Here is a 66537-nt window from a genome sequence, read left to right as displayed (position 1 = left end):
TGCAGCAATGAGGATAAACCTCAGATCACGGATCCAATCCGCATCATTGCTACTAACATCTTTCAACACAATTTTCTCTAGGAACATATCAAAATAAACACAGGGAAGCAACAACGCGAGCTATTGATCTACAACATGATTTGCAAAATACTACCAGGACTAAGTTCATGATAAATTTAAGTTCAATTTAATCATATTACTTAAGAACTCCCACTTAGATAGACATCCCTCTAATCTTCTAAGTGATTACGTGATCCATATCAACTAAACCATAACCGATCATCACGTGAGATGGAGTAGTTTTCAATGGTGAACATCACTATGTTGATCATATCTACTATATGATTCACGCTCGACCTTTCGGTCTTCGTGTTCCGAGGCCATATCTGCATATGCTAGGCTCGTCAAGTTTAACCTGAGTATTCCGCGTGTGCAAAACTGGCTTGCACCCGTTGTAGATGGACGTAGAGCTTATCACACCCGATCATCACGTGGTGTCTGGGCACGACGAACTTTGGCAACGGTGCATACTCAGGGAGAACACTTCTTGATAATTAGTGAGAGATCATCTTAAAATGCTACCGTCAAACTAAGCAAAATAAGATGTATAAAAGATAAACATCATATGCAATCAAAATATGTGACATGATATGGCCATCATCATCTTGCTTCTTTGATCTCCATCTCTAAAGTACTGTCATGATCTATATCGTCACCGGCATGACACCATGATCTCCATCATCTTGATCTATATCAATGTGTCGTCACATGGTCGTCTCGCCAACTATTGCTCTTGCAACTATTGCTATCGCATAGCTATAAAGTAAAGCAATTATTTGGCGCTTGCATCTTATGCAATAAAGAGACAACCATAAGGCCTTTGCCAGTTGCCGATAACTTCAAAAAAACATGATCATCTCATACAACAACTTATATCTCATCACGTTTTGACCATATCATATCACAACATGCCCTGCAAAACAAGTTAGACGTCCTCTACTTTGTTGTTGCAAGTTTTACGTGGCTGCTACGGGCTTAAGCAAGAACCAATCTCACCTACGCATCAAAACCACAATGATAATTTGTCAATTTGACTCCGTTTTAACCTTCGCAAGGACCGGGCGTAGCCACACTCGGTTCAACTAAAGTTGGAGAAACAGTCACCCGCAAGTCACCTATGTGCAAAGCACGTCGGGGAAACCGGTCTCGCGTAAGCGTACGCGTAATGTCGGTCCGGGCCGCTTCATCCAACAATACCGCCGAACCAAAGTATGACATGCCGGTAGGCAGTATGACTTATATCGCCCACAACTCACTTGTGTTCTACTCGTGCATATAACATCAAACCATAAAACCTAGGCTCGGATGCCACTGTTGGGGAATGTAGTAATTTCAAAAAAATTCCTACGCACACGCAAGATCATGGTGATGCAAAGCAACGAGAGGGGAGAGTGTTGTCTACGTACCAACGCAGACCGACTGCGGAAGCGATCACACAATGTAGAGGAAGTAGTCGTACGTTTTCCCGATCCGACCGATCCAAGCACCGTTACTCCGGCACCTCCGAGTTCTTAGCACACGTACAGCTCGATGACGATCCCCGGGCTCCAATCCAGCAAAGCTTCGGGGAGGAGTTCTGTCAGCACGACGGCGTGGTGACGATCTTGATGTTCTACCGTCGCAGGGCTTCGCCTAAGCACCGCTATGATATGACCGAGGTGGAATATGGTGGAGGGGGGCACCGCACACGGCTAAGGAATGATCACGAGGATCAACTTGTGTGTCTATGGGGTGCCCCTGCCCCCGTATATAAAGGAGTGGAGGAGGGGAGGGCCGGCCCTCTCTATGGCGCGCCCTAGGGGAGTCCTACTCCCACCGGGAGTAGGATTCCCCCTTTCCTAGTCCAACTAGGAGTCCTTCCATGTATTAGGAGTAGGAGTCAAGGCAAGGGAAAAGAGGAGAGAAGGAAGGAGGGGGCGCAGCCCTTCCCCCTAGTCCAATTCGGACTAGGCCTTGGGGGGGCGCCCAACCTCTCCTATCTCTTTCCCCTAAAGCCCAATAAGGCCCATATACTCCCCGGCGAATTCCCGTAACTTTCCGGTACTCCGAAAAATACTCGTATCACTCGGAACCTTTCCGATGTCCGAATATAGTCGTCCAATATATCAATTTTTACGTCTCGACCATTTCGAGACTCCTCGTCATGTCCCCGATCTCATCTGGGACTCCGAACTCCTTCGGTACATCAAAACTCATAAACTCATAATATAACTATCATCGAAACCTTAAGCGTGCGGACCCTACGGTTCGAGAACAATGTAGACATGACCGAGACACGTCTCCAGTCAATAACCAATAGCGGGACCTGGATGCCCATATTGGCTCCTACATATTCTACGAAGATCTTTATCGATCAGACCGCATAACAACATACGTTGTTCCCTTTGTCATCGGTATGTTACTTGCCCGAGATTCGATCGTCGGTATCCAATACCTAGTTCAATCTCGTTACCGGCAAGTCTCTTTACTCGTTCCGTAATACATCATCTCGCAACTAACTCATTAGTTGCAATGCTTGCAAGGCTTTATGTGATGTGCATTACCGAGAGGGCCCAGAGATACCTCTCCGACAATCGGAGTGACAAATCCTAATCTCGAAATATGCCAACCCAACATGTACCTTTGGAGACACCTGTAGAGCTCCTTTATAATCACCCAGTTACGTTGTGACGTTTGGTAGCACACAAAGTGTTCCTCCGGCAAACGGGAGTTGCATAATCTCATAGTCATAGGAACATGTATAAGTCATGAAGAAAGCAATAGCAACATACTAAACGATCGGGTGCTAAGCTAATGGAATGGGTCATGTCAATCAGATCATTCAACTAATGATGTGACCTCGTTAATCAAATAACAACTCTTTGTCTATGGTTAGGAAACATAACCATCTTTGATTAACGAGCTAGTCAAGTAGAGGCATACTAGTGACACTCTGTTTGTCTATGTATTCACACATGTATTATGTTTCCGGTTAATACAATTCTAGCATGAATAATAAACATTTATCACGAAATAAGGAAATAAATAATAACTTTATTATTGCCTCTAGGGCATATTTCCTTCAGACAGTTCGTCCCTGGTGCCTTTAGGGGGCGGCTTTTGGCCTGGCTGAGAGCTTTTGAATCCGGCATTTACTGACGCGCCCTTCGTGCTGCCTTCTTTATTCCGGCATTTGTTATTGTTGTTGCGCCGTGATTTCCCGTTTCCATCTCTAACTTCAGATGTACTGGGGTCGCTGGTGCTGCATCTGGCTAGCCAGCTGTCCTCCCCCGCGCAAAAGCGGGTCATGAGGTTTGTTAATGCGGCCATCGTTCTCGGCTTATTTTGGCTGAGGTGTCTGGCGAGCCATTCATCACGGACGCTATGCTTGAAAGCTGCTAAGGCTTCGGCGTCCGGACAGTCGACAATCTGGTTCTTTTTAGTAAGAAACCTGTTCCAAAGCTTTCGGGCTGACTCTCCGGGCTGTTGAGTTATATGACTCAAATCGTTCGCATCCGGAGGTCGGACATACGTCCCTTGAAAATTTTCCCGAAAGGCGTTTTCGAGCTCTTCCCAACTTCCAATGGAGCTTTCGGGGAGGCCTTTGAGCCAGTGATGAGCTGACCCTTTGAGCTTGAGGGGTAAGTACTTGATGGCGTGGAGATCATCTCCTCGAGCCATATGGATATGAAGGATGTAGTCCTCAATCCAGACCCCGGGGTCTGTTGTTCCGTCATATGCCTCTATGTTTACGGGCTTGAATCCCTCTGGAAATTCGTGGTCCAGCACCTCATCGGTGAAACATAGGGGGTGTGCGGCACCCCTGTAGCTGGGTGTACCGCGTTGTTCGGATGTTTTTGTGTTGCATTGTATGCCGGGGCGCGCTTGCATGGTCCATAGATGGATCTTGTTGCACCGTCCTTTGGGTGTGAGCCCTCGCATTGGTTGCGTGTTGTATGGTGAGCGGCGTTGTATGCCGCTCTATGTTGGTAGAGGGGTCGTCTATCCGACCAGTTGGCTGCTTTGATATTTGGTTGTGGGGGGTCTGAGGCCTCCTCATCGAATTCGGGTAGCAGCTTCCGCTTTGGGTAGCTCTTGTAGGGGCGATTGTCGCCATACCTTGCTGCTGTGTTGAGTATTTTACTCCATATGATTTGGAGTGTGTCTTGCGTGGCCTAAAGCCTTTGCTTCTATTTTTTCAGACTCCTCGCGGTGGCAACAAGCCTTTTACGGGCAGTCTGCTGCTCCGGGTACCTGTCCGGCGTTATGTCGCCCAGACCATTATCCTTGATAGGATTTGTTTGTTCGGTTTGATTATCCGGATTGCCGTTGTGCGGCAGCGGTTCGCCCTGCTCCAGCGCTGGGTTTGTGTGATCACTATTTCTGTCGAGGCTGGATTTGGGGCGGCGCTTGCGTCGCCGCTTTGACTGCTTTTCGAGGGAACAAGCCTTCGGTGCGTCCTTCCGCTCCTCGTCGTCATCTTTTGGTGCGTCCACCATGTATACGTCATATGATGAGGTGGCGTTCCAGGGCCCAATAGGCGCTGGTTCTTCATCGGCGTCCATACCTTCGATGTCTTCGGAGTCGAGGTCGAGCATGTCGGTTAAATCATCGACAGTGGCTACAAAGTGGGTGGTGGGTGGGCTTTGAATTTCTTCATCGTCCATACCCCAACCTTGCTGACCGTAATTCGGCCAGGGCTCTCCTAATAAAGAGAGAGACTTTGGTGTCTTCAGAATATCGACGAAAGGCGAGTGCTGGAAGATGTTCGCGGTAGTAAACTCCATGATCGGTGCCCAATTGGATTCGATCGGCAGGGGCGCGGAGGGTTCGGGGTCCGGAGAGGAGTCCGGCTCCTTGGAGTCACGAGTCTCGCGGAGTGCAGGGCGGTGTTCGGCTCAATCGCCGTTGGGATCGCAGCCCCCGAGGCGGTGTCCAACCACCCATCCTCGATCGGCGTGGTTGGCTCCGAATTAAGGGTCGAAGTCGATGCGGGTGCGGCCTCCAGGGCACTGTTCGGTGGCAGAGCTAGATCATGCTCGTCGGGACAGTGCGGCGCGCTCGGCAGTGGCTTGAATCCGTCGAAGATCAAGTCCCCGTGGATGTCAGCCGTGTAGTTTAAACTTCCAAATCTGACCTGACGGCCAGGGGCGTATCTTTCGATCTGCTCCAGATGGCCAAGTGAATTGGCCCGCAGTGCGAAGCCGCCGAAGACGAAGATCTGTTCGGGGAGGAAGGTCTCACCCAGGACTGCATCATTATTGGTGATCGTAGGAGCCATCGAGCCTGACAACGACGACACAGAGGAACTCTCAATGAAAGCACCAATGTCGGTGTCAAAACCGGCGGATCTCGGGTAGGGGGTCCCGAACTGTGCGTCTAGGCCGGATGGTAACAGGAGGTAAGGGACACGAAGTTTTACCCAGGTTCGGGCCCTCTCGATGGAGGTAAAACCCTACGTCCTGCTTGATTAATATTGATGATATGGGTAGTACAAGAGTAGATCTACCACGAGATCGAAGAGGCTAAACCCTAGAAGCTAGCCTATGGTATGATTGTTGATGTCTATGTTGTCCTACGGACTAAAACCCTCCGGTTTATATAGACACCGGATAGGGTTAGGGTTACATAGAGTCGGTTACAATGGTAGGAGATCTACATATCCGTATCGCCAAGCTTGCCTTCCACGCCAAGGAAAGTCCCTCCCGGACACGGGACGAAGTCTTCAATCTTGTATCTTCATATTCCAGGAGTCCGGCTGAAGGTATAGTCCGGCTATCCGAACACCCCCTAATCCAGGACTCCCTCAATGACCATAAAAGATATTACTCATATAAATAGAACAACCATTATTCTTTGATTGAAATGAATAACCATCTTGCATCAAACAAGATCTAGATATAATGTTCATGCTTAACGCTGGCACCAAATAACAATTATTCAGGACTAAAACTAATCCCGAAGGTAGATGTAGAGGTAGCGTGCCGACGACGATCACATCGACTTTGGAACCATTTCCCACGCGCATCGTCACCTCGTCCTTAGCCAATCTTCGCTTAATCTGTAGCCCCTGTTTCGAGTTGCAAATATTAGCAACAGAACCAGTATCAAATACCCAGGCGCTACTGCGAGCATTAGTAAGGTACACATCAATAACATGTATATCAAATATACCTTTCACTTTGCCATCCTTCTTATCCGCCAAATACTTGGGGCAGTTCCACTTCCAGTGAGTAGTCCCTTTGTAGTAGAAGCACTCAGTCTTAGGCTTAGGTCCAGACTTGGGCTTCTTCACTTGAGCAGCAACTTTCTTGTTGTTCTTCTTGAAGTTCCCCTTCTTCCCTTTGCCCTTCTTCTTGAAACTGGTGGTCTTATTGACCATCAACACTAGATGCTCCTTCTTGATTTCTACCTCCACAGCTTTTAGCACCGCGAAGAGCTCGGGAATTGTATTATCCATCCCTTGCATATTATAGTTCATCATGAAGCTTTTGTAGCTTGGTGGCAGTGATTGGAGAACTTTGTCAATGACATTATCAACCGAAAGATTAACTCCCAGCTGAGTCAAGTGATTGTGGTACCGAGACATTCTGAGTATATGTTCACTAAGAGAACTATCTCCCAATCCAGGCATTTGCTTGAAATATTAACTTCAACTCCTGGAACATCTCATATGCTCCATCACGTTCAAAACGTCGTTGAAATCCCGATTCTAAGTCGTAAAGGATGGCACACTGAACTATCGAGTAGTCATCAGCTTTGCTCTGCCAGACGTTCTTAACGTCGTCAATAGCATCTGCAGCAGGCCTAGCACCTAGCGGTGCTTCCAAAACGTAATTCTTCTGTGCAGCAATGAGGATAATCCTCAAGTTATGGACCCAGTCCGTGTAATTGCTACCATCATTTTTCAACTTAGCTTTCTCTAGGAACGCATTAAAATTCAACGGAACAACAGCACGGGCCATTTATCTACAACAACATAGACATGCAAAATACTATCAGGTACTAAGTTCATGATAAATTAAATTTCAATTAATCATATTACTTAAGAACTCCCACTTAGATAGACATCCCTCTAATCATCTAAGTGATCACGTGATCCATATCAACTAAACCATGTCCGATCATCAGGTGAGATGGAGTAGTTTTTAATGGTGAACATCACTATGTTGATCATATCTACTATATGATTCACGCTCGACCTTTCGGTCTCAGTGTTTCGAGGCCATATCTGCATATGCTAGGCTCGTCAAGTTTAACTCGAGTATTTTGCTTGTGCAAAACTGGTTTGCACCCGTTGTATGTGAACGTAGAGCTTATCACACCCGATCATCACGTGGTGTCTCGGCACGACGAACTATAGCAACGGTGCATGCTCAGGGAGAACACTTGTAGCTTGAAATTTAGTGAGAGATCATCTTATAATGCTACCACTGTACTAAGCAAAATAAGATGCATAAAGGATAAACATCACATGCAATCAAATAAGTGATATGATATGGCCATCATCATCTTGTGCCTTTTGATCTTCATCTCCAAAGCATCGTCATGATCACCACCGTCACCGGCTTGACACCTTGATCTCCATCGAAGAATCATTGTCGTCTCGCCAACTATTGCTTCCACGACTATCGCTACCGCTTAGTGATAAAGTAAAGCAATTACATGGCGATTGCATTTCATACAATAAAGCGACAACCATATGGCTCCTGCCAGTTGCCGATAACTGTGTTACAAAACATGATCATCTCATACAACAATTTATATAATCATGTCTTGACCATATCACATCACAACATGCCCTGCAAAAACAAGTTAGACGTCCTCTACTTTGTTGTTGTAAGTTTTACGTGGATGCTACGGGCTTCTAGCAAGAACCGTTCTTACCTACGCATCAAAACCACAACGTAGTATAGTGATTGCTTTTTGATCTTCAGAAAGAACCCTGTTCATTGAAACCGATTCAACTAAAGTTGGAGAAACAGACACCCACTAGCCACCTATGTGCGAAGCACGTCGGTAGAACCAGTCTCGCGTAAGCATACGCGTGTCGGTCTGAGCCGCTTCATCCAACAATACCGTTGGATCAATAATCAACTAGTGATGGCAAGCAATATGTATATACCCACACCCACAACTCCTTTGTATTCTACTTGTGCATATAACATCTACGCATAGACCTGGCTTGGATGCCACTGTTGGAGAGCGCAGTATTTCAAAAAAATTCCTACGATCACGCAAGATCTATCTAGGAGATGAATAGCAATGAGAGGGGGAGAGTATGTCTACGTACCCTCGTAGACCGAAAGCGGAAGCGTTATGAAACGCGGTTGATGTGGTTGAACGTCTTTGCGATCCGACCAATCAAGTACCGAACGCACGGCACCTCCGTGATCTGCACACGTTCAGCTCGGTGACGTCCCTCGTACTCTTGATACAGTTGAGGCCGAGGGAGAGTTTCATCAGCACGACAGCTGATAACGATGATGTTGAAGTTACCGACACAGGGCTTCGTCTAAGCACTACAACGATATGACCGAGGTGGAATTCTGTGGAGGGGGGCACCGCACATGGGTAAACAATCAACTTGTGTGTCTATGGGGTACCCCCTCCCCCGTATATAAAGGGGTGGAGGAGGGGGCTAGCCGGCCACCTTAGGCGCCCCCCCAAGGGAAGAATCCTACTCTTACTAGGAGTAGGTTCCCGCCTTTCCTAGTCCTAATAGGAGGGGAAGGAAGGGAGAGAGGGGAGGAAGGAAAGGGGGGCCGGCCCCCCTCCCAATTCGGATTGGGCTAGGGGGGCGTCCCTCCTCTTGGCCTTCTCCTCTCTCTTCCACTAAAGCCCATGTAGGCCCATTAAGCCCCCGGGGTTCCACTAACCTCCCGGTACTCCGGTAAATGCCCGAACACATCTGAAACCATTCCGGTGTCCAAACATAACCTTCCAATATATCAATCTTCATGTGTCAACCATTTCGAGGTCCCTCGTCATGTCCGTGATCATATCCGGGATTCCAAACTACCTTCGGTACATCAAAACACATGAACTCATAATACCCCGATCGTCATCGAACGTTAAGCGTGCGGACCCTACGGGTTCGAGAACTATGTAGACATGACCGAGACTCATCTCTGGTCAATAACAAATAGCGGAACTTGGATGCTCATATTGGTTCCTACATATTCTATGAAGATCTTTTACCGGTCAATTCGCATAACAACATACGTTGTTCCCTTTGTCATCGGTATGTTACTTGCCCGAGATTCGATCGTCGGTATCTCAATACCTAGTTCAATCTTGTTACTGGCAAGTCTCTTTACTCGTTCCGTAATGCATCATCCCGCAACTAACTTATTAGTCACGGTGCTTGCAAGGCTTATAGTGATGTGCATTACCGAGAGGGCCCAGAGATACCTCTCTGATACACGGAGTGACAAATCCTAATCTCGATCTATGCCAACTCAACAAACACCATCGGAGACACCTGTAGAGCATCTTTATAGTCACCGAGTTACGTTGTGACGTTTGATAGCACACTAAGTGTTCCTCCGGTATTCGGGAGTTGCATAATCTCATAGTCGTAGGAACATGTATAAGTTATGAAGAAAGCAATAGCAATAAACTAAACGATCATAGTGCGAAGCTAACGGATGAGTCAAGTCAATCACATCATTCTCTAATGATGTGATCCCGTTCATCAAATGACAACACATGTCTATGGTTAGAAAACTTAACCATCTTTGATTAACGAGCTAGTCAAGTAGAGGCATACTAGTGACACTCTGTTTGTCTATGTATTCACACATGTACTAAGTTTCCAGATAATACAATTCTAGCATGAATAATAAACATTTATCATGATATAAGGAAATATAAATAACAATTTTATTACTGCCTCTAGGGCATATTTCCTTCACAAACATAACCTTCCAATATATCAATCTTCATGTCTCGACCATTTCGAGACTCCTCGTCATGTCCGTGATCACATCCGGACTCCGAACAACCTTCGGTACATCAAATCACATAAACTCATAATACCCCGATCGTCATCGAACGTTAAGCGTGCGGACCCTACGGGTTCGAGAACTATGTAGACATGACCGAGACTCATCTCCGGTCAGTAACCAATAACGAAATCTGGATGCTCATATTGGTTCCTATATATTCTACGAAGATCTTTATCGGTCAAACCGCATAACAACATACGTTGTTCCCTTTGTCATCGGTATGTTACTTGCCCGAGATTCGATCGTCGGTATCATCATACCTAGTTCAATCTCGTTACCGGCAAGTCTCTTTACTCGTTTCGTAATGCAACATCCCGTAACTAACTCATTAGTCACATTGCTTGCAAGGCTTATAGTAATGTGCATTACCGAGAGGGCCCAGAGATACCTCTCCAAATGGGAGTGACAAATCCTAATCTCGATCTATGCCAACTCAACAAACACCATCAGAGACACCTGTAGAGTATCTTTATAATCACCCAGTTACGTTGTGACATTTGATAGCACACTAAGTGTTCCTCCAGTATTCGGGAGTTGCATAATGTCATAGTCATAGGAACATGTATAAGTTATGAAGAAAGCAATAGCAATAAACTAAACAATCATAGTGCTAAGCTAACGGATGGGTCATGCCAATCACATCATTCTCTAATGATGTGATCCCGTTTATCAAATGACAATTCATGTCTATGGTTAGGAAACTTAACCATCTTCGATTGACGTCAGTCAAGTAGAGGCGTACTAGTGACACTTTGTTTGTCTATGTATTCACACATGTACTAAGTTTCCAGTTAATACAATTCTAGTATGAATAATAAACATTTATCATGATATAAGGAAATATAAATAACAACTTTATTATTGCCTCCAGGGCATATTTCCTTCAGTCTCCCACTTGCACTAGAGTCAATAATTTAGATTACACTGTAATGATTCTAACACCCATGGAGTCTTGGTGTTGATCATGTTTTGCTCGTGAGAGAGGCTTAGTCAACGGGTCTGCAACATTCAAATCCGTATGTATCTTGCAAATCTCTATGTCTCCCTCCTTGACTTGATCACGGATGGAATTGAAAAGTCTCTTGATGTGCTTGGTTCTCTTGTGAAATATGGATTCCTTTGCCAAGGAAATTGCACCAGTATTGTTACAAAAGATTTTCATTGGACCCGATGCACTAGGTATGACACCTAGATCGGATATGAACTCTTTCATCCAGACTCCTTCATTTGCTGCTTCCAAAGCAGCTATGTATTCCGCTTCACACGTGGATCCCGTCACGATGCTTTGCTTAGAACTGCACCAATTGACAGCTCCACCATTCAATAAAAATACGTATCCGGTTTGTGACTTAGAGTCATCCGAACCAGTGTCAAAACTTGCATCGACGTAGCTGTTTACGACGAGCTCTTTGTCACCTCCATAAATGAGAAACATATCCTTAATCCTTTTCAGGTATTTCAGGATGTTCTTGACCACTGTTCAGTGATCCACTCCTGGATTACTTTGGTACCTTTCTGCTAAACTAATAGCAAGGTACACATCAGGTCTATTACACAACATTGCATGCATGATAAAACCTATGGCCGAAGCATAGGGAATGCCTTTCATTTTCCCTCTATCTTCTGCAGTGGTCGGGCATTGAGTCTGACTCAACTTCACACCTTATAACACATGCAAGAACGCTTTCTTTGTTTGATCCATTTTAAACTTTTTTAAAACTTTATCAAGGTATGTTCTTTGTGAAAGTCCAATTAAGCGTCTTGATCTATCTTTATAGATCTTGATGCCCAATATATAAGCAGCTTCACCGAGGCCTTTCATTGAAAAATTCTTATTCAAGTATTCTTTTATGGTATTCAGAAATTCAGTATCATTTCCAATCAATAATATGTCATCCACATATAATATCAGAAATGCTACAGGAGAGAGGTGTTTAAAGTAACATAACATGTTACTGTAACATAGCGCTTCCCGAAAAAGAATGAGTATACAACCTAATAAATGAACCAATCTATGACACTACTATTATGTTACTTTGCACTATAAAGATAATAACTTATACTAGTGTCATGCATATGATACTAGTTTAAGTTACTTCCCACTATGACCAGCCTTATTGTTTGTAGAACATATTTATTGTTTGATGTTCCGTGAGCGGCCGAAGAAGCGCCAGCGCTCTCCACAGGCCCAGTCCCCACTCTCTCCCTCCTGACCCCCTCAGCTCAGCCCCCCTCTCTCCTCGAGATCTCCCACGGGCCAAGGCCAGGAGCCAACAAACGCAAGGCCACCGCCGCCTCTGCGCCTACGCAGTCGCCGTTCTGCGATCTTGCCCGCCGCCGCCCGGAGATATGGCGAAGGCGTTTTACGCGGTAGGTTTCTGGATCCGGGAGACCGGTCAGGCCCTCGACCGCCTCGGCTGTCGCCTCCAGGGGAACTACTTCTTCCACGAGCAGAGTAAGCATAAACACCTTCCCTCGCCCCTAATAATCCTACCTTTCGCCCCTCCCTCGCCGATTTCTGCAGATACTTCGGGCATCGCGTGGATTCGGTCTTCTCTGGCGGTCCCAAATGAGTGAGCATTTCGGGATTGCCGCCTAGGGTTAGGGACGGTTCAGGAAATATTACGGTCATGTGTGCCCCATTAGGTTGGGGTTGGTCTAGGGTTATCTATTCTTAGGTCATCGTGCATTCGTCGTTAATTCACATGCTAAGATTCGAATTCAAATTGAGGTGTCTTTCTACGCAGGTTGCTTCATAGTGTGCTAAAATTATGGAGGTGGACAGTTGTATGGATTATGGATCATTCTTTGGTAGAACTTGCTACTTACCCAATTGTTTATACCAATGGGATATTAACTGAAAGTCCTGAATATGTCAAATTGCTATCCGCAATATCTATTATCGTTAGGTATTTGCCATGATATTGGGATGCTATACGAATAGCTGTAGTTCTGTTAAACATTCTTGAGCTCCTTTCTGCCCCCTTTATCGTTCTAGGCCTTTTTATTTACCATACCAGGTGAGCTGAAACTCGAGGAATTCCTGTCCAAGACGGGGGTTGTGGTTGGAGTTTAATAATGTTTTTGATAATTTGTTTGTTTCAAATAACTTATATCGTTATTGGTAAGATTTACCTTTATCTTTACAGATAGTCGGTCATGGCTTTTGAGATTTTACATGATGTCAACTAAAATTTTAGAAGTTCTAGAGCTGTCGATGATGGTTTCCTCCGACGAGTTGATGCTCACTAAGATGCTTGAAGATAATTTAATAGCTCCAGTTCTGTTATCATCGCCATGGACCATCCTACTCCATTTATTGTTTGAGGTTTTACTCATTCTGTTGCAAAATGTAGGGCGTGTTTTTATCGGTTTAAGACAAGACTTTGACCACAACAGTCACTCCATAAGTATGCAATGTTATATGATTTTTTGTACTCAAAATTATTTCCTTATAATTGTGATTTTGAATAACACAACCAAATTTTAACATACTAATTGTTCGTCAAAAGCCCCCTAGGTAGCTGGTGCTGCAGCTTGCTTGTTAGAATTATCTCTTGTCGCGATTGACTATTGCCCCGACCAGGGATCGCCATTTACATCTGTCTTTGATTCAAATACTCCCTCCGTTCCTAAATATTTGTCTTTTTAGAGATTTCAAATGGACTACCACATACGGATGTATATAGACATATTTTAGAGTGTAGATTCACTCATTTTGCTCCGTATGTAGTCACTTGTTCAAATATCTAGAAAGACAAATATTTAGGAACGGAGGGAGTAGAAATTAACACTGGTAGTTTGCTTTCAAAAGACTCTTAATCTCCTGAATCTACAATACTCTAGTATGCAAGCAATTGTACCCTTAAATTATTAACTCTTTGAGTAAATTGCACAATAAACGTAGCATTTAAGTTTTCCTTCCGCATGACACAATATCTTTGGCAATCTAGTATTGGATCTGACTTGCTTACAGCCCCCACTCGCAGCCATGTCTCAAAATGCTGGCTGGCCGTGGACTGTGGTGGTATCTGATGTGTCTCGTTGGAGTAGTCTCTCTGTTGCACAGCAGACCCCAAGACACGCTGTTCAATCTTAGCCTCTCAGGCTGCGCCAATCTCCCATGTCAACACTGTTGCCACCGTATCAGCCCAGAATCGTGCCTGTAGCTAGTTCTGCTCTGTCAGTAAGCTGGCCTACGCAGACAGTTTGTTTAGGTGATATAAAGCGCTTTCCTTTGGCAGAGGATTGGCTGATTGTGGATGTATTTCTTAGAGGTTTTGTTTTATACAAATGAGTTCGGTATACATGGTGAATTGTGCAATTTGCTCCGGTACTGTACCCGCTGCTCCCGAGAGCGACACAAATATGACTGGACACTTTTTGGTTCTGCACATTTCTCCCTAATCGATCCATTATCCTTGGATGTGCATATGTTGTGTTCACCCCTTGCTTGTATATCTGATGATGTTATTTTTGCTGTTTTCTGCTGGATTGTTTTTATATATTTGTAGGCTTAGTAATTCCGTGTTAGCATTTTGATTGTGCATCTCCTGAATGATATCTAAGTATGTCACATTTCAGTAAAAAAGGCATTGACATTTCACTTACATCGACTATCTTCTTTGAGCACTTAATCTCTGATCAAGCTCATGAATTTGTGTTTCCTCTTCATGTCACACTCTGGATAAAATTATCCATCTGTAAGTTTTTTCTTCATCTGCATATTAGCTTTCTGTGGCTGTGAAGTGGCAGATAACTCGGAGACACTTTTTGATTACCTGATCTTCTGCATCTTTATCTTCAGGATGCTGCTTATGTTCTGCACTGCATCTAATTATTATGGCCATGTTTTATGTTGACATATGTTATAATTGTTTGTGCTGTTGTGAGCAACTACACCTATAAAAGTGCTAACATGATTTTGTTTTGGACCTTTCCAGTTTCAAGGCATCGCACACTTATGAACATCTTTGACAAAGCCCCTCATGTTCACAAAGAGGCATTTGTCGCTCCAAGTGCATCCCTTATTGGCGATGTTGAAGTTGGGCAAGGGTCTTCAATTTGGTACGGATGCGTCTTAAGAGGTTTGTGCTCAGTGTTCCAGTGAGCATCATTTTGATCTTCTTTGCTAAATTAACGGGTGCTTCCAAATTGTGCCTGTATTCAGATTTGACTGTACCAAAATGTGTGATAGTAATCACCCCGTTGTGCTGCGTTTCTTTTCCAATAGTCTTCCGGCTCTTATCTTATGCAATTTACTTTCTAGTTCTGGTTCTATATTATTCTTGGCTAGCATATCTTTCGTTATTTGTTATTTCTATACATAAATAAATACATCATCCAAGACAAATAAGCAACAGTTCTGTGGCTAAATGCACCATGCATATCCATTTGCATCGTCTTGTTGCAGATAATGTTGAGAAGGGTGAGTTCAGTGTACATTAGTTGTAGCCTTGTAGGTGCGGTGGGCGTGCACAGTCCATGGTTTATTATTCCCTTAAATATGCAGTTGAATTTAACAAAATACCCAGCAGTATGAAGATTTGAAGAGATAGACCCCATGGATTTTAGTAACTAGATATTAGACAGATGATTGATTCGTAGCTCCACCAGTGGGTGATCATGATCATGTCTTTCCATCTCCATGTTTTTTTTTGCCTTGCCACCTTATGCAAACGTTGACGCCTGAGTGCAGCTAGTTTTTCTTTCACTAGATCTATTTGATCCATGCTGGAATTTCTCAGTATACAAATAATTTAAATTCCCAACTTTAAGATTTGCCGTTTACTGAAAATTGCAAAAAAGGGAAACTACAAGGAGGATACGGCATGATGGCCCACCTGTCATTTGCAGTAAAACGCAGATGATCTGTTGCTGTGTTGTATTGTAAACAAGAATATCGTTTGAAGAAAAAGGAAAGAGAGGGGCTCTCAGCTTACAATGAAGAGCAAGCAAGAAATGTGATCTTTCTTGTCCCTCGACTCCCTTACAAAAGGCATGATGCAAGTCCAATTTCAGGGGTTTGTTCATTGAACAATCGTAGCAGCACGTTATCCGAGGAGGATAAATAGTGATGCTACTCTTCCTCACCAGTTCTATCAGTCCACTGCCTCTTTCTCTCCCATAACCCACAACTCTGACTGCAGTTTTGATTTTGTTCTTTGTGGTGCCTTGAAGGCGCCGCCATTGTGGTGCCTCACACGAGTTGATGATTCGGCACCGGGTTAGGTCTAGGCATGTTCATGACCCCCAGCGGCGTGCTTTCTTGGTGTTTGTATTTTGTGTGTTTTTCAATGCTTGTCTTCAGTGTGATACTCCATATTTGTGTTCCTTCATGTTGTTATGTTGCTTAGTCTAGGTTTCAAGTCTATCACTTAGGATGGATGGTGTTATATCTCTTGTAACAGATGCCAATATCCTGCAGCAACGGTGACATAATATTATTGTGTGGACACCGTCGTTGTTTGTGCCTCACCATCTTTCAGATTTAGCTATTTGTTGAGCTAATGTTTTCATAAGCAGTAGAACTAATGCCATATCAATCCATGATCTTCTATGCTTCGTTATATCTACTTGTTACTACTTTCTCCAGGTTTATTATATAGCCCCCCACGTATTTTGGGTCAAACTTTGACCATATGTTTAACTAATAAAATAGAGATAAGCCCACTTTTCAATCCTTAACTAACCAGATGGTTTAAGAATCAACCCTGAACTCATTAACCGGTTACTGCATGACCTCCAACTTATCCCATCGCCCCCCTTAACCGGGCGAAAACTGTTTTTTTGCTCATGCGGCTGGTATTTACCGAGTCGACCGCCTCATCGGCATTACAATTTGCCATGTCAGCTAGCTCACTAAAGGCACCGAGTCGCGGCGCCTCACTCCCCAACCCTTCACTCTATTACCCCAACGCTAGACGGCAGACTGACGAACGGTGGCGCTACACATCCGATACGTGCTACCCTCTCCACCCCCTTGCCACGGCCCCAAACCAAGAGCATGGTGGGGCTTCAACGTCGGTGTTGTCCATGCACGATGTTGAGCCGGTTCATCTCATGGCTGCTCACCCAGTATGCCATGGCGGGGTGCGCGGCGGCCAACGCGAGTCAGAAGAGGACGTCGGCAGCTGTGACTAGAACGGTGGGGAGATGGAGTAGAGCGGGACCAACAACAATGGAGAGTGGGCTTGTGGGGGGTGCTTCCCGCTCACGATTGAGCATTTCAACATGCTAAGAGGGATTAGAGGAAGCTCTTGGAGGAAGGGACCAAGAGGAAGCCCCTCTTGATTTGCGAGGCTGCGGCGGTGTCCTCGGCCGGAGAGGAAGAAGGCTAGCATGGGAGAAATTGCAGCTCGGGGAGCTCGATTGAGAGTGATCGGAGTTCGGTGGCGAAGCGTGGCATGATCGGGTTGGCTTATTTGCAGGCAGTCGTCGGTGCGCCATGGGCGGCACGCATGGTTGCATGTGGTAGGAAGCAGCGATGAGCGTTCTTAGTCTTGTTGTGGCTTAGCGATGGTTCTAGAGGCTTGGTCAAGGCTAGGAAGGCTGTGAGGACCAAGTGGAGCAAGCCAATGCTGCGGGGCTGCAACATCGATGCCGCAATGTCTCACGCAATCGAGTTGTTCGACATGCTCTCCTGAGCTTTGGAGGAGAGAAATGTCGGGGAGAAAGAGGAGCAATGGAGGGGTGTAGTTGCAGGTTCCAGGGGAGGCTGAGGGGCATACATGGCGCATGTGGTGTGCCAGCACCAGTCTTGCCACACCCAAATGCCGGTTTGGCTGGGTGTTAGTGTAACTTCTGATCCGACAGTACTCTCGGTGTTGGTTTTGAAACCCTAACTTGTAAACTCCAGTAGCCAAAGCAACGTACGTGCAAGCTAACCTCACAAGCAGCCAAGCAGGCAGCTTAATTGATAGTAGCTAGCTAGCTCGTACTTGCCGGCGACTTGTATTACACAGGATCGATTCGATCTTTGGCAGGACGTAGCGACTTCTTTCGATAGAACGAACACAAAAACGAATTGATGTGATGGCCACAGGTGCGTGTCGCACCTGTTGAATACTTTGTATTGCTTTTCTCTTCTCTAATTTTCTGGTTACAAGGAGCACCCCTGGGGTGCTTTTTATACACGTCCATAAGGGACTATGGAAATAGACTAGGACTAGGAATCCTAATACTACTAGGACTCGCACTTACTCTTTTTCCTAATCCTACGTGTACTGAGGCAACGTGGTTAACTTCTACATTCACCTCCTTAACCTTGTTGCTTGACTGCATCTCATGTACTCCGACTTTGTTCCTCATCTCGGTGAACTTCTGCCGACCAAGGGACTTCGTGAGAATGTCGGCAAGCTGCTCCTTCGTGTTCACGTGCTGGACTTCGATCATCCCTTCCTCAATGCACTCCCGGATATGGTGGAACCGGGTATCTATGTGCTTGCTCCTCTCGTGATGAACCGGATTTTTGCACAAAGAGATTGCAGCTTGGTTGTCAATCTTCAATGACACCTTCTGCACCTCCCACTTTGCAAGATCAGCTAGGAGTCTTCTCAGCCACACTGCTTGACAAGCCGCCGTGCTTGCCGCTATGTATTCTGCCTTGCATGAAGACAACGCAACCACCTTTTGTTTCTGAGAATTCCAGCTGATAGGATTTGGGCCAAGGTAGAATATCATGCCCGTGGTGCTTTTCCGGTCATCCACATCACTTGCCATGTCACTATCTGAGTATCCATGAAGGATCAACCCTTCCTTTCCCTTTCTGTACGTGCAGCCAAGATTAATAGTGCCTTTCACATAGCGCAAAATTTGCTTGACCGCGCTCATGTGCTCGGTTGTCGGATTCTCCATGAAACGACTCACGATCCCGACTGAATAAGCCAAGTCAGGTCGGGTATGCACCAAATATCTTAGGCTGCCCACAACGCTTCGATACATTGTGGTGTCCACCGGCGGATTTGAGCTACGCTTGCTCAACTTGTGGCGTTGGTCCATTGGAGCTTGTGTCTTGTAGCAATCTGTCATGCTACACTTGTCCAATAACTTGACCGCATAAGCCGATTGACATAGGGAAATCTCCTCGGAGCTTTGCTTCACTTCGATGCCCAAGTAATAGCTGAGTAATCCCAAATCGCTCATGCTAAACTTCTTCATCCGCGCCGCCTTGAAACGTTCAATTTCTTGCGCGCTATCTCCGGTGATAATCAGATTGTCGACATAAACTCCAACTAGCAGGTTTGATCCTTTGGAGTTCTTTGTATAGACGGCGTGCTCGAGGGGGCATCTCTTGAACCCGAGCGAGATCAAACTTCGGTCTAACTTTGCGTTCCAAGCTCTTGGCGCTTGCTTCAACCCGTAAAGTGCCTTCTTGAGCTTGTAAACTTTCGCTTCTTCGCCTTTCTTCTCGTAGCCGAGGGGTTGTTCCACGTACACTTCTTCTTTGCTGCCAAAGCTAGGAGCACTCTCACGGTCTCGATTCGAGCAACCGGTGCAAACACCTCCTCATAGTCAACTCCTTGATGTTGTACGTAGCCCTTTGCGACGAGTCTTGCCTTGTACTTTACAATGGCACCCTTCGTGTCCTTCTTTAACTTGTAAACCCACTTCAAACCTATGGCCTTTTGGTTTGGAGGTCGGGTTACCAAAGTCCACGTGCCATTGCTCTCGATCGCCTTCATCTCCTCATCCATGGCGTGCATCCAACTTGAACTTTTGCTCGCCTCTACGAAGTTCGCCGGCTCCTCAACTCCGAGTAAACACAAATCGGAGCACTCGAGCGTAACTGGCTTTGCGTACTTGTAGACTTTCTTGAGGGTCTTGTAGCGATGAGGCCCGGAAGAATCCGTTGTGGCTTGCGAAGGAGGCGACACAAATTGTGTCGGCGTCGATGCACTTGAGGAAGACGGTCGAGTCTCGGGCGTGGTAGATGCCGGGTCATTGGCATCTGCGTCTTCGGCGTAGTCGTCGTGATCGTGACCATCATCTTGATTGTCATCATCACTATGCGCCTCATTGTCGATGTCGTTGTTGAGATCTCTACCCGTGTCTTGCACATCGTTGTCGCTATCACCTTGCGACCCATGCGCGTCGTCGTTTGGTGTCGGCACCATGATGATCACTACCATTGTGGTCACCTTGGTTGGGCGTCTTGCCAACCACCTGGACGTCCTCCCCTACATCATCATCCGTTGGAAATTCAACCGTGAATATATTACCATTTGGAGCATCGTTGGCTGTTGCGCTCCAATTCCACGCTTGGTTTTCTTCAAATACGACGTTGCGTGAAATCCGTAGACGCTTGGTTCGTGGATCGTAGAAGCGGTATGCCTTGGTGCCGGAACTTCTCTCGTATCCGATGAACACCATCTTGGTGCTGCGATCGGCAAGCTTTGAGAGATGCGGCTCCGCCGTCTTCACATGCGCCACACACCCGAACGTTCGTAGATGAGACACATTCGGCTTCCGTCCGTAAATTGCTTCATACGGAGTCTTGCCGATCACCGCCTTCGTTGGAGCCCGGTTGAGAAGATAGACTGCTGTCGAGACAGCTTCTCCCTAAAATGTCCCTGGCAGATTCTTGCTCTTGAGTAAGCTCCTTGCCATGTCAACGGCGGTTCGATTGCGCCTTTCAACAACCCCGTTCTGCTGCGGCGTATAAGGTGCCGTGAGGAACCTCTTTATGCCAATCTTCTCGCAGTAGTCGTTGAACTCGTTCGACGTAAACTCTCCGCCGCGATCTGTCCGTAGAGCGCGAACCTTCAACTTGTGTTCCATCTCTGTTGCAGCCTTTAGCTTCTTGAATGCTTCAAACACCTCATCTTTAGATCGTAGGAGAACGACCCACATATATCTCGAGTAGTCATCTACCACAAGGAAGAAGTACTTCTTTCCTCCATGAGTTGCTGGGGTGATAGGGCCACATAGATCACCATGGAGCAGCTTGAGTGCATGACTTGCATGATAGGTAGACTGAGCAGGGAATGGCCTGCGGTGTTGTTTTCCAACGAAGCACCCATCACATACTCGATCAACATGGTCGATAAACGGCATCCCAGATACCATCTCCATCTTCGACATCTTCTTCAAGGCGTAGAAGTTAACGTGTCCAAATCTAGCATGCCATAACCATGAATCGTCATCACTCTTGGCGAGCCAACACTCTGGTTGAGATTGATCAAAGTTGAGGATATAGAGCCTGTTCCGTGTGCGATTAACATGGGTTAGCACGTTTTGGAGGTTGTCGAAGATCATCAACACTCCGTTCTCAATATCCACCTTGCATCCATTCTTGTCAAGTTTCCCGACAGAGATGATGTTGTTGCGAAGCTGTGGGATGTAATACACTCCGGTGAGTATGCGATGTTCTCCTATGAGACCCTCGAAGAGGACAGAACCTTGCCCGCAAATCTCCACATTTGAACCATCACCGAACTTGACCGAGCCTTGAACATCATATTCCAGCTCGAGAAACTTCTCCTTGCACCCCGTCATGTGGTTACTGGCACCTGTGTCTAGATACCACGACATGTTCTGACTCCCGGATAACTTTGGTGTTACCTTTTTCCCATGAAGTAGCACCTTCCGGTTTGGCTTCGCAACTGCTGTTTGGACGAGATCACAAACTTCGGCCATCAGAAGACCTGGACGTACGTCTTCCTGCTTTGCCAAATTTGCCTTGATCTCCCGCTTGTTAGGCTCCGGACAATCCTTCGCAAAGTGACCCATCTCGTTGCAGTTATAGCACTTGACCTCGGACATATCCAAGTTCCGTGGCTTCCGCTCTTTAGATCGGTCCACCTTACCATGACTTTGTGGCTTGCCTTTTCCTTTGCCTTTTCCGGTTTGTTCGCCACGCTTCGTGTTGTTTGAGCCTTCACCACCGTCACGCCTTCCTTTGCTACTTGGGGCCTCCCAATCTGCGCGCGAGTACATGAGTTGGTCACCACCTCCTCCTTTGCCTTTCCGACAGCCACGAGCATTCTCTTCCCATGTCCGCAAGCGTCCGATCGCCTTCGTTATGGTCATGTCGTTGATGTCGTAAAGCTGCTCGAGCGTGCCGATGATGAACGTGAATTTATCAGTCATCGAACTAAAAAACTTCTCCACAATCTTGGCTTCCTCGAGCTTCGCACCAAGCGCGCGGATCTCTCCCACCAATGTAGTCAGACGCATGGCATAGTCGTTCACCGATTCAGTTTCCTCCATCTGCAACTTGTGAAATTGGCGCTTCAGCACTTGTGCCCGAGCCTTCGTGACGCGATCTTCTCCAATCCTCATCTCTTTGAGTGCGTTCCATGCCTCTCTTGCTGTCTCGAACTCCGCCAATGTCATCAGCACAGAATCCGGCACAGACTGGGCTATGGCGGCCATGGCACCTTCGTCGCACTCCTGGTCAAAGTCGTCGTCCGTGATGGCCTCCCACACTCGAAGGGTTCGGAGAATGATCTTCATAATCACCGCCCACACGCCGTAGTTGGCGTCGGTGAGCATCGGGTACTGGATGGGGATATTGCGATGCGCCAGTACGTTGGCGCCGCCCGTTCCGCCACCACTAGTCGCTGACTTGCTGCCCTTCTTCACCTTGTCGCTGTTCTTGTTCGCCTTGGAACCGCCGTTGCCAGACTTGACTGACTCAGCGTCGCTGTCCGTCATCGTAGATCGTAGATCGTCGAGGCTCTAGATAACAAGTGTTGGTTTTGAAACCCTAACGCTCTGTTTGGATGTAGACATTCAAGACCTGGATATTGCATTGGCTCCAATGCCTAATATCCCAAGGCATTGGTATTGAGCTGCAATGCCACACTTTGTGTTTGGATGTTCTTGTATTGGGCACTTGGAATTCAAGGGACGGAGGAATGCCAAATCTTGTTTGGATGCGCATAGTGTAGAATTGGGCATTGTGAAATGTATGAACAATATAATAATTTCTTGTACAAGTTTGGAAATTAAATCTGATCATCATGCCATACATTTGAGAGATTATTGTATTATAATACATAAAATTGCATGCAAATAAAATACAAGAAAAATTGGCTGAAAAGTGTACATAGGCAACATGAACATATTATCATGCACTGGACAAGTTCCAACTCCTCAAAAACATGAAAAATAGGCTGAAAACTGTACATTACAGTAGTATACAGCAGCATATTATGATGAACTTGATAACACAATCAACTGTTCAAAAACATGAAAAATTAGGCTGAAAACTATATGTAACAGCCACATATCATGATGAACTTGAGAACATCAATTTGTCCAAAAACTATCATCAACAACAACATATTATGATAACCTTGCCAACAACATTACATATTATAACATGTCTCACACCATCCAGAACACATAGCAAGTCTTGTGCATAACAACGCAACTTTAGGACAAGTTTAGAAGTCTCTCACAAACTAGGAGAAATAAGAGTAGCAACACACATACATATTATAACATGTCTCACACCATCCAGAACACATAGCAAGTCTTGTGCATAACAATGCAACTTTAGGACAAGTTTAGAAGTCTCTCACAAACTAGGAGAAATAAGAGTAGCAACACACATACATATTATCAATCAAGAGCCATTCTACTAATTCAACATCAACAACCATTCCTTCCTGATGTTCATGGGAAGCTCAAGAAGCGCTTGGTACAAGCGTTCGCTAAGGATCAACTTACCATAAGATCGCAAGATGTCACCACGAGCTAGATCAGGGATCATCTCAAGTGTCGCAAGGATTTCAGCAGGAGGTGTAACTTGGGGCAGAGGTAAAGGCTCGAGTGACTTCAAAGCATCATGAAATGAGCCTTTCATATCCCCAAGAAGGCACAGGATGGCATCACCAGTTCGCTGTTTTTTTGTGGCACTTCAGGAGAGGCTTCATTGGGTTCCGTAGTTGGTTCTACAACAGTTTCAGCACCAGTGACAGCGCCTTCACCATTTGCATGATCTTTTGAGTATATGGTGGTGATAGCATCCCAATTCTTAATGACCCTGTTCTTGTAAAATCCTACTTTCTTGTTAGCCTGCACACACACACAAAAAAAAAAAGAGAGAATTGTCAAACAAAGGTAGATCTTACATATGTACAATATAATCAAAATGTGGAAAGGATAAGTTTCTTACCACGACATATTTAAGCCACACATCTTCACTATCAATTGACAGCTTGTTATTGACCCAATCCCACCCAAATCCACTTTGAGATAGCATCTTGCTAATGGCCTCGTAGTGCTTTTCAAAGGTTTTGCACCTTGAACTGATGTTTTCCTTTGTGATGGTCACAGAGCACTTCTCACGCACATTACCTATAACAGCATTGTAGACATGGGACTTCCATCCGTTCTGGGCATGATCGCCATTGTTGTGATGCTCAACAAGGACCTTGAGTAGTGCAGTGTCCATTTCATCTGTCCATGTGAGGTAATTTCTACCAAATTTTTTTCCACCTCCTTCAGCCATGGTCCTACAAGAAAATTCATGCACATAATATCCAAACACAAAGACAACATAAGGTGCATGTAAGTTGAAACACAAAGACAGCAAGGTAATGTCACACACACACACACACACACACACACATATATATATATTAATTTCATAATATGAGGCATGTACAGAATACCCAAAAGGCACACATTCCACCAAAGTCATATCAAGGTTGATCCACACATCCCACCAAAGTCATATCAACTAGCTAGCACAAAAGAGAACACCATTATCTAGTCGACCCGCACATCCTACTCCAACTCTAGTTCAGCATGTCTCACGAGGTACTCGTCAAACATGTCATTAGCTAGCTGCTCTCTAAAGTTGGTCCATGAAGTGCTGACTTGAACACTCCTAATTAAGTTAGCATCATCTAGAGGATCATCTTCGGAAGAGGATCATCCACACATCTCTAAAGCTGAACCCTCCCAGCCAGGCAAGACATACATAAATTTCATATTCCAATCAACCACACCAAGCATGTTAGTGCTGATAGCTTGCTTCCTGTTCCTATATCTCCCTTGGTCACACACGGGCACACAAACATCAACATGACACCCATCTAGCGCTCCAAGTGCATTGCCAAACCACTTCCATTTGTAATCATCAGGTGGCTGAGTAGAAGGATCAGGAAGCTTAATGAACTCCGCGGTTAGAGATAGAATCGCTGTTAATACATTGTCAAAGTGGGTACTAATAGTCCATAAGGAGCGCTTGTAAGTGCCACACAGAATCCTCATTTTGATACCATGGCCAACTACCAACAAGAACATTGCCACCTTTTCTTCCACGAAAACATAGACACTGTCATGAAGACCAGCCCTCTCACGCAACATGGTGCATAAGTCATGGAAGTTTCTTTTAGTTAAATGCAACTGATCATAGCATGTTACTTCTGCCCCATCATACATTCCTTTTAGCAAATACTTCCGATGAATGTTCTTTTCCTCATCGTCACTAAAACTCCCTAAATCCCTTGGTGCCCTCCTCGTACTAAGATATGCTATCCCACGAAGAAACGATTCAAAGTACAGTTTGGTCAAAACTATCCGTCTCCTCTTTCTTCTTTTGTTCTCCTCGTTTATGTAAGCAACCAAGTCCATGTCAGACATGGTGCAGCTACATTACATTTCACAAATTAGACATTCATGCCTCATTCAATCACACAAGTAAATATACAAAGACATGGTACAGCAAGCATTTCAAAAATTATGCTACGGCTAGCTATTAAGGACAAGTCATCAATCAGCCATACGACATAAGCAAGCAAGATACAATCAGGCATATAAGACAAGCTATCAAAAATTGTTGTAGTAATTTATGCTACAACAAGCTATCAAAATTTCAGCAAGCATTCAGTCATTTAAGACAGGGCACAACAAGCATTCACTATATTGTCAAATGCTGATTCTAGTTCTCTTCACCACATGAATGCATGGCCAAACAAAACTTATTTTTTCCTTACTGATAGCAAAAATTATCTTTGAACATACCTTCAGTTGGTCTACAGGGATGTGCCAATCCAAAACAAATAACCTGTAGCAGAGTTAATTTAAGACAGATTAGTATCTTAGTATGCAAACATATTGGGGAGGAGGGACGAACTGTGATGGGGAAGAGGGGGAGCAGCCATCAGATCTGAATGGGAGGGAGGGGAGGTCATGGGATTAGGGTTGAGTAGGAGAGGGAGAAGGGCAGATGGGGGGTGGTAGATGGACGGAGCTACCGCTGGTAGGGATGGGAGAGGGACAATCCAAGGGACGGGTCGCCGGCAGCCATCGGACCTGAAAGGGCTGGGGAGATTGGGGAGGGCAGGGGGAGATGAAGCACGAGGAGAAGGCCTACCGGAGCAAGGGGAGAAGGAGGAGGAGGAGCGGGAGATGGAGGAGACCTGCCGGAGATGGGAAAGGAGGAGGACGGCGGCGGGAGATGAGCACCCACCTGCGCCGCCGCTGTTTTCCCGCGCCGCTTCTCCTGCGGCCTGTGTTCTCTGTTTTCGGGGGAGGAACGGGGAGGGTTGAAGAGGTAAGCGAGCCAGACTGGGCAATTTCAGCCGAAAACAGAGCGGGGAGGCAAGGTATTCGCGCGGGCACTCGCTAGTCTTGGCGCGCTGTGTCCAATATCAGGCTACGATGCCACGACCGAATACCCAGTGCATCCAAACGCTGGCATTCGGGAGCTACAAATGCCAAATGCCAATATTACCTCCCAATCCATACATCCAAACATATCGTAACTTGTAAACTCCAGTAGCCAAAGCAACATATGTGCAAGCTAACCTCACAAGCAGCCAAGCAGGCAGCTTAATTGATAGTAGCTAGCTAGCTCGTACTTGCCGGCGACTTGTATTACACAGGATCGATTCGATCTTTGGCAGGACGTAGCGACTTCTTCCAATAGAACGAACACAAAAACGAATCGATGTGATGGCCACAGGTGCGTGACACGCACCTGTTGAATACTTTGTATTGCTTTTCTCTTCTCTAATTTTCTGGTTACAAGGAGCACCCCTGGGGTGCTTTTTATACACGTCCATAAGGGACTATGGAAATAGACTAGGACTAGGAATCCTAATACTACTAGGACTCGCACTTACTCTTTTTCCTAATCCTACGTGTACTGAGGCAACGTGGTTAACTTCTACACTCGGAGGGGTATGGTGGATAGCTAAATTTGTTCGGAGGGATGTACGAGTGGCAGATCGGAATGGCTACACACAAGACACAAGGATTTGCCCAGGTTCGGGCCCTCTCTGATCTCTAGCCAGCACAAGCAATACAACTCTCAGTAGACAACACAAGGATCTCATCAATGGCTCAAAAACCTTGCACGGTACATACCCAAGTATTAGTCAACACTCGAGACAACATAAAACAGCTCCTACATACACAACATAAAAAGAGCCACTAGCTATAATATAAAACAACCAATACCTTGAGGCAAAGAGACATTTTTCCAATAGCCCCTACTCATGATTGTGGCATGAGTTAACTTTCCTTTCTTTGTTCTTGTGTGCTTGCATTCTTCCCAAGCATCACTACAAACCATTGCTCTTAATTCCTTCTTAGCAACCGAACTTTGCAAAGTAACAAATGCTGAAGCAAATCTTGTCACTCCTGGTCTCACAATGTCTCTCTCTTTTGTATAAGACCTTGTCAAGGACAATGTTTTATGATGTGCATAAAGGAAAATAATCAGCTCCTTTGATTTAGTGATTCTAACACCAAACTTTTCAGACGATGTTGGACAAGCTTCTCTTCAATCGGCGCTACCCCAACTCTATCTCGTATATCATCATTCCGGATTCGGTCCTTGTGTGGCCACACATCCATCTCAACATGCACATCTCCGCCACACCTAACTGTTGAACATGTCACCTTTTAGTCAGCCAACACTCAGCGCCATACAACATTGTGGGTCAAACTGCCGTCCTATGGAACTTGCCTTTTAGCTTTTGTGGCACTCTCTTGTCATAGAGAATGCCAAAAGCTTGGTGCCACTTCATCCATCCAGCTTTGATTCGACGATTCACATCTTCATCGATATCCCCATCCTTTTGCAGCATAGACCCCAAATATCTAAAGGTGTACTTCTGAGGCACCACCTGCCCATCAAGGCTGACCTCCTCCTCGTGGAAGCAATTCAACATTGAATTGAAATTTTCTAGCACTGCCCATGCACAAACAGATGGACAAATGGAAGTGGTGAACAAGTTTTTGGGTAATCTGATCCGTTGCATTGGTGGAGAAAGAAAGGGACAATGGGATTTGGCTTTATCTCCTGCAGAGTTCTACAATAACTCCAAGCATAGGTCCACAGGAAGGAGGCCTTTTTCCATTGTCTACACTAAATTTCCAACATATGTGGTGGACCTGGTGAAGCTACCATCAAGGGGAAACTCAAAATCAGCATTGTCCTTTGCTGATAATTACACTGAGTTATTTGAAGAGATTTGTGGTGTTTTGGAAGCACAAAATCAGAAATATAAACAACTTGCTGATTGCAAAAGGAGGCCAAAATCATTCCAAGTTGGTGATAAGGTGATGGTCTACCTCCGAAAAGAGAGGCTGCCTTTAGGTGTTAAAAGGGAAGCTTAGGCAGCGAAGGTGTGGGTCCTTCTCTACCATGAGGAAGATAAATGATAATGCCTATGTGATAGATCTTCCAAGCGACATGGGCAGATCTTCCAAGCGACATGGGCATATCCAACACTTTCAATGTTGCGGACTTGACTCTCTACCATCCAGAAGAAGTGCTCTATGAAGATAACTCGAGGGCGAGTTCGAAACAACCCGGGGAGAATGATGAGGAACAATAGATGAGAAAAATAGAAAAAGGAAACCACATGCTAGATCTGTTTGGCTACTTCTAGATACTTCCACTCTAGTGTAGTATTTCTTCTCTACCCTACCTACTGTTTTCTAGAGTCCTCTAGTTGTGAGTAGCTATGAGTATAATGGTGAATCTTAAGTAATGTTTTCCGGAGTGTTCTAGCCATAACTAGAAGTATGTGAAGACTACCCAAAGCCCTATAAATAGAGGTCGTCACCTCTAGTTTGTACCCAGATGATGTACCCCCACTATCTATAATATATCTTGGTGTTCTTATCTAAGATCTTGGAGTAGATCTTGTGCTCTAGGAGTTCTGGATTGAACTCCTGCTGCCATATTGGCCTACATTCGCCTCTAGAATGATATCTAGCGCAACACGTTGAAGTAGTTCCTTCAACTCTAGTGCTGTACACTTTGTAGCAGCAAGGTGGAGTTGCTCCTCCACAACCTTGTGCTGCTTCACCACCATGCAACTTTTTACTTGACGTTTCACTTGACCAACATGTTGCTTCAATCTGCTTATCCTAATACTGATCTCCTTTCCACACAACCTGCATTTCACCCTCTGTAGATCATCAGGATCATACAAGACTCCAAACTTCCGCCCCATGTCATCTGAAATTTTCTTTTAAATGTTGGAGCACTTGCTGCAGTTGAAGCAACCATAGATTGCTACAAAAATGAATGTTGCATACATATCAGTACACATACCAATCTACAAGTATGTAAAATAAGAATACATCTATATGTTGTTCTACATACATATCAGTACACATGCCAATCTACAGATCTACATGCAAATAAATATATGACTTGCACATCTATATAGATTATAGAATAGCAACAGCAGCAGCAAGCCAGCAACATGGAGCATAAATCAGCAAGCTCATTTATATATGACCTGACAACATTGCCTGTACATGCAAGCAGAGCAGTGAGGAATAGCAACAACTCAATTTCTGCAGCAAACTAGCAACACCTCAAAGTGGTGGGAGGCTACAAAGCATGGATACGGCAGAAACTGCCGAATTGCCGTCCTAGTACTGGGGGATACGGGGACACACGCGGATACGCCGGGATACACGTATCCCGCAGTATCCCATCTTTTCCTAATTAAAAAAAGGCGGAAAGAAATCTGGATACGGCAGATACGGTGTGGACACGGTGGGGACTCGGGAGCCAGCCTCGCTGCCGCAGCCTAGGCTTGAGGCTGCAGCCGCCTGGACTCGCTTCTCTGGTCGCCGGCTCGCTCTTCCCCCGACGAAGAACGTCCATCCAGCAGAGAGGAAGATGGCAAGGCGTTCGAGGACAAGGAAGAAGGACCGGGCAGGGAGAAAGATGGGGACTGCAGCCAGCAGCGAGGAAGAAGATATAAGTGGCGGCGCAATCTTTTTTCTGCTCTCTGCAGCTCTCAGGCGGCTGGAGGAAACAAGAAGAGAAGGGCTAAAGGAGCTGACTAGTCTAGGGTTTCAGGAACTGGACCTTATATGGGCTCTGAGTGGAGAGCTACATGGGTCTGAGTGGAGGGTTCGTATGGGACTATGGGCTGCCCCAAAGTCTTCTATCAATAGAAATGAGGCAACATATATCCAGTAATTCCTTTACAAAAAACATATATCCAGTACAAAATCTCTGATAAAAAATTATCATTAAATCTTTATTACATGCTGTTATTTTTTTCTATATATTGATATACCCTGCCGTATCCCCGAATGGCTGTTTTCGAAAAATGCCGTATCCCGTGTCCCCGTATGTGCGTATCCTCGTCTTTCCGTCCCCATGTCCGTGCTTTTTAGGTGGGAGGAGCAGCAACATACCTTGCTGCTGGACGCCATGGACAGTGCAACGGTGGAGGTGAAGGTGACCTTCATTGGCTTTGGCTGCAGTACTGCAGCAGAGACAGCAGCGTCCGAGGTGAGGGGCAGTGCCGCCGGCTGGTTGGGTGGGGGAGGTGAGCTCGAGCTGCTGAAGGTCGGGGCGCTCGTTTGGGGTGGGGAGGAGGTGGTGGTGGGGGGGGGGGGGGGGGGGGGGGGGGGGGGGGGGGGGGGGGGGGGGGGGTGGGGGGGCTGGCCAGCGGCTGCTTGATTTGTGAGCCGGAGAGGGGAGCTGGAGCCGCAATTTCCCTAGCCCTAAGATGTGGGGCGACTGCAGATATGCACAGCAGCCCAATTAATCGCTGCTCCCTGGATTACTCGGTCTGACGGCCTGATTAATTGGCTGGGCAATAAATGCGGGGAATAGGTGTTATGTTGACCATTGATTTTGGTAGTCAATTCTATGGTCAAATTTTGACCCCAATACAAGGGGGCTTATAAACCCAGACTGAGGAAGTAGTTAATAAAGCTGCTATATGATCTGTTATCTTCCGAATCATTTCCCTCGTGCTGGTAGCTTAATAAAACACTTGAGTTCTTTACTAGAATGTCACCGTGGCTATCACTAGTTAGATGAATGCGTGTGCATCTAACTAGCAGGGGGCGGTAGCACTACAATAATTTATGTTCACAGCTACTAACACAACAACTAAGAAATTTTCAGCAGGATGACAAATCGTTAACACTTTTGGGAATTTTTAAACATGTACAAGTAAGATCTAACTAAGAATTGAAGACCATGGATAGGAATAACACTAGTTCTAGTGCTCACTGCAAGAAAGTAATGGGCGGATGAACAAAAAATCTCACATAGCACAGTCGCAGCATCTGAAAGATGGGGAGACACGCCGCAGCGATGTTTTACGGAGAATAATACCTCCCCACCTTCGTCGTAGGATACGTCTGTTCCTGTCCAGCATATGTGGCTAGTGGAGCGATGCACTTGATACTCTGGTTTAAGTAACACCACTGTGAGCATCACATAGAAAAAATAAGAACACTGACATACCACTCTGTCGGAGGCTGCCCAGACTGTTGTACCCTACACGCTGTAGCAGCACCACCATAGGTATGCATCACCTGTCATAACTCTGCAGAGATCAGCCTAGGCACTGTGCTCTTATCTTGAGATGATAGAGGATATCGATTAGAATGGGATTGGTGAGGGAGATTAGTGCTCTCACTTATCCTCAAGGGGTCTCACAACTGAAAACTGATTAGTGCATTTTGTTCTTGCTCTTCGTTACAGGCAGTGCACTGACAGGTGTGCCTGCCGGAGAAGAAATAAGCTTTGACTGGCTGATGCAAGACACCAGTAAAGATGTTCTTTACCATGAAGCAAATATTTTCATGGAATTTTGTTCTTGCGAAGAAAATGTTTTCATGGAATTGATATCTACAGCTGGAAACACCTTTTCTATTTTATGTATTGTTTACTAGTAGTTCCCAAGTTTATTTATATCCTTATGTATCATACTGTACTGTGAGTGTGTGACTTCAGTTGTTAGTCATGCTTCCTACAAGTTACTTAACATACTTGGTTACAGGTGATGCAAATAACGTTCAAGTTGGATCTGGGACCAATATACAGGATAATTCTGTTGTGCATGTGGCAAAATCTAATCTAAGTGGCAAAGTCTTTCCAACTATCATTGGCGACAATGTCACAGTAGGTAAAAATAGATTTACCTTCTGGTTCTTGTTTTAACCACTGATTTATTCCACAGCCTCACGATGTTCAATTGTTCATTATCTGCTTAGACCAAAGTCTAGTATAGTAAAATTGCTATTGATCTTTTCCGGGGTACTACTTTTCATCAATATCCACAAATATTTTGTTATTGGAGCCCTAATTCTATGGTAAGTAAACTGGAAACAAACATACCAGACAGATATCACTCCGCTACCTTGTTTTTGTTCCAACACAATAGTATAGATAATTTTGAAGACAAGTTTGAGCAATTGAGCAACAACATCAACAACAACAACAAAGCCTTTAATCCCAAACAAGTTGGGGTAGGCTAGAGGTGAAACCCATAAGATCTTGCGACCAATTCATGGTTCGGGCACATGGATAGCAAGCTTCCACGCACCCCTGTCCATAGCTAGTTCTTTGGTGATACTCCAATCCTTCACATCTCTCTTTACAGACTCCTCCCATGTCAAATTCGGTCTACCCCGACCTCTCTTGACATTCTCCGCATGCTTGAGCCGTCCGCTATGCACTGGAGCTTCTGGAGGCCTGCGCTAAATATGCCCAAACCATCTCAGACCATGTTGAACAAGCTTCTCTTCAATTGGTGCTACCCCATCATTCCGGACTCGATCCTTCCTCGTGTGGCCACACATCCATCTCAACATACGCATCTTCGCCACACCTAATTGCTGAACATGTCGCCTTTTAGTTGGCCAACACTCCGCGCCATACAACATTGTGGGTCGAACCGCTGTCCTGTAGAACTTGCCTTTTAGCTTTTGTGGCACTCTTTTATCATAGAGGATGCCAGAAGCTTGGCGCCACTTCATCCATCCGACTTTGATTCAATGGTTCACATCTTCATCAATACCCCCATCCTTCTGCAGCATTGACCCATATGCCCATCAAGGGTAACCTCCTCCTCCTCGCGCCTAGTAGTACCGAAACCGCACATCATGTACTCGGTTTTAGTTCTACTAAGCCTAAATCCTTTCAATTCCAAGGTTTGTCTCCATAACTCTAACTTCCTATTTACCCCCGTCTGATTATCATCAACTAGCACCACATCATCCGCAAAGAGCATACACCATGGGATATCTTGTTGTATATCTCTTGTGACCTCATCCATCACCAAGGCAAAAAGATAAGGGCTCAAAGCTGACCCCTGATGCAGTCCTATTTTAATCGGGAAGTCATCAGTGTCGACATCATTTGTTCGAATACTTGTCACAACATTAACGTACATGTCCTTGATGAGGGTAGTGTACTTTGCTTGGACTTTGTTTGTCTCCATAGGCCTTCTCCAAGTCAATGAACACCATATGCAAGTCCTTCTTTTGCTCCCTGTATCTCCATAAGTTGTCGTACCAAGAAAATGGCTTCCATGGCCGACATCCCAGGCATGAAACCAAACTGATTTTTGGTCACACTTGTCATTCTTCTTAAGCGGTGCTCAATGACTCTCTCCCATAGCTTCATTGTATGGCTCATCAACTTAATTCCACGGTAATTACTAATTAGTACAACTCCGAACACCCCCCTTCTTCTTGAAGATTGGTACTAATATACTCCATCTCCATTCTTCTGGCATCTTGTTTGCCCGGAAAATGAGGTTGAAAAGCTTGGTTAGCCATACTATCGCTATGTCCCCAAGGCCTCTTCACACCTTAATGGGGATACAATCAGGGCCCATCGCCTTGCCTCCTTTCATCCTTTTTAAAGCCTCCTTGACCTCAGATTCCTGGATTCGCCGCACAAAACGCATGCTGGTCTCATCAAAGGAGTTGTCCAGTTCAATGGTAGAACTATCATTCTCCTCATTGAACAACTTGTCGAAGTACTCCCGCCATCTATGCTTAATCTCCTCGTCCTTCACCAGGAGTTGGTCTGCTCCATCCTTAATGCATTTGACTTGGCCAACATCCCTCGTCTTCCTCTCTCGGATCTTGGCCATCTTATAGATGTCCCTTTCGCCTTCCTTCGTGCCTAACCGGCAGTAGAGGTCCTCATACGCCCGACCCCTTGCTTCACCGACAGCTCGCTTTGCGGCCTTCTTTGCCATCTTGTACTTCTCTATGTTGTCTGCACTCCTATCCAGGTACAGGCGCCTGAAACAATCTTTCTTCTCCTTAATCACCTTCTGGACATCATCATTCCACCACCAGGTATCCTTAGCTTCGCTTCTCCTTCCCCTGGACACTCCAAACTCCTTCGAGGCCACCTTACGGATGCAAGTCGCCATCTTCATCCACACATTGTTCGCATCCCCTCCTTCCTCCCAAGGGCCCTCCTTAATGACCCTTTCCTTGAACACCCGAGCTACCCCCCCCTTGAGCTTCCACCACTTTGTTCTAGCGACTTTGGACACGAATCCGAAAGCGGAAGTCAGCAACCACCAGCTTATGCTGAGCGACAACACTCTCTCCAGGTATCACCTTACAATCTAGGCACGCCCGCCTATCTTCTCTTCTCGAGAGGATGAAATCAATCTGGCTGGAGTGTTGGCCACTACTAAAAGTCACCAGATGTGATTCTCTCTTTTTGAAGAGGGTGTTAGCTACGATCATGTCGTAGGCTAGAGCAAAGCTTAAGACATCTTCTCCTTCTTGATTCCTGATGCCATAGCCAAAGCCCCCATGTGCCCCTTCATGAGCTTTTGTGTAAAACCTTGGTAGAGTTAGCATGACATACATTTGTTAGAGGATATGCACCATCAATAAACATTTGTATTGGAAATTTAAACCAATCTGACACCAACCATTGCCTCTCATCTTGCTCACTATCTGAAATGCCAAAACCAATCTGACAACAACCAGTTATCTGCTATTTAGGACCTTCATTCTCGTGTAAAATATTCACTGATAATTCGGATAACATATATATTCCAAACTTTGTTTCGCAGGGCATAGTGCTGTATTACAAGGATGCACTGTTGAGGATGAAGCTTTTGTTGGTATGGGAGCTACCCTGTTAGATGGTGTTGTTGTGGAAAAGCATGGGATGGTTGCTGCTGGAGCCCTTGTAAGACAGAACACGAGGATCCCTTGTGGAGAGGTTGTGCTTTACTTGACCACTATTGTTTGGATTCTTATTTAGGTCATCTCAGACACGTTTGCTCATCTGGTTTTAATTAACTACCGGTTATTTATGATAAGGTATGTCTGAATCTGGATTAGCATGTGTTAAGAGAAGACCCCATTTTCTTAGATACAAAAAACCCTTTTGACACTACTAGATATTGTGACATGCTTCATGATGCTTTTTTTGGGGGTAATTGCATTTTTCAGTGACTTTGATGCCATGCATTTATGCATGGATGAAACAAAAAAAAATGCTTCATAACTCTTGTTTGATAATCTTATCTCAGCAAGTGCTCTGTTGTTGACTATCTCTGTTCAATTTAGGTATGGGGTGGAAACCCTGCAAAATTTCTGAGGAAGCTCACAGACGAGGAGATCGCTTTTATTGCGGAATCAGCTGCCAACTATTCCAACTTAGCCAAGGCACATGCTGTTGAGAATGCTAAACCCTTGGAAAAGATTGATTTTGAGAAAGTGCTGCACAAGAAATTTGCTCACGAGGGCGATGAACACGATTCCATGCTTAGTGTCACTCGAGAGGTCCCTCCAGAGCTGGCGCCCCCCAGTCCTACTCCTGCCCAATAAGCTTTTCTTATCACCACCTTCAGTTTGGATTCTTATATCTCTATCTGTCCAGTGAGTTTGGCAGTTTACTTTTACTTCAGTAATTTTGGGTCAAGCAATATTTCTAAAGCTGACCATGTACTTCAGTTTCTGTATTCCATATGTTCAAGATCCATGGAACAAATAGATCCATTTCGCACAAATTTACCAGTAGCATGCGCTGTGTGCATAGTTTACTCTGGCTGAAATTGCGAGATGCACTGGAGGCAGCACATGAACTGTTGGCCTGTAGTTAAATGCTTAATTGAATAAATATTTTGATAACAAAAGGTACTGAAGGATAAATTTTATTGGTGAATTGGTTGGTGTTGGATTTATGTTTGTCTGTACTCTCTTCGATCCATGTCAGTTGCCGTTGATTTAGTATAACTTTAGTACAAAGTTGGACTAAAGCAGGACAATTAATATGGATTGGAGGTAGTACAAGTATTTCTGAAACAACTGAATCTTCTGTTTCTCTTAGTTCTACTCCCTCCGTTCTAAATTACTCGTCGCAGAAATGGATGTATCTAGAACTAAAATACATTTAGATACATCCATACCTGTGACAAGTAATACGGAACAGAGGGAGTAGTACGGTAGCGTTCCCTGGTAACGGCCATGATGCGTTGGAATAAGGTCTTTTTAGCCTCCTTATCTTGACAATGTTTGATCCGAACGCTGGCGACTGGTCTGTTGCCTCCTTTTGGATTTCAACAGTTGGTGTGTCAATCAATGGATCTTGGTGCAGCGGCTTCGGCATCTTTCCTTGATTTTTTCGGTGACATGGTCCTTTTTTTCAACCCTCTTGACTGGAGGGGAATATTTTTTTTTGTGCGGGGGACTGGTGGGGAAGAATTAGCCATGCCCGTGTGGTGCACTCTGCACCCTATTGATGCATTATGTTGAAGTTATCTACGTGGTAAGAGGAAGATTTATGTGTTAATTATTGGACGCCAATAACTGCGTCGGTCATGCCGCATGATCTGTCTGGTGTTTCACCAAGCCAGCCCGCACGCCTGCCGTCCCGGCAAACACTTCAACACCCGCATGCCGCATGATCTATCTGGTGTTTCACCAAGCCAGCCCGCACGCCTGCCGTCCCGGCAAACACTTCAACACCCGCATGTCCGGGTGACCACCTGACGGCGAATCAAGATATTGTGTACCAAAAAATCATGCGAAAAAGTAACGTGACGATAACAAGTAGACCAAAAAAATATATCTAAACTCATAAAAACGATAAGAGCAACATGGATAATGAATTGTCAAACTTACAAATTTTGTAAAATGCAGGAACGACATGTAGAACATGGCACCAACTCACAATGGGAGTCCTGCCATCAACATCTTACGCAGCTGAGACATGAAAAATTGCTCGCATGCACAATATGTCAAAAAATATTCACAAAGTATTTGCTACATGACTGATCACTTACCAACTGAAGTTGCCATAACTTATCAACTGCATTTGCCAATCACTTGTCAAATTCATTTTCCATGTCTGATCAACTGCATTTGCCATGTCTGGTAAACTGCAGTTGCCATCTCTGATCAACTGAAATTGCCATCACCTATCAACTGCATTTACAATATCTGTTCAACTACAGTTGCCATGTCTTATCAACTGCATTTGCCATGTCTGTTCAAGCTACATTTGCCATGAATTATCAACTGCATTTCCCGTGCCTTAAAAACTATAGTTGACATCAAACTGCATTTGGCATCATGTATCAAATTCATTTGCCATGTCTGATCATCTGCATTTGCCATGTCTGGTAAACTACATTTGCCATCTCTGATCAACTGCATTTGCCATCACTTATCAACTATATTTACAAAAAATGCCTCTTCAATTGCAGTTGCCATGACTTATCAGCTGCATTTGCCATGTCTGTTTCAAACTGTATTTCCCATCAATTTTCAAATGCATTTGCCATGTCTTAACAACTATAGTTGACACATGTGATCAAATGCATTTGCCATAGGTGAACGATTGCAGTTGCCATGCATGATTATATACACCATACATGCATGGGAAACTGTAGTTGCCTTGAGGGATCAACTGCAGTTTCCATATTGTATTAGCTATAGTTGCCATGGGGATCATATAAAGTTGCCACTCAAAGTACTGACTACACACGTTCTCGATAAAAAAATGCAGGAGCTTCAACTACACTCAGCAACGTGCCAACTACGTCTGCTACGGGTACCTCAGACCACCCATGAGGGTCGCTCCACGAGCAGGCCAACCAGCCAAGCACGAACAATGCAGACATAAGTCACTGTTACGGCTTTGCCATCGTTGCAATAACGACAACCAACAGGCCTATGTGCACCGGCACGAGCAATGTACAAATAGAAGAAACGTCACCAATACAGAAGTGAATGAGGAAAATGATGATGAAATGCAGGAAGAGGAAGAAGAGGGACAATCAGAATTCATGCAAACTCAACCACCGTACATTGGTCAGAGATTTAGTACATTTGATGATGCCAAGAAATATTACTACCTCCATTTTTGTATACAAGGCCACAAACACACATTACATGTACCAAGGCAAAAGTAAATGTGTGTTTAAGTCAATATTGCAAGCTAGGTTGTCTCTTTGTTTGTCGTGTTAATTAATGCATATTTTTCTGTCCCACCTACAACAAGGCAATGCTCTCACTCCTTTTGGTTGATTAATGAGGCACATGCAAGGGATAATTAATGTCCTCCTTTGCTAGTACGAGACAAACACCATCAATTTTGTCTCGATTAGTGTTTGTGGCCTTGTATAGTTGCAAATTGTAATTTTGATTATGGCCTTGTATATAAAAATGGAGGGAGTATCAGAGTAATGCAAAATTCAATGGCTTCACGGTAAACACGGAATACCATAGGAAACTAGAAACAACCGGGGAGTACAATAGAGGTGAGCTGAGATGCTACAAGGCGATAAAGAATAAGAAATCCAAGGCTGATGGGCCAGTCGTACCAGATCGCAGAAGAGGCGTCGTTTTGAAGACGGGATGCCGTGCCAGAATGAGGCTCAACATGGAAGGAGCTTGGTGCATTGTCAAAGAGTTTGTCGACGATCACAATTATGAGATGATTAAGACGTTTGACCTGGTAAAATTTCTGAGCGCCCACTGAGGATTCAACCCCTAGGAGAAGCAGTTTATAAAATTGCTGCATGATTCCAATGTCAATACTGCAAGAATGGTCTAGATACTGTCCCTCATCCATAGCAAAGATGAAAAAATGAGTAGCTTGCCCTACCTACCAGCAGATCTCACATACCTGAAGGCAAAGTATCGCAGAGAAAGCAAGTTAGCTGACGTAGAAGACAACATTGCCTACTTCAAAGAGAAAGAGAAGGAGGATCCCTATTTCTTCTACAGAATAAGACTCGACGACGAGGACCGTGTCAAAAACATGTACTGAGTGGATGGTGCAGCGCGGGGAGCCTACAAACATTTTCGTGACTGCATTTCTTTCGACGCGAGATATCTCATGAATATGTACAAGATGCCATGTGCTCCATTCATAGGCATAAACAACCACAACAAGTCCTTGCAATTTGGTTGTAGCCTTGTATGGAACGAAGACAATGATGGCTACATGTAGCTGTTCAAAACCTTCTTGGAGTGCATGGATGGACTTGCTCCAATGAACATAATAACGGACCAAGACTTTAGCATTGGTGGAGGCATCAAGGAAGTATTTCCCCTTGCAGTGCATAGGCACTGCATGTGGCATATTATAAGGAAGGCAGAAGAGACTTTGAGACCGTTCTTTGCTGACCGTCAAGATCTACATAAGGCATTCGAGTTGTGTGTGGACTACAACTTGACAGTGGAAGAGTTTGAATGGAGCTGGATGGCCATGATTAAAAAATACCAAGTTCAAGACAACGAAACCCTTCAAAGCCAGTGGGAGAAGCGGAAGTACTGGGTGCCATCCTTCTTTATGCACTGCTTCTATTTCTACAAACTATGCAACACATTGAAGGTTTCAATGCTGTTTTGAAGCGTTACGTGAGCCCTGGCAACTCATTGCTACAGTTTGCCAAGCAACATATAGCTTTGCAGCAAAAAATACTGGTTGCGGAGCTGCAGCAAGAAGCGAACACAACACTTAAGCAACCTAATTTCCTGACGTACAAACCGATGGAGAGGCAGATGAGCAAAATATACACGAACAAAATCTTTTTCAGGTAAGTGTATGCGCGTACAAAAGTAGTTGACGTGTATTGCAGAATGCATTCACCATCATACTTATTAAAAAAAGGGCTAGGAAAAAGCAAGAACCATGGTACATGCTATGTTTTGCAAAGTAACACAAATAACAAATATGTTTGCCATGTGTAATGGAATGTAGCTGCCATATAGATTGAACTATGTATGCATGCTGAAAATGAACTACAGTTGCCAATTGGAGAACAAATCATAGTTACCCTGTGTTTTGCACTTTGTTTGCCATCTTGAATGTACTGTAGTTGCCATGTGGAATGTACTGTAATTGCCATGTGGAATGCAAGAAAATTGCCATGTAGAATAAATTATGTTTGCCATGTGAAAATTTGCTACAGTTGCCATGTTGAAACAACCATAATTGCCATGTGTACCACACTTTGTTTTCCATGTCGAGTTTACTATAATTGCCAGGTTTGACCTACTATAATATGCCATGTACAATTGCTAGTTTGACATGTGCAAAAAATGTAAGATACCAGAACAGTTGCCATGTGGGTCACACTTTGCCTGCCATATAAAATGAACTACAATTGCCATGTGGAAACAACCATATTTGCCATCTGTTTTACGCTTTGTTTGCCGTGTTGAATTTACTATGGTTGCCATTTGTGGCCTACTATAAAAATATATAAAAAAGAAAGTAATGACCACAAAACATGCAGGTTCCAGGAAGAAATAAAACTGTCCTCCTCATATGCTGCTTATCAGATTGACAAATGGACATACAAGGTGTGTACTCTCAGGGAAATGTCTGATTGAGAACCAGAGGATCCAGACAAAGGAATAAACTACTATGTGAGGGCCAACATAAAGGATGATGAGTACTATTGCGAATGCTGCAAGTATGAACGGGATGGGATCGTGTGCTGCTACATACTTAGAGTTATGGATGTGCATGCGGTAAAGCATTTCCCTGCCATTTCATACGATAACGATGGACTTGAGACGCTGACGAGGCCTTAGGGCCACACACATCGAATGCAGTCTTGGCCGTGCATGAGAACAGACGAGAGGCAACCATGGACTCCGTGAGGCACACAGTCTTGACTAAGGACTATGCTAAACTAATAGACGACACATGCAAGAGCGATGAGATGGCCAGAGTAGCAGATAAACACAAAAATGCCCTAAAAAGAGAGCTTTATGGGATCAAACAAAGGATGGCCGAGGAGGTCTTACACAGATTCTCACGCAGTTCTAGTGCGCCTACGTCCACAAGGCCATCCTCTAAAAACTCAGAATTAGGGTCTAGAGCATCAAACACACAAACACAAGTCAGGAACTCACCACGCTCCGTCACCAAAGGGCGCCCAAAGGAGGTGAGATAAAAGTCAGGGTTAGAAACTCAAGCAAAGCACAAGAAGCCAAGGAAAGGAGGTTGGGACCCGTAGGCAACTATGGAAGCTGCTAGGTTTGTGGTTAGTGACAATTTTGCAAAGCGGACGGTGATGTGGTAGGCATGTCAACAGTATTGGTGATGTCTCACAAAAGATATTTTTCCATGTATCTACTACTACAACTGCCATGGGAGAGCTACTCTATTTGCATTATATGCATTCTCAAAAAAAATAATTCCATATACATACTACTGTTGCTACCATGTGAGAGGTATTGTATTCTCCATCAATGAATTGTAGAAAAATAGTTGCCATCTATGTAATACAGAAATTCCCGTGTGAGGGGTACCACATTTTCCATGTATGAATTACTATACTTGCTATGTGAAGTACGCAAAAACTAAAGTACGGTCATATATAGAAAATACCATGTGGTCACTAGTGTATTTGCCAAGTTGCAAAAGTTTTGCAGTTGCAATGTGGACAATATTTAGAAATTTTAATGTATAGAACACTATATTTGCCGCATGCAAGCAGTAATAGTTGCCATGTGTGTTCATCTACACTCCAAAAAAACACTTCCGTGATGCTACATGTTTGTCATAGTAGGTTACGTTTTCTGTCATGCATGTACATCCATGACGATTTTATGACAGAATCAAGATAGTCATACCTGTGCTATCGTAGAAGTGTTCCATTACAATACTTAAATTATCATCACGGAAGTGTCCACTTCCATGATGATAATCGGCGCGTCATGGAAGTGGTTTCGTCAAGGGTAACCAACACGTGGCATCCACCGTAACGGGTCACTATTAAGCTATCAGGTCCGGTTTTGGATCCGATAACCTGATAACAGCACGAACCAATGGCGATTTTCCACGTGTAAAATTCTCATTGGCCGAAGGAACCACGTGTCAGCTCTCCGCCGCGACAGATGTCAGCCGTCCAATGCACAGGAGAGCCTATGATACGTCGACATGTGGCAAGGCCCAACAGTGGCGCAGTTGGGTTAAAAGGTCAGGCCTGTCAAAATAAGTGGGCCAACCCATTACCGTTCTGCTCGCGTCTGGCCCATTCACAACCACAACCCATACAATTTACGCAAAATCGGCCCGTCAAAGGCCCATTATAGATTTGACACCATCCCGGGCCATCGTCAGTTCGAGCCTGTTAACAACCCTATGTATTTGGGATCAATTGCGGCCCGAGTTCTTTCGGCCAGTTAGCAGCCCATTAAAGAGATGGGCCAATATCCCCATAGGTATGTCTTTCGGCCTTTTGTCAGCCCATTCGGTACTTGGGTCAATTTCTAGCCCGTTTTGTCTTTCAGTCTATTAACGGCCCACACAACAGTTGAGCCTTTGACGGTCCCACCTGACTTTGGGTCCATTAATGGCCCACATTCTCCACGACACAATTCCAGCCTGACCCGACTTTCGGCCTGTTAAAAGTCTATGTTGTACATTGGGCCCCTTTTGGCCCAGAATGCTTTAGGCCTCTTTATGGCCCGACATGGGAATGGGCTGAGACAAAACTGATGCTTATTTTGGCATGCTAGAGGCCCGCAAGCCATCTCCATCACTGCGGCCCTATCGAGCTTTCGACCTGTTAACGACCTAGTAAGAGCCCTTTTTACGATGAGCCAACATCCGAGGACAAAATCTACTATTTCTAACGGGCCTAGTTGATTGGGCCATCTGGGCCATTATGAGCCCACATAGATTAGCATGCATTAACTAATTAGTTGACAAGCCCAATTAAGGCCCGCTTCGACTACCCATGTTTGTTCGCTCAGATGGCGCCAAGGTGATGTTAGGGCGTGTTGGGCCCCGTTTAAACAATAGCATATACAAAGAATTATCCTACTCTACACCATATCCTCTAAAATACCTACACCATACAATAAAGAGATTAAAGCATAAAAACAAAGAATAATCCTACACTATACAATAAAAAATTATAACATATTACATCCATTGGGCATCATAGTTCGCCATCAGTGATAATAAAGCATACACAAACAACAAATTACATACACTGGGCAAATAAAGCTCATACATCATGGACGCACATCAACAAAACTTACCATTTGAACTATAATACCTATAGAAAATAGGATTGGCCAGATTCAGATAGCATAAATTCCAATCTGCAAAATCTCCAACTCCTTTGTGGTTACCTCAGTGTCTTGTTTCATTTTTTGACTCATGCATCTGATATCTGCACCTCCAGTCTCAATGTGTTCATTACATGTTGAGACTCATATGCACGTTGTCTTGCCACCTCTAGTTGATGCTCTAGAACATCAGCACATTCCAATTCCAATCCATAATCATATGGTAACGGCCATGCCGCACTACTCTAAGATCGTTGTGTTGATGTCACTTCATCCTGAAATGTTTCTGTAAGTACACATGACTAGGGAAAAAATATAGTTACAATAGTGAAGCGAGCAAGACAAACTATCTTGTACATGGAAAAACATGACTAACGATAATGTACACATCATGAAGCATAAGCAGGTGATATTTTAATAATTATAAAATGGTAGTATGTGCAGCCCGGGTACAAAGATCTCCTCGTAGCTCACCAACAGAGCATTGATGTTGGGGCCAAATCCAAAACACATACATGTCACAAATTTATATATATCTTGTGTATAAGTAAGCAAGCAGTTAGCCATTCTGTAGCTCATATTAACTAGGTGGAACATTGTGTGCCATGTTTCAAAAGAGTGTTAGGGAGCATAATGAACTACAGAGGGATTCACACAAACCTACTACAACAAAAGAAACTATGCAATCATTAGCCTCATATAAACATTGTAATCCTCATGCAGTAATAGTTGGTTAATAGACTTCAAAAGCTTCAGGCACACTTTGTCGGATTCAGGGTTCCACAGACCCTTGAGAGGTTTGAACACCGGGGTGCGTGCGAAGAACTCTCCCTTCCTAGTCTGCCTGCTCAATGATTCCATGGCCTAGCTCGACGAACCCAAGGGACAAGAGACACAACGGTTTATCCTGGTTCAGGCCACCTTGCGGTGTAATACCCTACTCCAGCTTTGTGGTGGATTGCCTCGAGGGGCTGAGGATGAACTAGTACAGTGGTGGAACAGCCTCAGGAGGTGAGGTGTTCTTGAGCTCGATGAGCTAGTGGGTGAGAGGATGATCTGAATGATCTCACTTTCTATGGTGGTGGCTAAGTCCTATTTATAGTGGCCTTGGTCCTCTTCCCAAATGTAGGTGGGATGGGATCCACAACGACCAAATTTGAAGGGGGACAACTAGTACAAGCTATCCTGACAAAAGTAGTCTTCGCCTGCAAAAGGCTCTGGTGGTGACGCTATGGTGGGCTCCGCGATGACCTCCGTCCTGCCGTCCTGGTGGTCTTGTTCTTGTTGCACCGATATGTAAACCTTTGCTTGATTCCTCGAGACTCCGCGCCTACGCTTGCCTCCTTAGTACCAAAGAGGAAACTGGTACACTGCGCCCGCTGGCGCCCGCCTGACCTTGGTCTTCATGGCTCACGTCATGTGAACCTCGCGAGGTGCACCTTGCCTTGATATCTCCGCTCCTCGGGAGCTAGCCTAGTGAGGCCACCCCCTAGGGAGGTCTTGGTGTCATCTGCCTCACGAGGCTTGGCCCCTCGCGAGGGTCTTGGATTTCTGTTGCTGAAGCTGGGCCGTACCAGGCCGTCGATGGAGCCACGTCGTGGGTCGCAGGCAGGAAAGTTTGGGTACCCCCGTTCCCAGGATGCCGACAGTAGCCCCCGGGCCCAAGGCGCGCTCAAACTTGGCTTTGAGGCAAAGCCAAAGGGCAAGGGCAGAGCGCCGTGGGCCCCAACCTCCTGCGGCCTTGGTCGACGTGTGGCGACTAATGGGATGTGGGTGCTTCCGCTTCCCCATGCGGCCTCGGCAACCATTTGACTTGACGATACTCTACTGCATGCAGAGAAAAATCATCATTATGTGCGATCATGGAGGCCGACGGTTGGCCTCCTTCTGGCTATAAATGAGGGGAGGGGCGGAGCCCCCTTTGCTCATTTATGTCTTCTTGCAGTCCGCTTCTTATTCCTCCTTGTCCCTCCATCTTGCTGTAGCTCTCATGGCACCGACCAGGAGGTTCTCTGTGGCGGAAAAGGGAAAGGCCCCTTGGGAGGAGCCTGAACCACTTCCACCGAAGAAAAGGTTCAGCCGCCCTCACGATGTCGGGGAGAGACAGGAGGTGACGTGGCCCTGGTACGAGCGACCACCGCTTGACTTCCCGCTCCCTCTGTACACCCGAGCACAGGGCCCCGGAGAGGGCGGCAACGCCCAACACCGCGCGGGCCATGGCCACAGTGGCCAGGCTGAGGCTGCCTGGCCGGCCGGCCCGCGAACCCACGCGGAGGGCTCCTCGCGTGAGTTCGTGATATGGGCAGCAATGCCGCCGCGCACTTGGATTCGGTTCCCGTGGTTCTTCACTGAGGAGATGCCGCCGAGGGGGCCGCTTGAGTTGTGGCTGCAGCACGTGAGGTGCTGCAGCCTAGCCACGGGGGCGGAAGTCGAGGCCATCCCTCTAGGCGGCATCTTCATGACCCAAGGATGGGGCCAGGTTGCCCGTGCCTGCCGCGCAGACGGGGCCCTCGCCATTCACTTCGAGTACGATGGCGCTTCCACGCTGTTCTTCAAGGTCTTCGATGAGGAAGGCCACCGCCTGGAGTGCTGCCTCGAGGGAAGCCGACAGCATGGCGCGGCAGCGGGCACTGAGCCTGCTTCCGGTCCTGCCGACAGCTCCTCCAGCAGCAACGACGACTCCTGGGGGTCCAACGACTCTCCGGAGCCTAGCGAGTCTCCGGAGTCAAGCGACGACAACTACGTGCCTCCGAGCTCTCACCGTGCCCGGAGCGCGGCAGCGGCATCCGCTCGACGTCGACGATGATCTGGATGGGGTTGGCGCCGGCCTCGCGTGGCTCACTGTTGATGATGGTGTCGACGGTGTTGCTCGTAGCCAGGACTCCTTGAAGTTTTTCTTCTTTTGTTCCCTACGAGGAATCGAGGCAAACCCCCGCGGGGCATGTAAAAAACCTTGTAATGCTTTGGCTCTTAAGTTTATTAGTCCGAGTAAATGGTTGTAGCTGTGTGTCCTGCTTCGGCATTGTTCCACCTGTTCGTTCTCGTGGTAGCTTAGCACTCTAGACTGGTAGGTCCCAGTCCCCAGGCAGGCTTCGGTCGTCGCTGGTATGCCAGGTCACGATGCCATGGTCATGGCCAGGAGGTGAGCGCCCCGAGGTCCGGTAAGAGCTCCTGAGGCGTGATGCTCAAGAGGTCCCCTTTGGTGTGCAAGCAGCTCCATGGAGGCCGAAAAGGGAAGAAGCGTTGCCGGAGTGAGTTTATGAGAGTGGAGAACATCGGCGGAGAGATACACGCCGTCATGCATGGGTGACTTATCTTTTGGCAAGCCTAAGGTGATCCCCTTGTGCGATGCCTGATTTTTGCTTTAGCGGTGGTGCTACTAGGTAGGGCTCACGCCAGCCTCCCCTTTCCTCGTTCATCTAAATGCTCTGCGTCCTCAGGTCCCGACCCTCGAGCGAGGCTTAGCCACCGCTGGTATGCTAGGTCGCAATGCCGTGGTCAAGGTGTAACACCCACAATGCGGCTATATCTCCCACGTGTCGGAGCACGACTTAGAGGCATAACCGCATTGTAGGTGTTACAAGTTGGTAATCAGAGCCTTGCCCGACTTAGGAGCCCCCTGCTTGATTGAATCGCTGGCGTTGTTGAGTCTAGAAAAATGTTTTGAGTCTTTTAGGATTATATATATCGGAGAGTAGGATTATTTTTCCTCCTCAGTCCCTTCGTCGCTCTGGTGAGGCCTCCTGACATAGAGTTTTAACTCTTCTCTTCTCAAATTTCACGAATTTTCTTTAGGATCACGCTGGTATCTTGGAATCGTTCCGATGGTTTTGTGACGAGAACATTGTTCTTGGTGCCTCCTGACATTTAGGGGTTGTGGCAGTGTCCCGGGGAGTTGAGCTCCGAGGTGTTGTCGTCAGAATTTTATCGTTGCAGTTCTGGAATACCTGAGTTTCACCGACATCGAAAATCTCCTTTATGCAGTTGTTGGTGAGATAACCTCGACGCCACCCAGTACTGGGGCGGGAGTTCGAGAGTATTGCCATAACTCGTCTAACGGATGCTTTTCGAAGGTTGAGGTAAATGATTTCCGAAGGTTTCTTGGTTATGTGTTGAAGGATGGATACAACTGGATGTAGGATTTGCTAGTTTTGGGTGAGATATTATGCTTCCCCTGTATCCCCAACACCCGATTGCATAACCGGAAAGTTTCGGGAGTTTCATAGGTGGGAATTCTTGTAGCTCTAGTATTTCTTCCCCACGATGCGGCTATATCTCCCACGTGTCAGAGCACGACTTAGAGGCATAACCGCATTGTAGGCATGTCGCAAGAGGGGTAATCTTTACACATCCCATGTATTGAGTAAGAAAGAGATAAAGAGTTGGCTTACAATCGCCACTTCACACAATACATAAATACAGCATTACATCATCCAGAATACAATCAAGGTCCGACTACGGAACCAAAATACAAGAAGACAACCCCTAATGCTAGATCCCCGATCGCCCCGACTGGGCTCCACTACTGATCAACTGGAAACAAAACAACACAACGAACACGATCTTCAACGAGCTCCCACTTGAGCTGGGTTGCTTCACCTGCACGGGCATCATCGGCACCTGCAACTGTTTTGGAAGTATCTGTGAGTCACGGGGACTCAGCAATCTCACACCCTCGCGATCAAGACTATTTAAGCTTATGGGTTGGAAAAGGTAGTGAGGTGGAGCTGCAGCAAGCACTAGCATATATGGTGGCTAACTTACGCAAATGAGAGCCAGAAGAGAAGTAAAGCACGGTCGTGAACTAGAAGTGATCAAGAAGTGATCCTGAAACTACTTACGTTCAAACATAACTCAAGAACCGTGTTCACTTCCCGGACCCCGCCGAGAAGAGACCATCATGGCTACACACGCGGTTGATGCATTTTAAATTAAGTTAAGTGTCAAGTTCTCTACAACCGGACATTAACAAATTCCCATCTGCCCATAACCGCGGGCATGACTTTCGAAAGATCAAACCCTGCAGGGGTGTCCCAACTTAGCCCATCACAAGCTGTCACGGTCAACGAAGGATATTCCTTCTCCCAGGAAGACCCGATCAGACTCGGAATCCCGGTTACAAGACATTTCGATAATGGTAAAACAAGAATAGCAAAGCCGCCCGGATGTGCAGACAAATCCCAATAGGAGCTGCACATATCTCGTTCTCAGGGCACACTGGATGAGCCAGACGTCGGGTTGGCATAGACCCTGGTTGCCCAGGGGGCGCTGGACATTGCTCAGGTTGGACGAACACTTAGAGAAGCACTGGCCGGGGGGGGGGGGGTTAAAATAAAGATGACCCTCGGGCTCCGGAAACTCAAGGGAAAAAGGCTAGGTGAGGCAAATGTAAAATCAAGGTTGGGCCTTGCTAGAGGAGTTTTATTCAAAGCGAACTGTCAAGGGGTTCCCATAACACCCAACCGTGTAAGGAACACAAAATCAAGGAACATAACACCGGTATGACAGAAACTAGGGCGACAAGAGTGGAACAAAACACCAGGCATAAGGCCGAGCCTTCCACCCTTTACCAAGTATATATATGCATTAATTTAAAATAAGAGATATTGTGATATCCCAACGTATCCATGTTCCAACATGGAACAAACTTCATCTTCACCTGCAACTAACAATGCTATAAGAGGGGCTGAGCAAAAGCGGTAACATAGCCAAACAATGGTTTGCTAGGAAAGGTGGGTTAGAGGCTTGACATGGCAATATGGGAGGCATGATAAAGCAAGTGGTAGGTATCGCGGCATAGCAATAGAGCGAACAACTAGCCAGCAAAGATAGAAGTGATTTCGAGGGTATGGTAATCTTGCCTGCAAAGTTCTCCGAGTTGACGAAAGCTTGATCCTCGTAAGCGTACTCAACGGGTTCCTCGAACACGTACTCGTCTCCTGGCTCTACCCAAAGCAAGAACACAAGCAAAAGGACCAACAATCAATCACGGTGCAATGCGCAAGCAACATGATGCAAAACATGGCATGATGTGCGGGATGTGATATGCAATGCATATGCGTGCTCCGGAAGGAAAATATTGAACCAGGCCTCAACTTGGAAAACCAAGAGTGCCTCTGGAAAGATGAGTTGATTTTGGTCGAAATCGATATAAAGATCTCCGGAAACGGATGCACGGTTTGCAAATGGCAAGCAAAACAAGAATGGCACAATTCTGCGATAAACAGCATGATGCCATCTAGAATGCAACAAGAAACTCAGCTACTGCACCCCAATAGCAACAAAGCACATGGCAGTGATCTACTCAAAATGCTTGACAAAAGATGAACACTGAGCTACGGCTAAATCACACAAGAGCAGGTTCAAACAAGCATGGCAAAAGTGCAAAAGATATCAGCATCACAGACTTAGTGAAAATACTAATATGTCAGGAATTAACATCAGGAAGCAATGTTTAGAGAAAGATAACAACATTCTATAGGAACAGAACATAGCAAACAAAGGCATGTCATGAATCTACTCAAAGCATATAACAAAAGTCCCTTACTGACCATAAGCCAAAAAGGATCAGAAGATATGATGGCACCCATGTAAACATAGCAAGTTTCGTTAACATATTCAGACTTCGCAGAAAACTGGACATGACATAAACAGAATTATGAAGGCATGTTTGCGAGCTCGATGCACTCAACACAAGGCATTGCATGACAAACTAAACTTACTACCAACAAGAAGACATGATCAAGAAGCTAACCATGGCAAGAACAATCTCATAGCATGCATGGATCAACTACAACAACCTTGGCAAAATTGATTAATACGTAAACAATCTGCCAGGAACATTTTATAGCAAAAGTAGCGCAAGATTGAGTCATGCTAGGTCACTCCATAAATGCAAACAGGGACATGGATGGATAGAGAATAACCATATGTCCAAATCATCCTTACTGAACATACTCAAAAGAAGCATGGATCTCTCTGTAGCAACATGAATACATGGCATAAAAATAACAGCAGAGCAAAGACTTGGTGAAATTCTAAGTCCCTGAAATCAGCAATATCACGAGAGCTACTTTGCATGCTTGTGCTAGTCACCACATTGATCACAAAAAATACATGGAATACACCCCTGTAAAGATGGCATGGCATAGCCCAAAACACATGTAGGGCTCAAGCCCATATGCAGAACACAATAATCATGGCAAAAATGACAAATGCTCAAGACCTGCTAAGAATCAGCACCTAAAATTTTATAGCACTCTTGCATCAACTATTAGGGCATCAAGATGGACTCAAACAAGCATGGCACAATGGAACAAAATGAAGAGCACATCCACATGAACATTTTGATATATCATGCGCATGAAATGGAGCTACGATGATGAAGTTATGATGCGATGAACATGGCCTAAAAACATCACAGATCTGGGGACTTGGAGAAAATCAACCTCCGAAAAAGTCAACTCGGGACGGAGACGTGCGGGACGAGGAGATCCAGGACATGGGCGCGACGTTTGGTTCGGTGGCCTGGTGGATCTGGTCCACCTCCAGATCCAGCGCCGGTGAGAGCTCCGGCGAGCTCTCCGGCGAGGGGGAGGCTGGCGAGGGGCGCGGGATGACGGAGGAGCTCGGGGACGACGCGGGCCAGATCCGGCCGGACCGAGGGGCGCGCTCCGGCGAAGCTTCTGCAGGCGGCTCGACTCCGTTGGCACGAGCAGGAGCTCCGGCGAGGTTGGCGGCGCGGGGCGCGGAGGCAGGCGGCGGTGGGTGGCGCACTGCGGCGGCGGAGCACGCCGGCGGCGGGCGGCGCGCGGCTCCACGGGGCGCTGGAGCCCGCGGGAGGCGGCGGGGGAGATCCGGGCCGGGCGGGCCCGCGATGGGCCGCGGCGGCCGGTGCGGCGGCGGGAGGACGGCGGGACAAGTGGCGAGGCACGGTTGGACGCGGGCGGTGGTGAGGCTGATGTGGCACGACCCGATTGGTCGGAGTGAGGTGGATGGGCGTGGCGCGGACGCGTCCTGACGCACGGAGGAGGAGGTTAGGGTTCAACCACGAATTTTTCGGGGGAGAGGACATATATATAGGTAGAGGGAGCTAGGAGAGTCCAAATAAGGTGCGGTTTTCGGCCACACGATCGTGATCAAACATCTGAGAGGAAGGAGGGGGTTTGGATGGGTTATTGGTCCACTTTGGAGGGGTGTTGGGCTGCAACACACACGAGGCCTTTATGGTTCCCTGGTTAACCGTTGGACTATCAAACAGACTCCAAATGGCACGAAACTTGACAGGCGGTCTACCGGTGGTGAACCAAGGCCACTTGGAAAATCTCAGTCCAATCCGAGAATGTTTGACACCCGCTCACGAAAAGAGGCAAAAGGGGGCGCCGGAAAATGTAGGAGTGTCGGATCGCAAAACAGACAACGGGGAAAATGCTCGGATGCATGAGACGAACACATATGCAAATGCGATGCACATGATGACATGATATGAAATGCATGACATGCAAACAAATGGCAAGGCAACAACAGCGAATAACTGGAAGACACCTGGCGCAACGGTCTCGGGGCGTTACAACGCTCCACCACTATGAGAGGATCTCGACCCGAGATCTAGGATGGCACCGGAGGGAAACGGAAGAGGAAGAGAAGAGGTAAAACTAAGTTGCATCTTTGACAAACGAGTGAAACCCAAAGAACCTTGCGAGCTTGAACAACTTGGAAGAAAGAATACAACAAGGATGAACAACGTTGAAAACACTCCGTTAGAAAAGAGGAACAAGGAAGAACAAATTCGGGCAGCACTCCGGTTGAAAAGTGATATGAAACTTGATAAGATGAAAAGAACTTGAGCAGAGGGCACAACACTCCGGTTAAATGGATAAGCACGAAAAGAACACGATCCTCACCATTCAAGATGATGAGAGAAAAGAGCAACATCACAATGCCTCTGGAAGAAATGAAATAATGGAATGGAATGGATGGAGGGAAATAAGATCTTGGGAGAGCACGCTTATGACAAATGCTGGAACAGAGTTGTTGGAAAAAAAACCAACAACGAAAAGGATAAGCTTGATATGGACTTATAGAAGACATCTCCAAAATTATGAGGTGACAACTTGCCACTCACGGAAAAGGTTTGATTGGGAGCTAGAAAAAGATAGAAATCTTCTTCCACCGAGGTGATAAGGATAAAACTTGGATCATAGATAATCACCACAAAGAGCAACATTCCTTAGGGAAGGCTTTAGATGAAACATGACACAAGAAAACTCCAAAAAAGAGATTGGTGGATTAAAAATATCTCAATCTTGACAACATGGGAATCATGAAACACAAACTCAAATTGTCAAGAGTGACATAACACCACCTCAAAAGATAAGATAGGAAGAACTGCACTTTGGAATGCAAGATGAAGAATACTTAAACTCCTCAAGACAAAACATGTATTGAGCACCATGTTTATTTTAGAGTATAGCTTGGCGGATTATAGCTTCGAGAGAAATCTTGAAGAACAAATGAATAATGAGAAGAATCCTTGATGAACCACCATGTAGAGCGTCCATGAAGAACTCCGGTAATAAAAGAATAATCAAACGAAATGAAGGGTGAAAAGAATAAGGTTGAAGCCTTGCAATGATTAGATGGATCTTCATGATGAGATAAAGCGGAAAACCTGGAACTCCGAAAAAGAAAGATGAACAAATGAAATCAAGAATTTGATGAACCTCTGGAATAAGGAATTAATCACTTGGATGAAACAAGAATAAGAATTACATTATGCGTATCCTTCACCAATTAAATTGATGATGAGCAAACGGATTTGGCATACTACTTATTTTCGTAGAAAGTATTAAGATAGATATAGCGCCAACTTGAAGAGGCCTTCAACGAACCACCGGTAGGGTTTGGAAACAATGAATGAATCTATATGATAACAAAGGAGAGAACTCTTGGACGAACCACCGTAAGAATTGAATATGAACGAAGAAAAGATAAAGAACCACCGGGAAGAATTAGCAAATGAACGGAGATGCTTGAGAGAATTTAGATACAAGTGAACAAAGAGATCCCGAGTTAAATAGAGAAATATGAATGATGCACCGGTAAGATTTGGGGAACGAGAATTGAAAGCTAAGAGTGAATAATTCTGAGATCATGGGCTTCGGAGAATTAACCTGAAAAGACTCTTGAATTGCTCCGGAAGGGTGAAAATAATTCTCACAATCGAAAACAATTATGAGAGGATGGCATCAAGCTAGAACCACGAGTCTTTGGAAGAACGGGTAAGGATTTAAGAGGAACTCTTCTTCGGTCTTCAAATCCGAGAATGACGACGAGAAACACCATCAAGAATTGTTGAGATACTCCGGGATGACGAATAGAAAGGTTGAGCCAACAGTGAATTTTTTTGAAAGATCTTGGAGAAAGACATCTGACTGATGATAACTCATTCTTACGTCAAACTTTAAAAGATTTGATAATCGCTCCGGGCAAATTAGAAGAGTCAGGTAAGATCCTGGTAAAAGACCTGTGGGTTAGGGACCGCTCAAAAGAAACATCGTTGAGCAATTTAAAAGATAGATTGCGCCGGTTGAGTTAAATGGCTTGAATAAGATAACAACCTCGAGATAGGTTTGAACGGATCTTGAATGAAAAGACGAGCCTTCTGAGGTATCTTCAGCACTCCCGAACAAATGAATAGTGAGAAGTGAATGAATATGAGGTGCACCGACATGAGAAGGTATTTGAAACGAGGAAAAAGGATATGATCAACAAAGATTGAATTGAATCCATCGGAGAAGAAAGAGAACAAATAATGATGAACTTGTAGAGCAACCTTCATGAGAACCACCGGGTAAGAACATTGACGGAAAAGAATGGAGAGACTTCCCATCAATAAAAGGATACTTGATTAAGACATCCGAGTCCTTGAAGAAAAAAGGGTTGGGGGGGCGGGAAAACAAAGGCAACTTGAGGACAGATGAAACAAACAATGTTGACGAAAAACTGAGACTGGATCTTGCAAATGTTGAAATGATCGGATCCACTTGACGAGAAGCACACCGGTTGAGAAGAAATTGAGATGGCAAACTCGAAGATCAAGAAGGATTACCCAACCCAGGCTATCAGAACAAAGCTTCGTCTCATGCTCCAAGGTCAAGTGCTCCGTATCACCAGCCGCTCTCAGAGGTTACGTGCAACAAGTGTCAGCAGAAAGGGCACTATGCGAACAAATGCTTCAACCAGAGGCGCCTTCCGCCTCCTCCTCCTGTGAGATCTGCCAGCAATGCAGTGGTCAAGCATAATCCCAAGTCTGCAAAGGTCAACATGATAAACGCAACTCAGGCAGAGGACTCTTCAGAAGTGATCATGGGTAATCTTCCTGTTAATGATATTCCTGCAAAAGTCCTTTTCGATACTGGTGCATCGCATTGTTTCATTTCAAGACCATTTGCATCTAAGCATGAGTTGCTTTTCCAAGATTTTCCTAGGCAATTATCAGTTGTCTCTCCGGGTAAATTCATGAACACAAGCTCTATGGTTCCGGATGTTTCTATCAAGACGGGCGACTATAAGTTTCTGTCCTCTCCAATTGTTCTTGGTAACTTGGATATTGATCTAATTCTTGGCATGGACTGGCTTTCTAAGCACAAGGCTCAGCTTGATTGTGCTGCCAGGCAGATTCAATTGACACACTCGTTTGAGGATGTGATCATCTATGCCGCTCATGATGATACCATTTGACAGTTTTCTCTCAATGAGAAGGGCGAGTTGAATGCCATCTCCCAGATTCCAGTCGTTTGTGAATATCAAGACGTCTTTCTAGAAGAGCTTCCGGGAATGCCTCCTCACTGGCCAGTTGAATTCGTCATCGATCTTGAGCCTGGCACAGAACCTGTTTGTAAACGTCCTTACAAGCTTGGACTAGAAGAGTTGAAGGAGCTGAAGAAACAACTCGATATACAAGAGCGTATGGGTCTGATCCGACCGAGTTCTTCTCCATGGGGTTGTGGTGTTCTTTTTGTCAAGAAGAAAGATGGCACGGACCGACTTTGTGTCGACTACCGCCCATTGAACAAGAATACGATAAAGAACAAGTACCCACTTCCCAACATCAATGAGCTTTTCGAACAACTCAAAGGTGCTCAAGTTTTCTCCAAGCTTGACATTTGTATGGGCTATCATCAGATTCGCATTCGTGAACAAGATATCCCCAAGACAACATTCAGAACAAGCTATGGTTCCTATGAATACACTATCATGTCTTTCGGCCTTGTCAATGCTCCTCCAACGTTCTCTCGCATGATGAACTTCATCTTCAACCCTTATACAAATGACTTCGTCTTGGTGTATCTCGATGATATTTTGGTCTTTTCCAAGAACAAATAGGATCATGCCAAGCATTTGAGATTGGTACTCGACAAACTCAGAGAACATCAATTCTATGCGAAGTTTTCAAAGTGCGAGTTTTGGCTCGATGAGGTTCTCTACCTTGGGCATATCATCTCCGCCAAGGGCATAGCTGTTAATCCTGAGAAGGTGTCTGCAATTGTGAATTGGGAACCGCCTCAGAATGTGAAGCAGCTCCGCAGTTTCCTTGGGCTCGCAAGCTATTGTCGAAGATTCGTTGAGAATTTCTCTAAGATTGCAAAGCCTCTTTCCAACCTCCTCCAAAAGCATGTGAAGTATGTCTGGACGCTTGATTGTGACGTGGCTTTCAACACCCTCAAAGAGAAGTTAGTCACAGCTCCAGTTCTGACTCCTCCTGATGAATCCAAACCATTCGAAGTTTTCTGTGATGCTTCCCTGCAAGGTCTCGGTGCTGTGTTAATGCAAGAGAAGAAATTTGTGGCCTATACCTCTCGCCAGTTGAATCCCAACGAAAAGAACTACCCCACTCACGACCTCGAGTTGGCGGCAGTTGTCCATGCTCTTTTAACATGGAGACATCTCTTGTTGGGAAGGAAATTGGACATCTTCACTGATCATAAGAGTCTCAAGTACATCTTCACTCAACCCAACCTCAACCTCAGGTAGACTCGTTGGGTCGAGATGATTCAAGAGTATAATCCGAGTATTGAATATACTCCAGGAAAGGCCAATGTCATTGCAGACGCTTTGAGCATAAAGGCTTACTGCAACAGTTTGATTCTCAATCCCTTCCAACCGGATCTTTGTGAAGCTTTCCGCAAACTTAATCTCCAAGTTGTCCCTCAAGGATTTCTTGCCAACCTCCAAGTCTCTCCTACTTTGGAAGATCAAATTCGTGAGGCACAACTTCTTGATGCCATGGTGAAGGTGAAGAATGGGATTGCCAAGAGCCAACCCAAGTACAAGTGCTATCGCCTTGATGACAAAGATACTCTATTCTTCGAGGATCGCATTGTTGTTCCTAAGGGTGACCTTCGTAAAGTCATTATGAACGAGGCTCACAATTCACTCCTATCTATTCATCCTGGAAGTACAAAGATCTACCATGACCTCAAGCAGTCGTATTAGTGGACTCGAATGAAGTGAGAGATTGCTCAGTTCGTGAATGAATGTGATGTTTGCAGAAGAGTGAAAGCAGAACACCAACGACCAGCTGGTCTCCTACAACCTCTTGCCATTCCAGAAAGGAAGTTTGACCACATTGAGATGGACTTCGTGACTGGATTTCCCAAGTCCAAGTGTGGCAATGATGCTATCTTTGTTGTCATCGACAAGCTTACAAAAGTGGCTCATTTTCTTCCTATCAAAGAATCTATCACAACAGCTCAGTTGGCAGAGCTATATACCTCCAGGATTGTCTCCTTGCACGACATTCCACAATTGATATCTTCAGATCATGGAAGAATTTTTACTTCTAAGTTCTGGGATTCCTTCCAGAAGGCCATGGGCACCAACATTCGCTTTAGCACAGTCTTCCATCCGCAAACTAGTGGACAAGTCGAGCGAGTTAATCAAATTCTTGAAGATATGCTCAGGGCTTGTGTCATTTCTTTCGGTATGAATTGGGAAGATTGTCTTCCATATGTCGAGTTCTCCTACAACAACAGCTTCCAAGCGAGTTCGGGCAAGGCCCCATTCGAGATTCTCTATGGCAGAAAGTGCCGTACTCCTCTTAATTGGTCAGAGACTAGTGAACGCCAACTTCTTGGCAATGACTTGATCACAGAGGCTGAAGAAATGTGCAAAGTCATTCATGAAAATCTCAAAGCCGCGTAATCACGCCAGAAGAGTTACTATGATAGCAAGCATCGTGACTTGGCTTTCGAGATCGGAGACCATGTCTACCTCCGCGTCTCTCCAATGAAAGGTACTCGTCGCTTCGGTATCAAAGGGAAGCTTGCCCCTAGATACGTGGGTCCTTTCAAGATCATTGGCAAAAGAGGTGACCTCGCCTATCAACTTGAGCTTCCATCCAACTTTGCAAACGTGCATGACGTGTTTCACGTGTCTCAGCTTCACAAGTGTTTCAAGACTCCTGACCGCACCATCAACTTCGAAGAGATTGATCTCTAAGAAGACCTGTCTTATCATGAGCATCCCATTGCTATTCTTGAAGAAACTGAGCGCAAGACTCGCAACAAGTCTATCAAATTCCTGAAAGTGAAGTGGTCACATCATTCCGACCGAGAAGCCACCTGGGAACGCGAGGACCACCTCCGTTCCGAATATCTAGAGTTCTTTCAGTCCTAGATCTCGAGACGAGATCCTTTCGTAGTGGTGGAGTGTTGTAACACCCCGGATGTAACTTGCCATATTTGTATTCCAACTCTTGTCATTTTCGGCTCTAAGTTATGATATTCCCTCGTGGTTGGGTTTTGCCTTCGTTTTGCATTTTGTCCATGTCATGCATTTCATATCATGTCATCATGTGCAACGCATTTGCATACGTGTTCGTCTCATGCATCCGAGCATTTTCCCCATTGTCCATTTTGCAATCCGACACTCCTACGTCCTTCGGCGCCCCCTTTTGCCTCTTTTCATGTGCGGGTGTTAAACATTCTCGGAGTGGACCGAGATTTGCCAAGCGGCCTTGGTACACTACCGGTAGACCGCCTGTCAAGTTTCATGCCATTTGGAGTCCGTTTGATACTCCAACGGTTAACTGGGGAATCGTAAAGGCCTCGTGTGTGTTGCAGCCCAACACCCCTCCAAAGTGGCCCAAAACCCATCCAAACCCCCTCCATCCTCTCGGCCGTTCGATCACGATCACGTGGCCGAAAACCGCACTCCAATTGGACTCTCCTAGCTCCCTCTACCTATATATTTGCACCTCCCTCAAAAATTCGCGGTCAAAAACCCTACCCTAACCTCTCCCTCCGCGCCGGACACGTCCGGACGGCGCCGGACGTGTCTGCCACCGCGCCCCAGCCACTCCGGAGCCGCCACGTGGTGCGCCCGCCGGCCCGCCTGGCCCGTGGCCGACCCCCGAGGCCCGGTCGCCCCGCCGCAGACTCTCCTCCCGGGCCGCACGGTCGCCGACCCCGCGCCCGAAGCTCCGCGCTCGCCGGCGGCCAAGCTCCGCCGTCCCTCCTCACCGGCGTCGCACCGCCTCCCCGAGCTCTCCGCGAGCCGCACCGCCTCCGCTCCCGAAGCTCCGCGCGTGCCACCGCAGACCGCCGCCCGGATCCGGCCCGTCCCCGCCCAGATCCAACGGCCCCGACCCCATCTCCCTCCACTCCGGCCTCTCCCTCCACTCCGTCGAAGATCCGGCGAAGTTCCAACGCCACCTCGGTTCACATGCAAAAGTCAACCCTAGATCCAGAGGTTGGAATTTTGCCTAAGTCCTTTTCTGTTATATTATCTACCCCTGTTCTACATGTCATAACTCTGTCATCGTAGCTCTGTTTCGTGCGCATAATATATCAAAATGTTCATCTGGATGTGCTCTTCATTTTGTTCCATTGCACCATGCTTGTTTGAGTCCATCTTGATGCCCAAATTGTTGATGCAAGAGTGCTTCATAATGTTAGTTCCTGTTACTTAGCAGATCTTGAGCTTTTGTCATTTTTTCCATGATTATTGTGTGCTACATATGAGCATGATCTCTACATGTGTTTTGGGCTATGCCATGCCATCTTTACAGGGGTGTATGCGATGTATTTTTGTGATCAATGTGGTGACTAGCACAAGCATGCCAAGTAGCTCTCGTAATATTGCTGATTTCAGAGACTAAGAATTTCACTAAGTCTTTGCTCTGCTGTTATTTTTATGCCATGTATTCATGTTGCTACAGAGAGATCCATGCCCCTTTTGAGTATGTTCAGTTAGGATGATTTGGGCATATGGTTGTGCTCTATCCATCCATGTCCCTGTTTGCATTTATGGAGTACCTAGCATGACTCAATCTTGCTCTACTTTTGCTACAACAAGTTCCTGGCAGATTGTTTACGTGTTAATCAATTTTGCCAAGGTTGTTGTAGTTGATCCATGCATGCTATGAGATTGTTCTTGCCATGTTTAGCTTCTTGATCATGTCTTCTTGCTGGTAGTATGCTTAGCTTGTCATGCAATGCCTTGTGTTGAGTGAATCGAGCTCGCAAAGAGGCCTTCATAACTCTGTTTTTGCCATGTCCAGTTTTCTGCTAAGTTTGAATCTGTTAACGAAACTTGCTATGTTTACATGGGTGCCATCATATTTTCTGTGCCCTTTTGGCTTATGGTTAGTAAGGGACTTTTGTTATATGCTTTTAGTAGATTCATGCCATGCCTTTTTTTGCCATGATATGTTCCTGTAGCATGTTGTTATCTTGCTCTAAACATTGCTTCCTGATGTTAATTCCTGACATGTTATTTTTCCACTAAGTCTGTGAAGCTGATATGTTTTGCAATTTTGCCATGCTTGTTTGAACCTGCTATTGTGTGATTTAGCCGTAGCTCACTGTTCATCTTTTGTCAAGAATCTTGATTAGATCACTGCCATGTGCTTTGTTGCTGTGTTGGAGTGCAGTAGCTTAGTTTCTTGTTGCATTCTAGATGGCATCGTGTTGTTAATAGCAGAATTGTGCCATTCTTGTTTTGCTTGCCATTTGCAAACCATGCATCCGATTCCGGTGATCTTTATATCAATTTCGACCAAAATCAACTCATCTTTCCATAGGCACGCTTGGTTTGCCAAGTGAGGCCTGGTTCAATCTTTTCCTTCCGGAGCATGCATACGCATTGCATATCACATTCCACATATCATGCCATGTTTTGCGTCATGTTGCTTGCGCATTGCACCGTGGTTGATTGTTGTCTCCTTTGCTTGTGTTCTTGCCTTGGGTAGAGCCGGGAGACGAGTACATGATCGAGGAACTCGTTGAGTACGCTTACGAGGGTCAAGCTTACGTCAACTCGGAGAACTTTGCAGGCAAGATGACCATACCCTCGAAGTCACTTCTATCTTTGCTTGCTAGTTGCTCGATCTTTTGCTATGCGGATACCTACCACTTGCTATATCATGCCTCCCATATTGCCATGTCAAACCTCTAAACCACCTTGTCCTAGCAAACCGTTGTTTGGCTATGTTACCGCTTTGCTCAGCCCCTCTTATAGCGTTGCTAGTTATAGGTGAAGATGGAGTTTGTTCCTTGTTGGAACATGATTATTGTTTTACTTTAATGCACCCATATACTTGGTAAAGGTTGGAAGGCTCGGCCTTATGACTGGTGTTTTGTTCCACTCTTGCCGCCCTAGTTTCTGTCATACCGGTGTTATGTTCCTTGATTTTGCGTTCCTTACGCGGTTGGGTTATAATGGGAACCCCTTGACAGTTCGCCTTGAATAAAACTCCTCCAGCAAGGCCCGACCTTGGTTTTACCATTTGCCACCTAAGCCTTTTTCCCTTGGGTTCCGCGGACTCAAGGGTCATCTTTATTTTAAACCCCCGGGCCAGTGCTCCTGTGAGTGTTGGTCCAAACTAGAGCCCCTTACAGCGCCACCTCGGGGAAACTTGAGGGTTGGTTTTAGTTGTACGGATTGCTTATCCGGTGCGCCCTGAGAACGAGATATGTGCAGCTCCTATGGGGATTTGTCGGCACATTCGGGTGGCTTTGCTGGTCTTATTTTACCATTGTCGAGATGTCTTGTAACCGGGATTCCGAGTCTGATCGGGTCATCCTGGGAGAAGGAATATCCTTCGTTGACCGTGAGAGCTTGTGATGGGCTAAGTTGGGACACCCTTGCAGGGTTTTGAACTTTCAAAAGCCGTGCCCGCGATTATGGGCAGATGGGAATTTGTTAATATCCGGTTGTAGAAAACTTGACACTTAACTTAATTAAAATGAATCAACAGCGTGTGTAGCCATGATGGTCTCTTTTCGGCGGAGTCCGGGAAGAGAACACGGTTTCGTGTTATGCTTGAACGTAAGTGGTTTTTTAGGATCACTTATTGATCTTTGTAGCTTCTCGACCGTGCTTTGCTTCTCTTCTCGCTCTCATTTGTGTTAGTTAGCCACCATATATGCTAGTGCTTGCTGCAGCTCCACCTCACTACCTTTTCCTACCCATAGCTTAAATAGTCTTGATCGCGAGGGTGTGAGATTGCTGAGTCCCCGTGACTCACAAATTACTTCCAAAACCATATGCACGTGCCGATGATGCCAGTACTAGGGATGCGACCGAACTCAAGTGGGAGTTCGACGAGGATTCATGACGTTACTATGTTTTGTTTCCAGACGATCAGTAGTGGATCCCAGTTGGGGCGATCGGGGATCTTATGCATTTGGGGTTGTCTTTATTTTGGTTCCGTAGTCGGACCTTGATTGTATTCTGGATGATGTAATGCTATATTTATGTATTGTGTGAAGTGGCGATTGTAAGCCAACTCTTTATCTCTTTCTTATTCAGTACATGGGATGTGTAAAGATTACCCCTCTTGCGACATGCCTACTATGTGACTATGCCTCTAAGTCGTGCTCCGACACGTGGGAGATATAGCCGCATCGTGGGTGTTACACAAGGCCAGGGGGTGAGGGCTGGAGAGTCAGTAGGAGCTCCTGAGTCGTGATGCTCAGGAGCCCCCCTTTAACGCGCAAGTGAATCACGTAAAAAAGGGGCGGCCGACGGGGCAACCTGTAGTTAAGCTCTGGAGATTCCTGCGGGTTAGTCTGAGAGGGGAATATAACTCATAATCATGTTTTGCTGTCTTGCTGCTGATCTTTCCGCAAGAACATGAAGGCACTGAGGATGCGCGGAGCGGGCCGCGAGCCAGAGCTCGATCTCTCAGGTTTGTCAGCATTGTAGGGATGGACCCGAGCACAAGCGCCGTGCCAGCATGTGTTGCCCCCGTTGCGGGATGAGCTGGAGGCTGGTCAGTAACGCGGTAAACCGCGAAGGGCAACAAGCAATCAGGTGATAACATAAATCATCTCATGGAAGGAGATAACGCTAGTTCTGATAGATGCAAGAACGATATATGCCGCCTGGACAGACCCACGCGGCCTGGGGATGATGCTGTTGGGTTTCGTAGTAATTTCAAAAAATTTTCTACGCTCACGCAAGATCATGGTGATGCATAGCAACGAGAGGGGAGAGTATGATCTACGTACCCTTGTAGATCGACAACGGAAGCGTTTGGTTGATGTAGTCGTACGTCTCCACGACCCGACCGATCAAGCACCGAAACTACGACACCTCCGAGTTCTAGCACACGTTCATCTCGATGACGATCCCCGGACTCCGATCCAGCAAAGTGTCGGGGAAGAGTTCCGTCAGCACGACGGCGTGGTGACGATCTTGATGTACTACCGTCGCAGGGCTTCGCCTAAGCACCGCTACAATATTATCGAGGACTATGGTGGAAGGGGGCACCGCACACGGCTAAGAATATGATCACGCGGATCAACTTGTGTTCATGGGGTGCCCCTTGCCTCAGTATATAAAGGATGGAGGAGGAGGAGGCCGGCCAAGGCAATTGGTGCGGCCAGGATGTGGAGTCCTACTAGGACTCCAAGTCCTAGTAGGAGTCCACCAAGAGGGGAGGAAGGGAGAAGGAAGTAGAGGAGAAGGAAAGGTGGCCGGCCCCCTTTTCCCTAGTCCAATTTGGACCAGAGGGGAGGGGGGGCGCAGCAGCCCTTTGGCCCTTTCTTCTCTTCCCACTAAAGCCCATCAAGGCCCATTGCTTCTCCCGTAACTACCCGGTACTCCGAAAAATACCCGAATCACTCGGAACCTTTCCGATGTCCGAATATAGTCGTCCAATATATCAATCTTTACGTCTCGACCATTTCGAGACTCCTCGTCATGTCCCCGATCTCATCCGGGACTCCAAACTCCTTCGGTACATCAAAACTCATAAAGTCATAATATAACTGTCATTGAAACCTTAAGCGTGCGGACCCTACGGGTTCGAGAACAATGTAGACATGACCGAGACACGTCTCCAGTCAATAACCAATAGCGAAACCTGGATGCTCATATTGGCTCCCACATATTCTACGAAGATCTTTATCGGTCAGACCGCATAACAACATACGTTGTTCCCTTTGTCATCGGTATGTTACTTGCCCGAGATTCGATCGTCGGTATCCAATACCTAGTTCAATCTCGTTACTGGCAAGTCTCTTTACTCGTTCCGTAATACATCATCTCGCAACTAACTCATTAGTTGCAATGCTTGCAAGGCTTTATGTGATGTGCATTACCGAGAGGGCCCAGAGATACCTCTCCGACAATCGGAGTGACAAATCCTAATCTCGAAATACGCCAACCCAACATGTACCTTTGGAGACACTTGTAGAGCTCCTTTATAATCACCCAGTTACGTTGTGACGTTTGGTAGCACACAAAGTGTTCCTCCGGCAAACGGGAGTTGCGTAATCTCATAGTCATAGGAACATGTATAAGTCATGAAGAAAGCAATAGCAACATACTAAACGATCGGGTGCTAAGCTAATGGAATGGGTCATGTCAATCAGATCATTCAACTAATGATGTGATCCCGTTAATCAAATGACAACTCTTTGTCTATGGTTAGGAAATATAACCATCTTTGATTAACGAGCTAGTCAAGTAGAGGCATACTAGTGACACTCTGTTTTGTCTATGTATTCACACATGTATTATGTTTCCGGTTAATACAATTCTAGCATGAATAATAAACATTTATCATGAAATAAGGAAATAAATAATAACTTTATTATTGCCTCTAGGGCATATTTCCTTCAGTCTCCCACTTGCACTAGAGTCAATAATCTAGTTCACATCGCCATCTGATTTAATAGCAATAGTTCACATCACCATGTGTTTAACACCCATAGTCCACATCGATATGTGAGCAACACCCAAAGGGTTTACTAGAGTCAGTAATCTAGTTCACATCGCTATGTGATTAACACCCAAAGAGTACTAAGGTGTGATCATGTTTTGCTTGTGAGATAATTTTAGTCACCGGGTCTGTTATATTCAGATCCGTAAGTATTTTGCAAATATTTATGTCAACAATGCTCTATACGGAGCTACTCTAGCTAATTGCTCCCACTTTCAATATGTATCTAGATTGAGACTTAGATTCATCTAGATTAGTGTCAAAACTTGCATCAGCGTAACCCTTTACGACGAACCTTTTTTCACTTCCATAATCGAGAAACATATCCTTATTCCACTAAGGATAATTTTGACCGCTGTCCAGTGATCTACTCCTAGATCACTATTGTACTACCTTGCCAAAATCAGTGTAGGGTATACAATAGATATGGTACATAGCATGGCATACTTTATAGAACCTATGGCTGAGGCATAGGGAATGACTTTCATTCTCTTTCTATCTTCTGTCGTGGTCGGGTTTTGAGTCTTACTCAATTTCACACCTTGTAACACAGACAAGAACTCTTTCTTTGACTGTTCTATTTTGAACTACTTCAAAATCTTGTCAAGGTATGTACTCATTGAAATAAAACTTATCAAGCGTCTTGATCTATCTCTATAGATCTTGATGTTCAATATGTCAGCAGCTTCACCGAGGTCTTTCTTTGGAAAATTCCTTTCAAACACTCCTTTATGCTTTGCAGAATAATTCTACATTATTTCCGATCAACAATATGTCATTCACATATACTTATCAGAAATGTTGTAGTGCTCCCACTCACTTTCTTGTAAATACAGACTTCATCGCAAGTCTGTATAAAACTATATGTTTTGATCAACTTATCAAAGCGTATATTCCAACTCCGAGATGCTTCCACCAGTCCATAGATGGATAGCTGGAGCTTGCATATTTTGTTAGCACCTTTAGGATTGACAAAACCTTCTGGTTGTATCATATACAACTCTTCTTTAATAAATTGATTAAGGAATGTAGTTTTGTTTATCCATTTGCCAGATTTCATAAAATGCGGCAATTGCTAACATGATTTGGACAGACTTAAGCATAGATACGAGTGAGAAACTCTCATCGTAGTCAACACCTTGAACTTGTCGAAAACCTTTTGCGACAATTCTAGCTTTGTAGATAGTAACACTACTATCAGCGTCCGTCTTCCTCTTGAAGATCCATTTGTTCTCAATTGCTTGCCGATCATCGGGCAAGTCAACCAAAGTCCATACTTTGTTCTCATACATGGATCCTATCTCAGATTTCATGGCCTCAAGCCATTTTGCGGAATCTGGGCTCACCATCGCTTCTTCATAGTTCGTAGGTTCGTCATGGTCAAGTAGCATGACCTCCAGAATAGGATTACCGTACCACTCTGGTGCGGATCTCACTCTGGTTTACCTACGAGATTCGGTAGTAACTTGATCTGAAGTTACA

At 45.6% G+C, this 66537-nt stretch overlaps 1 protein-coding gene across 1 annotated transcript; it reads left to right on the top strand.

The window, feature by feature from the left end:
- Positions 1 to 12201: 12201 nt before the first annotated feature.
- On the top strand, positions 12202 to 36441 carry LOC125543785 (gamma carbonic anhydrase 1, mitochondrial-like). Its single transcript, XM_048707251.1, has 5 exons — positions 12202 to 12504; positions 14993 to 15136; positions 32291 to 32416; positions 35342 to 35493; positions 35844 to 36441. Exons 1-5 carry the CDS (start codon positions 12399 to 12401, stop codon positions 36102 to 36104), a joined length of 789 nt encoding a protein of 262 aa, XP_048563208.1. The 5' UTR covers positions 12202 to 12398; the 3' UTR covers positions 36105 to 36441.
- The last annotated feature ends 30096 nt before the right edge of the window (positions 36442 to 66537 follow it).

The sequence above is a fragment of the Triticum urartu genome, chromosome 3 (genome assembly GCF_003073215.2).
Source record: "Triticum urartu cultivar G1812 chromosome 3, Tu2.1, whole genome shotgun sequence".
Classification (NCBI taxonomy): Eukaryota; Viridiplantae; Streptophyta; class Magnoliopsida; order Poales; family Poaceae; genus Triticum; species Triticum urartu.
Note: the sequence above shows the minus strand (reverse complement) of the source record. Positions and strands in the feature narration are given on the sequence as shown.

What these genes read in the sequence shown, in the direction of transcription:
- LOC125543785 (XM_048707251.1), top strand. Translation starts at nt 12,399, where the DNA reads ATGGCGAAGGCGTTTTACGCGGTAGGTTTCTGGATCCGGGAGACCGGT. An exon ending in GTACGGATGCGTCTTAAGAG is followed by an intron (nt 15,137 to 32,290) that starts GTTTGTGCTCAG and finishes ACTTGGTTACAG; the next exon opens with GTGATGCAAATAACGTTCAA. An exon ending in CGAGGATCCCTTGTGGAGAG is followed by an intron (nt 35,494 to 35,843) that starts GTTGTGCTTTAC and finishes TGTTCAATTTAG; the next exon opens with GTATGGGGTGGAAACCCTGC.